At 46.1% G+C, this 72,089-nt stretch overlaps 1 pseudogene; it reads right to left on the reverse strand.

Annotated features, from left to right (window-relative positions):
• Positions 1-26,599: 26,599 nt before the first annotated feature.
• LOC109733092 (lysine-specific demethylase JMJ26-like) lies at positions 26,600-38,244 on the reverse strand (annotated as a pseudogene).
• Positions 38,245-72,089: the final 33,845 nt, after the last annotated feature.

The following is a 72,089-nucleotide window of genomic DNA, read 5'->3' on the forward strand; positions in this document are numbered from 1 at the left end:
CTGCCCGATTTTACTTGGAATTTTTGGAGAAGGGTTTGAATGAATTTCACCAAATTTGACAAATCTGGTCCAAACTTGCAGCAAGTGTAGTTTGAAAATTTTGAACTGAAGACCAGTGGATCTTCATGGATCTTGGTTGAGGGTTCAAAGGACTAGGGAGGAGAGTTGGTTTGGGGGCAGAAATCAAAACAGAAAGTAGAGTTCCTTTGTAAATCACCAATGGATAGAATAGAAGACAGAAATTTATTTGAATAAGATTTAAATGGAATATAATCATAGGGGAGGTTCAACTTGCTGGATTAGATGCCAAACATGATCCAAAGATGAGGGGAGGGTCAGGAGAGAGTATTTTCAAAAGGCATTTTCCAAGTGAGAAGTATTTTGTCTTGAGTCCAAATGAAAAGCAAGAACCTCCAAGACCAAGGACAGATCTTGGGTGAATCCAAATAAAACTTTTGCCAAAAAAAATATATTTGAAAGGTAGAGTTCTTTTGAAGAAAGAATTTGATCACCTCCCTCACGTCAATTAAAAATCTTTTGAAAAAAAACCAAATAAAAACTTGGGTGTCACAAGCAGGGCGCTCTCCGCTAAGTTGAAGCAGAGGACGTGCCCCTCCATCAAGCAGTGGGCACGGGCGAAGGTTTTCCAGGCCCGACGGAGGAGCATTACATGAGGGGCGGGGAACCTTGTGTTCGCCCACATGGCGCCATGGCAACACCCCTTCATGCGAAGCCTCAACCTCGGTGGCTGGTCGACCTCCAGCACCCTCACAAACGCTTCAGGAAGACGCAGGTGGCTGCGCGGCAGTTTGCGCAGTTGCAGAATGAACTCCAGCGCCGTATCCCCGACATGGCCGCTTGATGAAGCAGGAGGAGACGGTGGAGGAGATGGAGATGGAGATGATGATGACGCGGGTGTCCCCCGTCCACGCCCGCCTCTGCCTCGACCACCTCACCGACCGCGGCCCCGGCCGGCGCCTCTGCTTCTAGCGTGGCCTTCATCTTGGGCGTCCGACTCTTCTTTGACCGCCGCCGCCCTCTGGCGGGAGGAAGACCTGGTTGCCTCCGTAGGGGCACGGCCCCCACCACGCCCTCTCGCCATGACGAAGGGGAAAAAAGGGATTATACTAAGAGAAGATGGGTGCGAGAAGGCGGTGTCCCTCTCCCCTTATATAGAGGGACTAGGCCGAATGAGCCTGAAGGCGACCGCCCCAATCGACCAATCCAGCCGCCGGAGGCACAAGGGGACGGGGCCGACCCGCTGCCCCAATCAGCGGCGCCCACCCCCCGCCCCGGCATTAAAGCCCACGCCTTCTATGTCCACCGCCTGCCCTTCCCGACGCATGGAGGACACGTGGCGGGCGAGCCAGGACCCAGATGGCAAGAGGAACGGTCGTATCGCACCCCGTAATCGTGGGGCACGGGTGCCATAATGGCCACGACCCGAGTCCACTTAGTAAATGAGTCGCACCCCTGCGGCTTCCTCTATTCTTCCATGGGGAAGGCGCCGGCCGCCTCTTTATCATTTACTACGATGTGACGCATGAGGGCAGCAACCGCGCCATGCATGACGCCCCGTCACGCACGACCCCCACGTCGCGCATTCAACACAGGTCATGGGGAAGCGCAACTGGCAAGGGAGTTACTGCGGTAAAAACTCAGCCCCAGGTGCCCGCGCACCGTTCTGGGACTAGCCCAACAATGCGTCGCGCTCATGTGTAGCCCAGGCTCGGGGCTCCTGTCGGTGTACCAATGTAGGGGCTCTCCTTTGTACCCCTTTACATGTGCACGGGCAGTCAGAACCACGCATGCGACCACACTTAGCAGGACAGAGGAGGGAAGCAGAAATACAAGACTACTAGAGCGGCGCCAAGACAGAGGCGCAAGAAGGTCAAGCAACAAGATGGGCTTTCCCCCGGCAAGAGTCTCGCCGGGGACAGCTCACCCAATGCCAGCATCACAGCCACCCTTGAACCCGGAGAGTTCCGACACCATCGACAGCGTTGGAACCAATGCTCGGGAAGCGCCCGCATGGGGACATGCAGATCTTTGTGAAGACAAACACCCTACGAAGCCAAGATGAGAACCAGAAGACAAAACAACCGCAAGGCTCCTTGCCGAGGATGCCCACGAGGCCCTGGCAAGGCTCCTTGCCAAAGACACCCGCAAGGCCCCGGCAAGGCTCTTGCCGAGGGCGCTCACAAGGCCCTAGCAAGACCCTTGCCGGGATATATGCAAGACCGCGGCAAGACCTTGCCACCCCATCACCGCCCGAGCTCAGCGACCGACCCACCGACTAAAGCAAGTACCCACGTGGCAGTACGTGGCTCCTAATCCAACTAGTCAAGCACCTGTGTGGTGGCATGCAGATCTTCGTGAAGACCCTATCACCTCGCCAGCTCAGCAGCCTGCCAGCCTACATGGCGCTGCATGCCTCGTTGGTCTGGACGCGTGTCGGAGCAAGGCGGAGTGGGGACGGACGGGACGGGCCTCGTTACCGCCCCCGATAAAGTAAGAGGACACCTAAGTAGCGCATTGAATGCGTTTTGTCCTGTAATGATAGGCGATAAGCTTGTACACTGTATACCTTTCCCCCTCCTGTTTGCCACTGTGGCAGCCCCTTTTGACTATAAAAAGAGGCCCACGGCGTACTGAGGAGGGATTCGGATCTTTTGGACACCGCACACACCGTAGCTAGTTCAAGAGCTCAAGAACACTCAAATATACACTAAAGCAGGACTAGGGTATTACGCATCCTCGCGGCCCAAACCTGGTTAAGCGATCCTCGTGCTGGCTTCTAGACCCGCTCTTTGCACAACCCCGCGCCCGCCAAACGTAGAAGGGATCCCAGTGATCCCATAGGTGTCGTTCCCACCGACACATGCCACCCGGAACACCACAGCGTAATGGTGTGTCCGAACGTCGTAATCGTACTTTACTTGATATGGTGCGATCTATGATGTATGTCACTGATTTACCGCTACCGTTTTGGGGTTATGCTTTAGAGACGGCTGCATTCACATTAAATAGGGCACCATCTAAATCCATTGAGACGACACCTTATGAACTGTGGTTTGGCAAGAAATCCAAATTCTCGTTTCTTGAAGTTTGGGGCTGCGATGCTTATGTGAAAAAGCTTCATCCTGATAAGCTCGAACCCAAATCGGAGAAATGTGTCTTCATAGGATACCCAAAGGAGACTGTTGGGTACACCTTGTATCATAGATTCGAAGGCAAGATATTCGTTGCTAAGAATGGATCCTGTCTAGAGAAGGATTTTCTCTCAAAACAAGTGAGTGGGAGGAAAGTAGAACTTGACGACGTAATTGTACCTTCTCCCTTATTGGAAAGTAGTTCATCACAGAAATCAGTTCCAATGATTCCTACATCAGTAAGGGAGGAAGCTAATGATGATGATCATGAAACTTCTGGTCAAGTTACTACCGAACCTCGTAGGTCAACCAGAGTAAGATCCGCACCAAAGCTGCACGGTAATCCTGTTCTGGAAGACATGTTACTTGACCATGATGAACCTACGAACTATGAGGAAGCGATGATGAGCCCAGATTCTACATAATGGCTTGAGGCCATGAAATCTGAGATGGGATCCATGTATGAGAACAAAGTGTGGACTTCGGTTGACTTGCCCGATGATCGGCAAGCCATAGAGAATAAATGGATCTTCAAATAGAAGGCTGATGCTGATGGTAATGTTACTGTCTACAAAGCTCGACTTGTTGCGAATGGTTTTCGACAAGTTCAAGGAGTTGACTACGATGAGACCTTCTCACCAGTAGCGATGCTTAAGTCCGTCCGATCTCGGAGATGGAATATAAGCTTTGATAGTGTGATCAAAGCATATGGTTTTATACAGACTTTTGGAGAAGCCTGTATTTACAAGAAAGTGAGTGGGAGCTCTGTAGCATTTCTGATATTATATGTGGATGACATATTGTTGACCGGAAATGATACTGAATTTCTGAATAGCACAAAAGGATACTTGAATAAGAATTTTTCAATGAAAGACCTTGGAGAAGCTGCTTATATATTGGGCATCAAGATCTATAGAGATATATCAAGACGCTTAATTGGACTTTCACAAGGCACATACCTTGATAAAGTTTTGAAGAAGTTCAAAATGGATCAAGCAAAGAAGGGGTTCTTGCCTATGTTACAAGGTGTGAATTGAGTCAGACTCAATGCCCGACCACTACAGAAGATAGAGAGAAAATGAAGGTTATTCCCTATGCTTCAGCCATAGGTTCTATCATGTATGAAATGCTGTGTACCAGACCTGATGTGTGCCTTGCTATTAGTTTAGAAGGGAGGTACCAAAGTAATCCAGGAGTGGATCACTGGACAGCGGCCAAGAACATCCTGAAATACCTGAAAAGGACTAACGATATATTTCTCGTTTATGGAGGTGACAAAAAGCTCGTCGTAAACGGTTACGTCGATGCAAGCTTTGACACTGGTCCGGATGACTCTAAGTCACAAACTGGATACGTATTATTATTAAGTGGTGGAGCTGTCAGTTGGTGCAGTTCCAAGCAGAGCGTCGTGGCGGGATCTGATGTCTACTACGCAACCTTCTTCTTGTAGACGTTGTTGGGCCTCCAAGTGCAGAGGTTTGACCTAAGGTTTATCAATCCGTGGGAGGCGTAGGTTGAAGATGGTCTCTCTCAAGCAACCCTGCAACCAAATAATAAAGAGTCTCTTGTGTCCCCAACACACCCAATACAATGGTAAATTGTATAGGTGCACTAGTTCGGTGAAGAGATGGTGATACAAGTGCAATATGGATGATAGATATGAGTATTTGTAATCTGAAAACATAAAAACAGCAAGGTAACTAATGATAAATGTGAGCGTAAACAGTATTGCAATGCTAGGAAACAAGGCCTAGGGTTCATACTTTCACTAGTGCAAGTTCTCTCAACAATAATAACATAATTTGATCATATAACTATCCCTCAACATGCAACAAAGAGTCAATCCAAAGTCACTAATAGCGGAGAACAAACGAAGAGATTATGGTAGGGTACGAAACCACCTCAAAGTTATTCTTTCTAATCGATCTATTCAAGAGTCCGTAGTAAAATAACACGATGCTATTCTTTCCGTTCGATCTGTCATAGAGTTCGTACTAGAATAACACCTTAAGACACAAATCATCCAAAACCCTAATGTCACCTAGATACTCCAATGTCACCTCATGTATCCGTGGGTACGATTATACGATATGCATCACACAATCTCAGATTCATCTATTCAACCAACACAAAGAAGTTGAAATAGTGCCCCAAAGTTTCTACCGGAGAGTCAAGACGAAAACGTGTGCCAACCCCTATGCATAAGTTCACGAGGTCACGGAACCCGCATGTTGATCACCAAAACATACATCAAGTAGATCACGTGATATCCCATTGTCACAATAGATAAGCACATGCAAGACATACATCAAGTGTTCTCAAATCCTTAAAGACTCAATCCTATAAGATAACTTCAAAGGGAAAACTCAATCCATTACAAGAGAGTAGAGGGGGAGAAACATCATAAGATCCAACTATAATAGCAAAGCTCGCGATACATCAAGATCGTGCCGAATCAAGAACACGAGAGAGAGAGATAAAACACATAGCTACTGGTACATACCCTCAGCCCAGAGGGTGAACTACTCCCTTCTCGTCATGGAGATCGCCGGGATGATGAAGATGGCCACCGGTGAGGGATCCCCCCTCCGGCAGGGTGCCGGAACAGGGTCCCGATTGGTTTTTGGTGGCTACAGAGGCTTGCGGTGGCGGAACTCCCTATCTATTCTGTTCCTCGATGTTTTTAGGGTATATGGATATATATATATATATATATATATATATATATATATATATAGGCGAAAGAAGTCGGTCAGGGGAGCCACGAGCAGCCCACGAGGGTGGGGGCGCGCCCAGGGGGCAGGCGCGCCACCCTGCCTCGTGGCCACCTTGAAGCTTCCTTGACTTCAACTCCAAGTCTCCTGGATCACGTTCGTTCCAAAAATCACGCTCCCGAAGGTTTCATTCCGTTTGGACTCCGTTTGATATTCCTTTTCTGCGAAACACTGAAACAATGGCAAAACAGAAACTGGCACTCGCTCTGGGTTAATAGTTAGTCCCAAAAATAATATAAAAGTGCATAGTAAGGCCCATTAAACATCCAAGATGGATAATATAATAGCATGAATACTTCATAAATTATAGATACGTTGGAGACGTATCAGCATCCCCAAGCTCAATTCCTGCTCGTCCTCGAGTAGGTAAATGATAAAACAAATAATTTATGAAGTGTGAATGCAAGCAGGTGCACAAGTTTGATCAATGATAATTTCAATCACCTTTTCTAGCATCATCATATGTCATAAAAACAGCTCAACTCATAAAGCTTCTCATGATCAAGTAACAAGCTATTCACATGTTAAAGTATAGATCATAAACCTTCTTGAAACTAAAAAAACCGTGTTATTAGTCATCAAACAATTACAATTCATCTTATTTTCAGGAAGAGTCTATGTCAGAGTTTTGATTTAGAAAACTCCACATACTCAACTATCATTTAGTCTTTCACAGTTGCTAACACTCACGCTATATTTATGGGTTCAAAGTTTTTATCTGACACAGAGAAAGATAGGGGCTTATAGATTCGCCTCCCAACCTTTTACCTCAAGGGTAATGTCAAGAATAATAGCTCATGATGCCTTACATCCAATTGGATATATATATATCAGAATCTTTCCAGCACAATGTGCTTGCCAAAGGATAAAATGTAAAAAAGGAAAGGTGAAGATCACCATGACTCTTGCATAAGGTAAAAGACAAGAATAAAAGATAGGCCCTTCGCAGAGGGAAGCAGAGGTTGCCATGCGCTTTTATAGTTGGATGCACAAAATCTTAATGCGAGGGAACGTCACTTTATATTCCCACTTGTGATAGGGACCTTTATTATGCAGTCCGTCACTTTTATTGCTTCCATATCACAAGATCGTATAAAGCTTATTTTCTCCACACTAAAAGATCATACATATTTAGAGAGCAATTTTTATTGCATGCACCGATGACAACTTACTTGAAGGATCTTACTCAATCCATAGGTATGTATGGTGGACTCTCATGGCAATACTGGTTTAAGGGATGTTTGGAAGCACAAGTAGTATCTCTACTTAGTGCAAAGAATTTGGCTAGCATGAGGGGGAAAGGCAAGCTCAACGTGTTGGGCGATCCATGACAATATACTTTATTTCGGATATAAGAAAACATAACCCATTACGTTGTCTTCCTTGTCCAACATCAACCTTTATCATGTCATATTTTAATGAGTGCTCACAATCACAAAAGATGTCCAAGATAGTATATTTATATGTCAAATCTCTCTTCCTTCAATATTCTTTCATGAATTGTTCAAGTGACCAATACAACGTTTGCTAACCTTCAATAAATTTACCACCTTTAATTCTTATATGTAAAGTCATTCCTCCCCATGGGATAAGCATATGAAACATATATAATTTCAGATTTATGATATTCAATTCATTCAACCATTTACTCATAGGATATAAGTGAAGCACACGGGTAAATGACAAACTATTCGAAAAAGATATAAGTGAAGATCAATGAGTAGTTAAATAATTATGTAGCTATGTGAAGACTCTCTCTCATTTAAGAATTTCAGATCTTGGTATTTTATTCAAGCAGCAAGCAAAACAAAATAAAACGACATTTCAAGGATAGCACTCATCATGTGAAGAAGCAAAAACCTAGGCTCAACCGATAATTGGTGAAGAAGAAAGGTGGGATGCCTACCAGGGCATCCCCAAGCTTAGATGCTTGAGACTTCTTGAAATATTATCTTGGGGTGCCTTGGGCATCCCCAAGCTTGAGCTTTTGTGTCTTCTTAATTCCTCTCATATCATGGTTTCCTAAATCTCAAAAGCTTCATCCACACCAAACTCAACAAGAACTCGTGAGATAAGTTAGTATAAACCAATGCAAAAACCTTATCATTTTCTACTGTAGCAAATCACTAAAATTATTATTCAACATTGAATAATAAATGCCTCTGCATATTTAATATTACTATCCTCAAATAGAATCATTAAAGAAGCAAACATATGCAAACAATGCAGACATAACAGCAATCTGCCTAAACAGGACAGTCTGTAAAGAATGCAGCAAGATCCATACTTCCCTAGCTCCAAAAATTATGAAAGAAAATTCCCAATGTAGTAAATTTATCAAATCTTATTATGCAAAAGTTTTCAACATTTTATCACATTCTAACTTTTCTAGGGAATTTTTGCAACAGCGGTAAACTTTCTGTTTTCAAACAGCAACATGAAGACTTGCAAAATAAGCATGGTAAAGGCTATCCTTGACATTTTTATTGAAAATAGAGATGCAAAACATTATTCTAAATAACAGCAAGAAAATACTAGCAAAATAAAATGACGCTCCAAGCAAAACACATATCATGTGGTGAATAAAAATGTAGCTCCAAGTAAAGTTACCGATGAACGAAGACGAAAGAGGGGATGCCATCCGGGGCATCCCCAAGCTTAGGCTCTTGGTTGTCCTTTAATATCACCTTGGGGTGCCTTGGTCATCCCCAAGCTTAGGCTCTTTCCACTCCTTATTCCATAGTCCATCGAATCTTTACCCAAAACTTGAAAACATCACAACACAACACTCAACAGAAAACTCGTAAGCTCCGTTAGTATAAGACAATAAATCACCACTTAGGTACTGTTGTGAACTCATTCTAAATTCATATTGGTGTAATATCTACTGTATTACAACTTCTCTATGGTTCATACCCTCCGATACTACTCATAGATTCATCAAAATAAGCAAACAACACATAGAAAACAGAATCTGTCAAAAACAGAACAGTCTGTAGTAATCTGTATCAAACTAAAACTTCTGGAACTAAGAAAAATCTGCCAAAATGGGAAGACCTAGATAATTTTATTATTGATCTACTGCAATTGGAATCAGTATTTTATCACTTTCTGGTGATTTCTAACAAATTTTTTTCGTGAGCAGAAAGTTTATGTCTTTTTCAGCAAGATCAAATAACTATCATCCAAGAAGATCCTATAGGTTTTACTTGGCACTTTATTGAAACAAAAGCTATAAAACATGATTACTACAGTAGGTTAATCATGTGAGCACACAAAAACAGTAGGGGTAAATATTGGGTTGTCTCCCAACAAGAGCTTTTCTTTAATGCCTTTCTAGCTAGGCATGATGATTTCAATGATGCTCATATAGAAGAAAAAAATTGAAACATAAAGAGAGCATCACGAAACTCATGGCAAGCACATTTAAGTCTAACCCACTTCCTATGCATAGAGATTTTGTGAGCAAATAACTTATGGGGATAATAATCAACTAGCATAGGAAGGCAAAACAGGCATAACTTCAAAACTTTAAGCACATAGAGAAGAAACTTGGTATTATTGCAATTCCTACAAGCATATATTCCTCCCTCATAATATTTTTTTGTAGCATCATGAATAAATTCAACAATATAACCATCACATAAAGCATTATTTTCATGAGTCACAAGCATAGAATTTTTATTACTCTCCACATAAGCAAATTTCTTCTCATGAATAAAAGTGGGAGCAAACTCAACAAAATAACTATCATGTGATTGAAAATTAAGATCAAGATGACAAGTTTCATGGTTATAATTATTCTTTATAGCATACGTGTCATCACAATAATCATCATAGATAGGAGGCATGCTTTCATCATAATAAATTTGCACATCAAAACTTGGGGGACTAAAAATATCATATTCATCAAACATAGCATCCCCAAGCTTGTGGCTTTGCATATCATTAGCATCACGGGTATTCAAAGAATTCATACTAACAACATTGAAATCATGCTCATCATTCAAAAATTTAGTTCCAAACATTTTAATGCATTCTTCCTCTAGCAATTGAGCACAATTATCGGAATCCTTATTTTCACGGAAGACATTAAAAAGATGAAGCATATGAGGCATCCTCTATTCCATTTTTTTGTAATTTTCATTCATAAACTAAACTAGTGATAAAACAAGAAACTAAAAGATTCGATTGCAAGATCTAAAGATATACCTTCAAGCACTCACCTCCCCGGCAACGGCGCCAGAAAAGAGCTTGATGTCTACTACGCAACCTTCTTCTTGTAGACGTTGTTGGGCCTCCAAGTGCAGAGGTTTGTAGGACAGTAGAAAATTTCCCTCAAGTGGATGACCTAAGGTTTATCAATCCGTGGTAGGCATAGGTTGAAGATGGTCTCTCTCAAACAACCCTACAACCAAAATAACAAAGAGTCTCTTGTGTCCCCAACACACCCAATACAATGGTAAATTGTATAGGTGCACTAGTTCGGCGAAGAGATGGTGATACAAGTGCAATATGGATGATAGATATGAGTATTTGTAATCTGAAAATATAAAAACAGCAAGGTAACTAACGATAAAAGTGAGCGTAAACGGTATTGCAATGCTAGGAAACAAGACCTAGGGTTCATACTTTCACTAGTGCAAGTTCTCTCAACAATAATAAAATAATTCGATGATATAACTATCCCTCAACATGCAACAAAGAGTCACTCCAAAGTCACTAATAGCGGAGAACGAACGAAGAGATTATGGTAGGGTACGAAACCACCTCAAAGTTATTCTTTCTGATCGATCTATTCAAGAGTCCGTAGTAAAATAACACGAAGCTATTCTTTCCGTTCGATCTATCATAGAGTTCGTATTAGAATAACACCTTAAGACACAAATCAACCAAAACCCTAATGTCACCTAGATACTCCAATGTCACCTCAAGTATCCGTGGGTATGAATATACGACATGTATCACACAATCTCAGATTCATCTATTCAACCAACACAAAGAACTTCAAAGAGTGCCCCAAAGTTTCTACCGGAGAGTCAAGACGAAAACGTGTGCCAACCCCTATGCATAAGTTCACGAGGTCACGGAACCCGCAAGTTGATCACAAAAACATACATCAAGTAGATCACGTGATATCCCATTGTCACCATAGATAAGCACATGCAAGACATACATGCATCAAGTGTTCTCAAATCCTTAAAGACTCAATCCGATAAGATAACTTCAAAGGGAAAACTCAATCAATTACAAGAGAGTAGAGGGGGAGAAACATCATAAGATCCAACTATAATAGCAAAGCTCGCGATACATCAAGATCGTGCCGAATCAAGAACACGAGAGAGAGAGAGAGATCAAACACATAGCTACTGGTACATACCCTCAGCCCCGAGGGTGAACTACTGCCTCCTCGTCATGGAGATCGTCGGGATGATGAAGATGGCCACCGGTGAGAGATCCCTCCTCCAGCAGGGTGCCGGAACAGGGCCCTGAGTGGTTTTTGGTGGCTACAGAGGCTTGCGGCGGCGGAAATCCCGATCAATTATGTTCCTCGATGTTTTTAGGGTATATGGATATATATAGGCGAAAGAAGTCGGTCAGGAGAGCCACTAGGGGCCCACGAGGGTGGGGGGCGCGCCCAGGGGGCAGGCGTGCCTCCCTGCCTCGTGGCCACCTCGAAGCTTCCTTGACTTCAACTCCAAGTCTCCTGGATCACGTTCGTTACAAAAATCACGCTCCCGAAGGTTTCATTCCGTTTGGACTCCGTTTGATATTCCTTTTCTGCGAAACACTGAAACAAGGGAAAAAACAGAAACTGGCACTGGGCTCTGGGTTAATAGTATAGTCCCAAAAATAATATAAAAGTACATACTAAGGCCCATTAAACATCCATGGATAATATAATAGCATGAATACTTCATAAATTATAGATACGCTGGAGATGTATCAGGATCTACGTGTGAAGTGGAGTACATAGCTGGTTCGGAAGCAGCAAATGAAGGAGTCTGGATGAAGGAGTTCATATCCGATCTTGGTTTCATACCTAGTGCATCGGGTCTAACAAAAAAAATTTGTGACAATACTGGTGCAATTGCCTTGGCAAAGGAATCCAGATTTCACAAGAGAACCAAGCACATCAAGAGACGCTTCAATTCCATCCGCGACCAAGTCAAGGAGGGAGACATGGTGATTTGCAAGATACATACAGATCTGAATGTTGCAGACCCCTTGAGTAAGCCTCTCTCACGAGCAAAACATGATCAGCACCAACACCCCATGGGTGTTAGAATCATTACAATGTAATCTAGATTATTGACTCTAGTGCAAGTGGGAGACTGAAGGAAATATGCCCTAGAGGCCATAATAAAGTTGTTATTTATATTTCCTTATATCATGATAAAAGTTTATTATTCATGCTAGAATTGTATTAACCGGAAACTTAGTACATGTGCGAATACATAGATAAACAGAGTGTCACTTGTATGCCTCTACTTGACTAGCTCGTTAATCAAAGATGGTTAAGTTTCCTAGCCATAGACAAAGAGTTGCAATTTTATAAACGGGATCACATCATTAGAGAATGATGTGATTGACTTGACCCATCCCTTAGCTTAGCACTATGATCGTTTAGTTTATTGCTATTGCTTTCTCCATAACTTATACATGTTACTATGACTATGAGATTATGCAACTCCCGAATACCGGAGGAACACTTAGTGTGCTATCAAACGTCACAACGTAACTGGGTGACTATAAAGATGCTCTACAGGTGTCTCCGATGGTGTTTGTTGGGTTGGCATAGATCAAGATTAGGATTTGTCACTCCGTGTATCGGAGAGGTATCTCTAGGCCCTCTCGGTAATGCACATCACTATAAGCCGGTAACGAGATTGAACTAGGTATTGAGATACCGACGATCGAATCTCGGGCAAGTAACATGCCGATGACAAAGGGAACAACGTATGTTGTTATGCCGTTTGACCAATAAAGATCTTTGTAGAATATGTAGGAACCAATATGAGCATCAAGGTTCCGCTATTGGTTATTAACCGGAGATGAGTCTCGGTCATGTCTACATAGTGCTCCAACCCGTAGGGTCCACACGCTTAACGTTCGGTGATGATCGGTATTATGAGTTTATGTGTTTTGATGTACCGAAGGTAGTTCGGAGTCCCGGATATGATCACGTACATGACGAGGAGTCTCGAAATGGTCGAGACATAAAGATTCATATATTGGAAGGCTACCGGAGTACCGGGGGGTTACCAGAACCCCCCGGGGAGTGTATGGGCCTTATTGGGCCTTAGTGGGAGAGAGGAGGAGGCGGCCAGGTGGAGGGCGCCCCCCCCCCCCAATCCCAATCCTAATTGGGTTGGGGCCCGCCCCCTCCCTTCCTTCCCTCTCTCTCCCCCTTCCTTCCTCTCCTACTCCAACTAGGGAAGGGGGAATCCTACTCCCACAGGGAGTAGGACTCCCCCCTTGGGTGCGCCATGAGAGGGTCGGCCCTCCCCCTCCTCCAGTCCTTTATATACGGGGGAGGGGGCACCCCATAGACACACAAATTGATTGTTTAGCCGTGTGCGGTTCCCCCCTCCACAGATTTCCACATCGGTCATATCGTTGCAGTGCTTAGGCGAAGCCCTGCGCCGGTAGCTTCATCATCACCATCATCACGCCGTCGTGCTGACGAAACTCTCCCTCGACCTAAGCTGGATCTAGAGTTCGTGGGACGTCACTGAGCTAAACGTGTGCAGATCGCGGATGTGCCATACCTTCGGTGCTAGGATCGGTCGGATCATGAAGACGTATGACTACATCAACCGCGTTGTCTTAACGCTTCCGCTTACGGTCTACGAGGGTACGTGGACAACACTCTCCCCTCTCGTTGCTATGCATCATCTTGATGGATCTTGTGTGTGCGTAGGAAAAGTTTTGAAATTACTGCGTTCCCCAACAAAAGGATGAAGTGGCTAACCATTTGGAACACTTGGATAGTTGGTGCACCTCCAAATCTAAACAAATCTTGGGGAAATTGGAAGAAGAACAGAGGAGAAGAAAGAGGAGAAACTTAAGTTTGGCTCGGGTACCTCATATCATGTTTGTTTTGTGTCAACTCAAGTGGCATCATGCTCTCAGACATTTCATCAAGCACCTCTTGTGCATAGGAAGGGAAAACAAACTAGCACACACCTCCCACCTTCTATGAGGAAAAAACAGAGGAGAGGGAGGGCAGGGGCGAGGATATATATAGGCAAACTTTTAGTCTCGGTTGGGGTCTAAAACCAGGACTGAAGACAGACCTTTAGTCCCTGTTGGAGACACCAACCAGGACTAAAGGGTATCGCGCTGCCGCAACCCCTTTAGTCCTGGTTAGTGTCTGCAACCGGGACTACAGGTCCCGGTCGAACCGGGACTGATGCATGTCGAGGGCCGTCCGGTGTCCTGGCCGCTCGAACCAAGACCGAGACTATTCCTCCGATCCGGCTAGAACGAAAGCCCTGTTTTCTACTAGTGACGAGGCATTCCTCTATGCACCAATCAAACCAAAACCTTACTAGAAGTTGTTGGGGATGTAGTATTTCAAAAAAATTCCTACGATCACGCAAGATCTATCTAGGAGAAGCATAGCAACGAGCTAGGAGAGTGTGTCCACGTACCCTCATAGACCAAAAGCGGAACCGTCAAGTAACGCGGTTGATGTAGTCAAACATCTTCGCGATCCAACCAATCAAGTATCGAACGCATGGCACCTCCGCAATCTACACACGTTCATCTCGGTGACGTCCCTCAAACTCTAGATCCAGCTGGGGCCGAGGGAGAGTTTCGTCAGCACGACGGTGTGGTGACGGTGATGATGAAGTTACCGATGCAGGGCTTCGCCTAAGCACTACGACTATATGACCGAGGTGGTAATCTGTGGAGGGGGCACCGCACATGGCTAAGAAATCAACTTGTGTCTATGGGGTGCCCCTGGCCACGTATATAAAGGAGGGGGGAAGAGGAGGACGGCCTAGTAGGGGCGCGCCTATAGGGGGAGTCCAACTAGGATTCCCAATCCTAGTTGGAGTCCCCTACCTTTTCCAAGAGGGGAGAGAGGGAAGGAGTAGGAGAGGGAGAAGGAAAGAGAGGGAGCACCGCCCCCTCCGTAGTCCAATTCGGACTTGCCATGGGGGGGCGCGCGGCCACCCCTTGAGGCCCTTCTCTACTTTCCCCTATGGCCCATTAAGGCCCACAACTTCCAAAGGCGAATTCCCGTAACTCTCCGGTACTCTGAAAAATATCCAAATCACTCAAAACCTTTCCGATGACCGAATATAGCCTTCCAATATATCGATCTTTATGTCTCAAGCATTTCAAGACTCCTCGTCATGTTCGCGATCTCATCCGGGACTCTGAACAACCTTCGGTACATCAAATCACATAACTCATAATACAAATCGTCATCGAACGTTAAGCGTGCGGACCCTATGGGTTCTAGAACTATGTAGACATAACCGAGACACAACTCTGGTCAATAACCAATAGCGGAACCTGGATGCTCATATTGGCTCCTACATATTCTATGAAGATCTTTATCGGTCAAACCGCATAACAACATACGTTGTTCCCTTTGCCATCGGTATGTTACTTGCTCGAGATTCGATCGTCGGTATCACCATACCTAGTTGAATCTCGTTACCGGCAAGTCTTTTTACTCGTTCCGTAATGCATCATCCCGCAACTAAATCATTAGTCACATTCCTTGCAAGGCTTATAGTGATGTGCATTACCGAGAGGGCCCAGAGATACCTCTGCGGCAATCGGAGTGACAAATCCTAATCTCGATCTACGCCAACTCAACAAACACCATCGGAGACACCTGTAGAGCATCTTTATAATCACCCAGTTACGTTGGGACGTTTGATAGCACACTAAGTGTTCCTCCGGTATTCGAGAGTTGCATAATCTCATAGTCATAGGAACATGTATAAGTCATGAAGAAAGCAATAGCAATAAACTAAACGATCATAGTGCTAAGCTAACGGATGGGTCTTGTCCATCACATCATTCTCTAATGATGTGATCCCGTTCATCAAATGACAAGACATGTCTATGGCTAGGAAACTTAACCATCTTTGATTAACGAGCTAGTCTACTAGAGGCATACTAGGGACACTCTGTTTGCCTATGTATTCACACATGTACTAAGTTTCCGGTTAATACAATTCTAGCATGAATAATAAACATTTATCATGGTATAAGGAAATATAAATAACAACTTTCTTATTGCCTCTAGGTCATATTTCCTTCAGTCTCCCACTTGCACTAGACTCAATAATGTAGTTCACATCGCCATGTGATTTAACACCAATAGTTCACATCACCATGTGATTAGTTCACATCGCCATGTGAGTAATACCCAAAGGGTTTTACTAGAGTCAATAATCTAGTTCACATCGCTATGTGATTAACACCCAAAGAGTACTAAGGTGTGATCATGTTTTGCTTGTGAGAGAAGCTTAGTCAATGGGTCTGTCACATTCAGAGCCATATGTATTTTGCAAATTTCTATGTCTACAATGCTCTGCACGGAGCTACTCTAGCGAATTGCTCCCACTATTAATATGTATCCAGATTGAGACTTAGAGTCATCCGGATCAGTGTCAAAGCTTGCATCGGCGTAACTCTTTATGACAAACTCTTTATCACCTCCATAACCGAGAAATATCTCCTTATTCCACTAAGGATAATTTTGACCACTGTCCAGTGATCCATTCCTGGATCACTATTGTACCCTCTTGCCAAACTCATGGTAAGATTCACAATAGGTCTGGTACACCACATAGCATACTTCATAGAACCTATGACTAAGGCATAGGGAATGAATTTTCATTCTCTTTCTATTTTCTGCCGTGGTCAGGTTTTGAGTCTTTACTCAACTTCATACCTTGCAACACAGGCAAGAACTCCTTCTTTGACTGTTGCATTTTGAACTACTTCAAAATCTTGTCAAGGTATGTACTCGTTGAAAAAACTTATCAAGCATCTTGTTCTATCTCTATAGATCTTGATGCTCAATATGTAAGCAGCTTCATCGAGGTCTTTCTTTGAAAAACTCCTTTCAAACACTCCTTTATGCTTTTCTAGAAAAATTCTACATTATTTCCGATCAACAATATGTCATTCACATATACTTATAGAAATGTTGTAGTGCTCCCACTCACTTTCTTGTAAATACAGGCTTCTCAAAAAGTCTGTATAAAACCATATGCTTTGATCACACTATCAAAGCGTATATTCCAACTCCGAGATGCTTGCAACAGTCCATAGATGGATCGCTGGAGCTTCCACACTTTGTTAGCAACTTTAGGATTGACAAAACCTTCTTGTTACATCATATACAACTCTTCTTTAAGAAATCCATTAAGGAATGCAGTTTTGACATCCATTTGCCAGATTTCATAAAATGTGTCAATTGCTAACATGATTCGGACAGACTTAAGCATCGAGTGAGAAAATCTCATTGTAGTCAACTCCTTGAACTTGTCGAAAACCATTTGCGACAATTCGAGCTTTGTAGATAGTCACACTACTATCAACGTCCGTCTTCCTCTTGAAGATCCATTTATTCTCCATGGCTTGCCGATCATCAGGCAAGTCAATCAAAGTCCATACCTTGTTCTCATACATAGATCCCATCTCAGATTTCATGGCCTTAAATCATTTTGCGGAATCTGGGCTCATCATCGCTTCCTCATAGTTCGTAGGTTCGTCATGGTTTAGTAACATGACTTCCAGAACAGGATTACCGTACCACTCTGGTGCGGAACTTACTCTGGTTGACCTACGAGGTTCGGTAGTAACTTGATCTGAAGTTTCATGATCATCATCATTAACTTCCTCACTAATTGGTGTAGGCATCACTCGAAGTGATTTCTGTGATGAACTACTTTCCAATTCGGGAGAAGGTACAATTACCTCATCAAGTTCTACTTTCCTCTCACTCACTTCTTTCGAGAGAAACTCCTTCTCTGGAAAGGATCCATTCTTGGCAACAAATATCTTGCCTTCGGATCTGTGATAGAAGGTGTACCCAATAGTTTCTTTTGGGTATCCTATGAAGACGCACTTCTCCGATTTGGGTTCGAGCTTATCAGTTTGAAACTTTTTCAGATAAGCATCTGAACCCCAAACTTTAAGAAAGGACAACTTTGGTTTCTTGCCAAACCATAGTTCATACAGTGTCGTCTCAACGGATTTAGATGGTGCCCTATTTAACGTGAATGCAGCTATCTCTAATGCATAACCCCCAAAACGATAGTGGTAAATCGGTAAGAGACATCATAGATCACACCATATTTAATAAAGTACGGTTCCGACGTTCGGACACACCATTACCCTGTGTTGTTCCAGGTGGCGTGAGTGGCGAAACTATTCCACATTGTTTCAAATGAAGACCAAACTGGTAACTCAAGTATTCACCTTCGCGATCAGATCGTAGAAACTTTATTTTCTTGTTACGATGATTTTCCACTTCACTCTGAAGTTTTTTGAACTTTTCAAATGTTTCAGACTTATGTTTCATTAAGTAGATATACCCATATCTGCTCAAATCATCTATGAAGGTCAGAAAATAACGATAATCGCTACGAGCCTCAACACTCATCGGACTGCATACATCAGTATGTATTATTTCCAATAAGTTAGTTGCTCGCTCCATTGTTCCGGAGAACGGAGTCTTAGTCATCTTGCCCATGAGGCATGGTTCGCAAGCATCAAATGATTCATAATCAAGTGGTTCCAAAAATCCATTCGTATGGAGTTTCTTCATGCGCTTTACGCCAATTTGACCTAAACGGCAGGGCCACGAATATGTTGCACTATCATTATCAACTTTGCATCTTTTGGCGTCAATATTATGAATATGTGTATCACTACGATTGAGATTCAATAAACCATTCACCTTGGGTGTATGACCACATAATGTTTTATTCATGTAAACAGAATAACAATTATTCTTTGCCTTAAATGAATAACCGTATTGCAATAAACATGATCCAATCATATTATGCTCAACACAAACACCAAATAACATTTATTTTTGGTTCAACACTAATCCCGAAGGTAAAGGGAGTGTGTGATGGTGATTTTTATCAACCTTGGAATCACTTCCAACACACATCGTCACCTCGCCCTTAACTAGTCTCTGTTCATTTTGTAACTCATGTTTCAAGTTACTAATCATAACAACTGAACCAGTATGAAATACCCAGGGGCTACTATACACACTAGTAAAGTACACATCAATAACATGTATATCATATATACTTTCGTTCACTTTGCCATCCTTCTTATCCGCCAAGTATTTGGGGCAGTTCCGCTTCCAGTGACCATTTCATTTGCAGTAGAAACACTCAGTTTCAGGCTTGGATCTAGCTTTGGGCTTCTTCATGGGAGTGTTAACTTGCTTTCCATTCTTCTTGAAGTTCCCTTTCTTTCCCTCGCCCTTTTACTTGAAACTAGTGGTCTTGTCAACCATCAACACTTGATGCTTTTCTTGATTTCTACCTTCGCCGATTTCAGCATCGCGAAGACCTCGAAAATCATTGTTGTCATCCCTTGCATATTATAGTTCATCACAAAGTTCAAGTAACTCGGTGATAGTGACTAGAGAACTCTGTCAATCACTATCTTATATGGAAGATTAACTCCCACTTGATTCAAGCGATTGTAGTACTCAGACATTCTGAGCACATGCTCACTGGTTGAGCTATTCTCCTCCATCTTGTAGGCAAAGTACTTGTCAGAGGTCTCATACCTCTTAACACGGGCATGGGTCTGAAGTATCAATTTCAGTTCTTGGAATGTCTCATATGCTCCGTGGCGTTCAAAGCGTTTTTGAAGTCCCGGTTCTAAGCCGTAAAGTATGGCACACTAAACTATCAAGTAGTCATCATACCAAGCTTGTCAAACGCTCATAACATCTGCATCTGCTCCTGCAAAAAATCTGTCACCTAGCAGTGCATCAAGGACATAATTCTTCTGTGCAGCAATGAGGATAATCCTCAGATCATGGAGCTAGTCCACATCATTGCTACTAACATCTTTCAACATAGTTTTCTCTAGGAACATATCACAAATAAAACAGGGAAGCCATACGTGAGCAATTGATCTACAACATAGATATGCAAATACTATCAGGACTAAGTTCATGATAAATTAAAGTTCAATTAATCATATTACTTAAGAACTCGCACTTAGATAGACATCCCTCTAATCATCTAAGTGATCACATGATCCATATGAACTAAACCATGTTCGATCATCACATGAGATGGAGTAGTTTTCAATGGTGAACGTCACTATGTTGATCATATCTACTATATGATTCATGCTCGACCTTTCGGTCTCAGTGTTCCGAGGCCATATTTGCATATGCTAGGCTCGTCAAGTTTAACCCGAGTATTCTGCGTGTGCAAAATTGTCTTGCACCCGTTGTATGTGAATGTAGAGCTTATCACACCCGATCATCACGTGGTGTCTTGGCACGACGAACTGTCGCAATGGTGCATACTGAGGGAGAACACTTATACCTTGTAATTTTAGTAAGGGATCATCTCATAATGCTACCGTCGTACTAAGCAAAATAAGGTGCATAAAAGATAAACATCACATGCAATCAAAATATGTGACATGATATGGCCATCATCATCTTGTGCCTTTGATCTCCATCTCCAAATTACCATCATGATCTCCATCGTCACCGGCATGACACCATGATCTCCATCATCTTGATCTCTATCAACGTGTTATCACTTGGTCGTCTCGTCAACTATTGCTTTTGCAACTATTGCTATCGATAGCGACAAAGTAAAGCAATTATATGGCGCTTGCATCTTCTGCAATAAAGAGACAACCATAAGGCTCCTGCCAGTTGCGGATAACTTTAACAAAACATGATCATCTCATACAACAATTTATATCTCATCACGTCTTGACCATATCACATCACAACATACCCTGCAAAAACAAGTTAGACGTCCTCTACTTTGTTGTTGCAAGTTTTACGTGGCTGCTACGGGCTTCTAGTAAGAACCGTTCTTACCTACGCATAAAAACCACAACGATTTTTCGTCAAGTGTGCTGTTTTAACCTTCAACAAGGACCGGGCGTAGTCACACTCGATTCAACTAAAGTTGGAGAAACAGACACCCACTAGCCACCTGTGTGCGAAGCACGACGGTAGAACCAGTCTCATGAACGCGGTCATGTAATGTCGGTCTGGGCCGCTTCATCCAACAATACCGCGGAATCAAAGTATGACATGCTGGTAAGCAGTATGACTATTATCGCCCACAATTCTTTGTGTTCTACTCGTGCATATAACGCATAGACCTGGCTCTGATACCACTGTTGGGGACGTAGTATTTCAAAAAAAATCCTACAATCACACAAGATCTATCTAGGAGAAGCATAGCAACGAGCTGGGAGAGTGTGTCCACGTACCCTCGTAGACCGAAAGTAGATGCGTTAAGTAACGCGGTTGATGTAGTCGAACGTCTTGGCGATGCAACCGATCAAGAACCGAAAGCACGACACCTCAGCGATCTGCGCACGTTCAGCTCAGTGACGTCCCTCGAACTCTAGATCCAGCTGAGGCCGAGGGAGAGTTTCGTCAGCACGACAGCATGGTGACGGTGATGATGAAGTTACCGACGCAGGGCTTCGCCTAAGCACTACGACAAATATGACCGAGGTGGAAATCTGTGGAGGGGGGCACCGCACACGGCTAAGAAATCAACTTGTGTCTATGGGGTTCCCCCTGGCCACGTATATAAAGGAGGGGGGAAGAGGAGGCCGGTCTAGGAGGGGTGCGCCTATAGCGGCAGTCCAACTAGGATTCCCAATCCTAGTTGGAGTCCCCTTCCTTTTCCAGGAGGGGAGAGGGGGAAGGAGTAGGAGAGGGAGAAGGAAAGAGAGGGGGGCGCCGCCCCCTCCCTAGTCCAATTCGGACTTGCCATGGGGGGGGGGGGCGGCGCGGCCACCCCTTGAGGCCCTTCTCTCCTTTCCCGTATGGCCCATTCGGGTACTTCGAAAAATACCCGAATCACTCGGAACCTTTCCAATGTCCGAATATAGCCTTCCAATATATCGATCTTTATGTCTCGACCATTTCGAGACTCCTCGTCATGTCCATGATCTTATCCGGGACTCCGAACAACCTTCGGTACATCAAATCACATAACTCATAATACAAATCATCATCGAACGTTAAGCGTGCGGACCCTACGGTTTCGAGAACTATGTAGACATGACCGAGACACTTCTGCGGTCAATAACCAATAGCGGAACCAGGATGCTCATATTGGCTCCTACATATTCTACAAAGATCTTTATCGGTCAAACCGCATAACAACATACGTTGTTCCGTTTGTCATCGGTATGTTACTTGCCCGAGATTCGATCGTCGGTATCACCATACCTAGTTCAATCTCGTTACCGGCAAGTCTCTTTACTCGTTTCGTAATGCATCATACCACAACTAACTCATTAGTCACATTCCTTGCAAGACTTATAGTGATGTGCATTACCGAGAGGGCCCAGAGATACCTCTCCGACAATCGGAGTGACAAATCCTAATCCCGATCTATGCCAACTCAACAAACACCATCGGAGACACCTGTAGAGCATCTTTATAATCACCCAGTTACGTTGTGATGTTTGGTAGCACACTAAGTGTTCCTCCGGTATTCGGGAGTTGCATAATCTCATAGTCATAGGAACATGTATAAGTCATGAAGAAAGCAATAGCAATAAACTAAACAATCATAGTGCTAAGCTAACAGATGGGTCTTGTCCATCAAATCATTCTCTGATGATGTGATCTCGTTCATCAAATGACAACACATGTCTATGGCTAGGAAACTTAACCATCTTTGATTAACGAGCTAGTCTAGTAGAGGCATACTAGGGACACTCTGTTTGTCTATGTATTCACACATGTACTAAGTTTCCGGTTAATACAATTATAGCATGAATAATAAACATTTATCATCATATAAGGAAATATAAATAACAACTTTATTATTGCCTCTAGGGCATATTTTCTTCAGAAGTGCCATTGCCAACCACAAACTTAACATGGCTCTTGCACTTACTCCTAACTTTCACAATCAATTTCTAGAATATTGAACCAGCACGAGGGATAACAACAAGAGGATCACAAATAGGGATGTATTTGGCTTTAAGAATGTCTCCCAAGATTGAGTTTGGCCAGCGTTGCAAATGTTTCTGTGAGGTGATCTCATTCTGGATGCTTTGTGTTTCATGACATGCATGCAAAACAAATGCGGATCCCGATTTCACTGTGTGATATTTTGAAGTCGCCATTGACTTAGAAAAGTGCAACTTTAGTTCATATAAAAGTTTTATTGCACATCTCAGAAAATTGCAAATTGTACTTTTGTAGACAAGTGTGACCGGGTAAAAAAGTGTAAGTTGCACTTTTTCCTATATAAAGGACCTATACTGAGACATGAGAAACTATCAATTGATTGAAATATTGATAGAACCTCCTAAACATACGTCTCCTTCCATCTTTTGCATAACTCGTGAGAGTAGATTGTTTCACTCGTCTGCATGGTGGAGAAGCTTATGCTTTTCGGTGCTAGCCATTTGGCCAGCACCATCTTCAAGGCTGAGGTTGCCGGAAAATATTCGTCACTGGCTTCGACGCGATTAAGCTAGTAGTTCTGGGTGCTGGCGGTTAAGATATACTAGATGATACCCCGCGTGTTGTGACGGGAACACGCGGGAATTGATTGCAATATTTTATTTAGATGAGATTTCGTTGTCTTAAATTTGAATATGAGGCTAAAGATCAAAATCCATTTTTTTCATATTTAGCTATATATAATTCTGAAATAAATATTAAATAGTATGTCTCATGCATGTTGAGAGAAATAAAAGCAGTGGAATTGATAAAGTGGGATGTCTCCATGTTGAGGGAATTAGTATAGGTAGCATTTTAATGTATGCATTTTAAAAGAAATAAAAGTAGTAGAGTTGATGGTGTGGCATAAGAGGAGGGGAGGCATCCATGGAAGTTTAGGGTGGTCGGCGTCCATATCCATACGAAGGAGCCGACGTTAGATATGTTTGCTCCGGATAGTATCTCTCTTGCCTCGTACCTAGAGAAGTTGTATGGAGCGAGAAACGCTGCAACATGCAGCTGAGGTGTTGCAGCGGAGGAAGGAGAGCTGGCATTTTAAAGGTTCGTAAACATTAGGAGCATATTTTCATGCATATAGTGCATTGGGAGTTTTACCAAAGAGTCATGGTAGCGTTTTGTCCGCTAACCATATTATTGTTTTTCTGCAAAAATTATCTAGATCTTTTATCAAAGGTCAACGAAAGTGTAAAGCACCTCAAACATAATAAAAAATATATTGAGATTGTGAGACCACTGGTCGACCACTATCACCCCTAGAATGAGCCACTACCGCTCTGCTGTAGCTACGCCCCGACGGTAGCCGGCTTGGCCTTGTCGATAACATCTGGGAAGTCCTCATGCATGTGCCCATAAAGGACCAGCGCACTAGAGCGGCAATCATCAACGTTGAACCCTTAAATAGATCTGAAGCACCTGTCACCAATCTCGGCACATGATGAGATACGCTACCCTCACTGTCCCAAGGAGATGACATGATTCTATGCCAGAGCTCCGTCAACTACGTCTAGATGATTGCACTCTAGGAGGATCGGATCTGGGAAGACAATCTCGAATAAGAAGCGCCACCTTCCACCCAAGTGACGCACCTGTGAGGACTAAATTATCATAACCTAAACTACTAACAGGAGCACAGACACCGGGATTCCCATCCACGCCACCGGCCATCGGAGCGGCCGACAGAGGGAGGCGAATCCATGGGCTCGCCGCCCAAGCCTGGAGGGAAGATTTGGACATTAATTCCTTCATGAAATGTCTAATCAAGGTGTCTGTAACCACATAATCATTTATTCATGATTGTAAGCGTTAAGATGCTGAAAAGATATGGAAATGGGGAAAAGGAAGAGCACCAAAACTGAAAATAACTAACACGGGTCAATAACTCTGGCATTTAAAAATGACTTCTCATTCAGCGAGATAAGGCTAAGCTGTCAGGCCCTTTTACGCAGTACATTTTTTCATATACAATTAAAAAATACACAATAGATAAACCAACTGTCTTCCTTAAGAAACGCCATGAAATTATAGCTCATTTCTACAATCCCACAACCACCTAGGATTATCTTACATAAATACATTATAATTAACTAAGCTTTTCAAGAAGCGTTGTTGAAATTATCAAGGAAACATGGCTTCTAGTAATCTTTCCGTACCACAAAGCAATTGCAAAAACGTATTTACAAAACGAAGCGTACATAATTCAAATGTCTATCTTAATATTACTGTGACATAATTCTAGCACCAAGTAACTCAATAAATGCTATATTAAATAATTTAACCACTCTTTTTTTGCAGCACCTGGATGTGATATGCATCCACTTTTCCTCGTAGTTTACATCATAGTTCTAAGAAAAGTAATATTGTTGCGTGAAGGAGAAAGCATGTCACAAATTGTCTCGTAAGAACTGCAAATTTGTTAATAAAGGGCTTCGTTCTGGGCCACTGTTTTCTAGGAATAAATTTTTTTCAGGACGTGTTTCAAGGTTTCAACGGCATGATTAACAACATGTACAACCACCTTCTTTACCAGCATATTGTACCTCCCTATACTCTCACTTCCCTATCATGTGGTCTTGTGACTCGTCTTCCCTCGACAACAGACATTCATGATTGGCTGCCAGGACATCTGCCAACGTAGAGGCACCATGGGCTGGCATTTTCAGGGTTGGTAAACTTTGGAAGAACATATTTTCATGCAAATAGTGCACTGGGAGTTTTACCAAAGACTCATGGTAGCGCACTGTCTGCTAATAGATGTTTGGTAAACTTTTGGAGAGCATATTATTGTTGCACATAAATTCCTTCATGAAAAGTCCAGGATGTTTCTAGGTGTTAGTAACCGGTGCCACAAAATTATTTTGTTCATGGTGGTAAGTGTTAAGATGCTGAAAACATATGTAATTGGGGCAATGGAACAGCACCAAGACTGAAAATAACCAACATGGGTCCATATACCTCTATGACGATTACAAATGACAACTCATGCAACATGATTAGCCTAAGCTGACCGGCCCTTTTACTAAGTACCTTTTTTTCATATACAAACTTGTAAAAAAAAAAGTAAACAACAGAGAAGCCATACTGTCTTCCTTAAAGAATAACCAACGAGATTATGTTTCTTCGTCCAGCAACCTCCCAGGATTATATTACAGAAATAAAAATTAATAACTAAGCTATTTAACACAGAGGTGGTGAAATTATTGGAAAACATGGATTCTAGGAATCTTCCCTGCCATGGTCCACGAAGCAATTGCAACACAGTGTTTACAAAACGATGAGTACATAATTAGAATCTCCATCTTAATATTTCAGTTTTAGGTCCAAGTGCCACAAATAAATGCTATACTAAATAAGTTTAACCACTATTTTCTGCATCACCTGGATGTGATCTGTAAGCACTTTTCCTCCTAGTTTACATCTTCAGTTTAAGAAAATAAATTTTGTTGCCTCAAGGAGAAAGCATGTCACAAATTGTCTAGCAAGAACTGCAAATCTGATAATAAAGGGCTTTGTGCCGAGTCACTCCTTTCCGGGAGAAAATGTTTCAGATCGTCTTTCAAGGTCTGAACGGCACGATTAACAGCATATACGATCATCTTCTTGACCTGCATTTTGTACATAATATGTTTATCACAGTTCCTCAAGCAAAGGCACATGCAAGTAGAAATATGGAATCTACAAGCATGTAGTCAGAGAGCCCAATAATTTTTGTTCTAGAACATAATCTAATTAAACTATGTTTGCACCAAAACACAGGGTTAACATATTCGTGTAAAAAGGTTTACCACTAGTTTCTCTTCCTTTGATCTGTGCTCTTTGGGTAATAAGCGGAGATCTTCGTTCGGTATCATACATTGTCTAACGTTCTCGGGGGAAACAAAGTCTAGAGCAATCTTGGTACAAGACTACAAAAGTAATAGAAGAACACAATCAGTTACATAATACAGAAATAATAAACCAGTTTTTTGCCCTCAAATATAATCATGTCTATATATATAGTGTGTTCAGGAGATATATACCTGAAAATTTCGTACTTGATGTGGACAACCGGCTGGTATGAAAACAGCTTCTCCAAGCTTTTGTACTATAGTCCAAGGCTCCACTCCTGAACCTCATTACCAATTTGGAAAGATATAACACTTTAGTTTACTTTTCTGTGAAACTTCTTACATATTGCGTGATTGTGCAGGTACTACAACTCACCATAATCAACTTTAAGCTTTCTCGTGTGCTGTTGTGTTAGGTAAAATGTTTCGTCGCGCACTGGGTTATACACATACTTCTGTTATCAAAAGTACTTACCTTTTTAACTTGAGAACAATGTACATGACGAAATTCTTTGGAGTGCTCTCTCAAATATTCTTTCAATCGTGGGACATCCTCTCTTCTGAATATATCCCAGAGAGCACCCTCTTTACCCTCGCAATGTTCAGGTGATGGATTATGTTTTGCATAACCATCCCTGACTATTTCATCATTGCATAATCTCTTTTTATCTTGGGCCTTGTGTTTTAGTTTCAGATCAATGATAGCATTTTCTTGCCTCCTAGAAGAGTCTACCTTGGCAGTATGCACCAATACGTTGACCTAATATTAAAACAAACGTTAAAACTGGATAATACCCACTAGTAGGGGTGCCATTTCAGATAATGCAGATTAATCTAAAATGAATTATAGAATGGAGTTGCGGCCACTTATTACTTTTTACCAGGGTTATAGTCGTACACTTATCTATCTCACTTGCCGCATCAGTCATGTCGCAATGAAGCTTGGTAACAGAATCTCCTCGTTCAAGCTCTTCTGAAATACCATATGCTATGTATGATTTTGGGCCCAAATCAACCTGCAGACGTCGTTAGTAAGGAAAGTTGAAATATTAAAGAAGCGAAAATTCGGGTTGGTGTATGGTTGGAGAGGTAATGAAATTGTATACATTTCTCCATGGTTTCGTAAAAGCTCTTCAAATTGATTCGATGTAGGCCAGTCCTTCAGTTTGAGCATCTCTGGCCAACCATTATCATAATGTCGACCTTCGTAGTATCCATTGAAGAAGCCACTATTGTGTATTTCGACCTGAAAAAAAGCTTAAAAAAATTAACTTGTCCTCTTTATCTTTTCGAAGGATGGAAATGAATATTTAAAGGATGAACCCAACTATTGCATGTGATATATATAGATATAGAAGGCACTGAACATTTTATATGTTAATTCTGTTGCTTCTCAACTATCTAGGGAATCTTCACTGAAAGGTAAGACCCTGGTACTATATTAATTAATTCCATGTACTGTGAACTAGTGTTGGAGACATAATTATGCATTTGATTTTGATCTATTAACGCAAATAGTATTTTTAATACAGTTCTATAAAATGACATATTTATATAACCGTAGGGAGTAGTATCATCTAGATCTGAATTGTAAAAGGAGAAGATTACCGCTCACCTCACAAGTCACAACAACTAAGGAACACGATAGCCTGAACGTTCACTAGATCTGAAGCCATGTCGTCACCGTGTATCTGGGACCACATGGTCCGTGGCTCCTGTTAGCAAATAATCCCGTTGAGCTGTTTGTTATCCTCTAGTTTTTTCATAGCTAAAATAAAGGGCCATGCAGTGTGGAATCTGTTCCCGACTTGGCGTAGTTTCAGACTTTCAGTTAGTTTGTTTAGCTGAGCCGTCACAGGTGGATCGTGGGATGGCACGATTATAAACGTGTGACGGCCACACCCTAGCGGTCGGGAGGACGTGGGATGGCACGTCCGATCAGCCCGCTCGTGGACCGGGTATCTTGTAGTTTCTGTTCTGAAGCACTTGACTGAATAAGAAGAAGAAAAAAAGGCTGCAGGGGTCGAACGCAGCGCAAACACTCGTGTTCTTCGTGTGAGAAAGAGTTAGAACTGATCCTGCAACTACAATTGGCATCAGAGCCTTGTGGTGACCATGTCGGGACATGGTGGATCACGCACGCCGCAGCGCTCCGGCTCGCGCCGGAGGAACACCCCATCGCCGGCTCGTCGGGGACGAAGCCCGACACGGCGCGGTGGGAGAGAGCTGGTCATCCACGAGCGGGTGGTCAGAGATGGCGGCGCGGGCGCGATCCCGATGCTGACTCGGACGAACTACGTCGAGTGGTCAATCCTCATGAAGGTACATCTTCAGGCTGCACAGCTGTGGGAAGCCGTCGAGATGGGCGACGCCGATCACCCTGATGATCGTACCGCACTGGGCGTCATCCTCCGCGGCGTCCCGCCGGAGATGCTGCGGACGCTGGCGGCGAAGGACTCCGCCAAGGAGGCGTGGGACACCGTCAAGACGCTTCACATGGGCGTCGAGCGCATGCACGAGTCACGGGCTCAGGTGCTGCGCCGTGATTTCGAAAATCTCTCCTTCAAGGAGGGAGAGATAGTGGAGGACTTCGCGCTTCGCCTCACCGGCCTGATCAGCGATCTTCAGGAACTTGGCGACGACGTCGACGAGATCAAGGCGGTGAGGAAGTTTCTGCGGGTGGTGCCGCCTCGCTACGCCCAGGTAGCCATCTCCATTGAGACTCTTGTTGATCTCAAAACACTGACAATTGAGGAGGTGGCCGGCCGTTTTCTTGCCATCGAGGAGCGCCTCGACCCCCCCACCGGCGGCTCCGGCGGCAAGCTGCTCCTCACAGAGGAGGAGTGGCACGAGCGGGAAAGGCGACGGCAATCAGGCGGAGGCTCGTCCGGCGGTGGATCCAAAGGCGGCAAGGGGAAACCCAAGCCGAAGCCTCCCACCGGCGCCGGCGGAGGACAACCTCACGACGGTGCTCCTAAACGCAAGGGGAACTGCCGCAAGTGCGGTAAGTGGGGCCACTGGGCACGCGAGTGCTACGGCAAGCCCAAGCAGGAGCACCGCGAGGAGGCAAACGTGGCGCAAGTCGAAGAGGTGGAGGAGCCGGGGCTGCTCATGGCGGTGCTCGATGCACCGGAGGAGATCACAATCGCAGCTCCGCAAGCCGTCTTCCTCAGTCATATGGCTGCTGGCCCCTGTGTCCGCGTACCAAGAGCCATCGCCGACGTAGGACGTCGGCGATGGCTCTTGGTACGCGGACACAGGGGCCAGCACCGTCGGCGATGGCTCTTGGTACGCGGACACAGGGGCCAGCAGCCATATGACTGGCCGCAAGGAGTTATTTGCCACGTTGGACGAGACGGTGCGCGGCACTGTCCGCTTCGGAGATGGATCAGTCGTCGAGATATGCGGCAAAGGAACTGTGTTGTTTGAGTGCCTCACCGGCGATCAGCGTGTACTCTCGGAGGTATATTACATTCCCCGTCTTCGGAGTAACATTGTTTCGCTCGGACAGCTAGATGAGAAGGGCTGCGAGATCGTCATCAAGCGCAGTGTCCTCGCGATCTTCGACCAAGAGGGACGGCTGCTGGCGCGTGTCAAGCGCTCAGCAAACCGTCTGTACAAGCTGAACCTACAGCGTGCTGAGCCGGTGTGCCTGCTGTCCAAAGGAGGCGACCTGGCCTGGCTGTGGCATGCACGTTTTGGGCACCTCCACTTCCGTGCATTGTGTGCCATGGCAAGGAAGAAGATGGTGCGTGGGATTCCTGATGTGGATCACGTTGGGGAGTATTGTGATGGCTGCATGCTCGGGAAACAACACCGACTACCCTTCCCGCAGGCTGCAACAAATCGTGCAAAGGCGTCCCTGGAGCTCGTACACTCGGATTTGTGCGGTCCGATCTCTCCGCCAACACCGGGAGGTAGAAATTATTTCTTGTTAATTGTGGATGATTACTCTCGGTACATTTGGATTGAGGTACTCAGGACAAAGAGCGAGGCTTTTGCTTTCTTCAAAAAGGTGAAAGCGGCAGCAGAGACCAGGAGCGGCTGCAAGCTGCTCGCATTCCGCTCGGATCGCGGCGGGGAGTTCAACTCCACGGCGTTCGTCGAGTACTGCAACGAGCTCGGCATCAAGCACTTCACGACCGCCCCGTACACGCCGCAACAAAACGGGGTTGTCGAGCGCCGTAATCAAACGGTGGTGGAGATGGCGAGGTGCATGCTGAAGAGCATGGGCGTGCCCGCGGTCTTCTGGGGAGAGGCCGTCAAGGCGGCCGTCTATGTCCTCAACCGATCGCCGACGCGGAGCCTCGACGGGGTGACTCCGTACGAGCTGTGGCATGGCAAGAAGCCGAGCGTGGCTCACCTGCGCACCTTCGGGTGTCACGCGCACGTGAAGAAGCTCGGACCCGGGATCAACAAGCTGGCCGACAGATCGACGCCCGGCGTCATGATGGGATATGAGGAAGGTGCCAAGGCCTATCGTATCTATGATCCCGTCGCCGAGAAACTGCTGTTGTCACGTGATGTTGTGTTTCAGGAGACACGCCCATGGAACTGGAAACCTGAAGCAGCAAAGGAAAGCACACCATCAGGTGTGTTCACGGTGGTATATGCCCCTGAGCCGGGAGTCACGGTGACTGACAGTGGCTCCGGTTCGCCTCGTCCGGCAGCAGCGGAGACGGCACTATGCACGCCCGAACTGTCGACGCCACCAATACAGTTCGTGTCGCCGCCGTCGCGTGATGACGCGCTGGACACGGACAGCGGGCACCCGCGATATCGGCGTGTGTCCGACGTCTACGACACCACCAAGGAGATCACAGCGACTTGTTCGACGACGACGACGAGCAGCAGCATGTGGGCCTCTGTCTTCTGGCCGCCGAGGAGCCGGCGAGTGTTGAGGCAGCACTCTCTGATCACGCCTGGCTCAAGGCGATGGAGGAGGAAATGGGCTCGATCGTCGACAATCAAACCTGGGAACTCACATCTCTTCCCGCTGGGCACCGCGCCATCGGGTTAAAGTGGGTTTTCAAGGTGAAAAGAGATCCTGCCGGCAACATCCTGAAGCATAAAGCGCGACTGGTGGCAAAGGGGTACTCTCAGCGACAGGGGGTGGACTTTGAAGAAGTTTTCGCTCCAGTGGCTTGCATGGAGACTGTGCGGCTGCTCCTGGCTCTCGCCGCGCACGGTGGATGGCAGGTACACCACATGGATGTTAAATCCGCTTTTCTGAATGGTGATCTTGCAGAGGAGGTCTATGTACAGCAGCCGCCAGGGTTTGTCGATGATCGAGAGAGCTGCAAAGTGTACAAGTTGCAGAAGGCGCTGTACGGGCTGCGACAAGCACCACGGGCCTGGAATGCTAAATTGGATGCATCATTGCAAGCCTTGGGTTTCAAAAGAAGCCGGCTGGAACATGCTGTGTATAGGCGTGGTGACCACAAGAACTTCCTGTTGGTGGGAGTATATGTGGATGATCTGGTGATTACCGGGACTAGTCAGGATGATATTGACAAGTTCAAGCAGGAGATGCAACGGCTGTTCAAAATGAGTGATCTCGGCCTACTGTCCTACTACTTGGGTATTGAAGTTGAGCAGAAAAGTGGTGAGATCAAGATCTGTCAAAGCAGCTATGCTCAGAAGATTTTGGAGGTTGCAGGCATGGAGCAATGCAAACCGTGTGCAACTCCAATGGAATACCGCCTCAAGCTCAGCAAGAGGGATGGAGCTGAAGCCGTGGATGCCACTTTGTACAGGAGTGTGATCGGCAGTCTTCGTTACTTGGTCAATACAAGGCCTGATATAGCATGTGCCGTCGGCATTGTGAGCAGGTACATGGAGGCACCAAGCAAGCAGCATTGGACGGCAGTGAAACAAATTCTTAGGTACGTACAAGCTACTAAGGGGTATGGATGCTGCTACAGGGCTGGTGCAAAGGGTTTGGTGCTGACAGGTTACAGTGATAGTGACCATGCCGGGGACATAGATGACAGAAAGAGCACTTCTGGAGTTGTGTTCATGCTTGGAAAGAACATTGTGACATGGAGCTCGCAGAAACAAAAGATAGTGACCACATCATCCTGCGAGGCGGAGTATGTGGCAGCAGCGAGCGGCGCTTGTCAAGGGGTCTGGCTCAGCAGATTGCTCGGGGAAATGACAGGGCAAGCTCCGGCCATGTTCGACCTTATGGTTGATAACCGGTCAGCTATCGCACTGAGCAAAAATCCGGTGCATCACAACCGGAGCAAGCATATTGATGTTAAGTATCACTTCATCAGGGAGTGCGTCGAGGAAGGAAGAGCTGACGTGAAGCACATTGGAACAACTGATCAACTTGCTGATCTTCTAACCAAGGCATTGGGGCGCACCAGATTCGTTGAGATGAGGAAGATGCTCGGTGTCGTTGAAGTGAAGACTGTGCCACGGGCTTAAGGGGGTGATTTGTTAGCAAATAATCCCGTTGAGCTGTTTGTTATCCTCTAGTTTTTTCATAGCTAAAATAAAGGGCCATGCAGTGTGGAATCTGTTCCCGACTTGGCGTAGTTTCAGACTTTCAGTTAGTTTGTTTAGCTGAGACGTCACAGGTGGATCGTGGGATGGCATGATTGTAAACGTGTGACGGCCACACCCTAGCGATCGGGAGGACATGGGATGGCACGTCCGATCAGCCCGCTCGTGGACCGGGTATCTTGTAGTTTCTGTTATGAAGCACTTGACTGAATAAGAAGAAAAAAAAAAGGCTGCAGAGGTCGAACGCAGCGCAAACACTCGTGTTCTTCGTGTGAGAAAGAGTTAGAACTGATCCTGCAACTACAGCTCCCAGCTCAAACCTGACATCTTATCCAGGATGCCTCAAACAACCACTGGCTCTCCCCTCACCCAGTGATTCTGGAAGTGCTGGAGGTCATCTGGCATTGCAGAGTCTGACACCGGGCAATACAGGCAATTATCAGTTCAGTTGTCCCTGGACACAGCTCTCCTTTTATCCCCACAAATTGCAAAGGCAGCTGCATGCATCATCGGCACCTACCACATCAGAAGTGGGCAAGAAGAGTTTGAGCGCCGTGGCTGCTGCCTCGAGACGCGTAAGCCAGTCCTCCGGGAAGAGCCGCCTCAGTTCAAGACCCGGGCGCCCGCAGCCCCCGAGCTCGGCAGGAGGGCAAAGGATGCTGCCACCATTCGCAGCTATGTTAGCTACCCACTTGGCTATTTGAACTTTCTTTGCCTCTCTTGCAATTTCTTGACATTCGTCTCCCGATGAGGAGCACGGCTGTGGATTTCCTCCATGCAAGTAGTCGGGTCTATTGTCCGGGTAATCATCCTCCATCTCCTCACAACAGCCTCGGAGGTTGTTCTCGCGGAGCTTCTTACCTAGACTGGTCTCCATCTTCCTCTCAGCTAGCTGCTCCTTATTCAAATCTGACAAGCACGGAGGCAGGAAGTGGAACAAGTAGCATGCATTCCTGCCCTTGCAGATTTGGCACTCCGAGATCCCTTCGCACCTGCATACAATACTAGAATTAAAAATCTTACGCCGACCATGATTCATGAATGCAACAGCTAGCTAGCGAAAAATACAATTATTGTAGCATTATACAAACAAGAGCCAAATAAGTTACTATGTTCGTCCACATAGACTAAATTTTCTCCTCCATCGACTCTGTTGTGGCTCCTAATTATATTCATAGAGATCTATCGTGAAGGAGTTTCACAATAAATAATACTATATGTTCGTCCACATAGACTAAATTTTCTCCTCCATCGATTCTGTTGTGGCTCCTATTTATATTCATAGAGATCTATCGTGAAGGAGTTTCACAATAAATAATACTAGCATAGAATATGATACTTATTCAGCTATTCAAATACAGACCCACGGAATAGGAATCGGAAAACCGCTTTGATACAGAGCAAATTTGCAAATTTTCTTTCCTACTAATTTCTGTATAGTATATTTTATTCTTTTCAACTTACCCTTCAGTCTCCTAGTACATAGGTAAGAGTATGGCCACACTAAAACATGCACTAATTAAATTAAATGTTCTCTTTAATTCTATGCGGACTATGGTCTTAAAGATTGAGAAAGTACTACATGCAGTATTGGTTCCAGTAATTTACAAACAATAATCTGTAGATTTATATAATGAATCTAGTTTACATTATTTTCGAGATAAGAACTAAGTAAACAAGCATTCTGTTTTCCTGAATTTACAAATGAAATCCATAAATAACTCCATTTGGAGTAAACAATAAATTAGAACATTATTAAGGAGAACATGTTACTTAACCAGAATTAGTAGGCTGATACGAACGTTCTACGTGTGCAAGCGACAATACAACATAGGGTTGTTGGTTTTCTGAAATGCAAGAGTAAGAACAAAATAAACCAGCAATTTTTTTTCTTCGATTTCCATATGAATTCCTTAACTATCCGAGTCAATACAAGTTCTATATCCAAAGTTTGTCGTAGCGAAGCAAAATTTCAACACAAGATGCCGCACGGGTTATAAAGTGCCATCATTCAAGATATTAGTCTCTATGGACTGCATCCGTTGACAAAAGATTGGATATTATTCATTGCATGTGTATCTATCAATAAGATTGGGTTTAGTAACATAAAGGAACAGGTTGTCATGAGGCCAACGGGGAGATCACTCACAAAAGAATGAATCAACAACTGGTTGCCATTAGCATTTAACTGCTACTAAAAGCATGATGGAATGGTTGATTATGACGAACGAAAAGGCTTATGTATTTTATAGTGTCACAGGTAGGGAACACTTCATATGGGTAAGAAGTACAAACAGATCAATGTGAAAAAAAAGAATTCCATGTCCCTTGAATACGAGGTATGTTTTTTGGTCGTGCTTAAAATGGAGTCCCTCAGAAAAATGCACACTATGACATGAGTGATTGGACGAGCAAATATTGTAGGAATTTTATTTATCACCAGTCGATGTAATGTCTGAATGCGGAAAAGATGGGTACATGCGGAAGCATGCTTATTCAAGATATATCACATATTTGTGAATTTCTATTTAGTTATTGATCGAAAAGTTCTCTAGACGATTAAAAAAGGGCTATATATTGGGAGAGATGTGCCTAGTTTGATATATATAACTATACTTATTACCGTCAAGGAGACCACATAAAAAACATGAGATTATGGATCACATGTGTAATTATAACTTTAATTTTTTTTCAAGTTCAAATATTAACATATATAAGGACATATCTGAGTCCTATGGAGAATATGTAAAATCCAGCCGTTTATTTTCGTGAACTACCATGCTAGCTTAGTTGACGCACCAAGACAGATGTACATACGTGAGGACAAGCTTTATAGCTAGCTAGAGGGGGTGATGCATGGATCTTTTTGAGAAACATCGGCACTTTATTAATCAAGCAACAAAATTACAAAGAGTCTCTCGGATACAAACCGGAGAAGAACGAAAACAACAAAGACCACTAGAGTTCATAAAAGACTTAGCTAGACTATGAGCTAAAACATTAAAATGCCGACGAATATGCTTGAAAATAGCAGAAGAAAAGCCCGAGATAGCATGGTTGATGTCTGCCACAAGAAAACCACCACAGAACGATCACGGATAGAAGAATTAACTCGCTGCACCAAAGAGAGGCAGTCCGAGGCGAAGATCACCGAGTTGCAGCCTTCATCTCGTGCAAGATACACTGAACGCCGGAGAGCCAGAGCTTCAGCCAACTCAGGTTCAGGATTCCCCTTAATAGTTTCAGAACACGCCACAACAAAAAGACCCTCATGATTCAAAGCAACAACACCAATACCTGCTTTGCCGAGATCAGAAAAAATGGCAGCATCAGACATGAAATATAAAGTACCTGACGGTGGTGGAGACCATTGGTTGCATGATGCAGAGGACTCACACCTATGTTCAGGGACCATCATCAAGAGATGTTGCACAATAAGGTCAATATAAGCAAATATCTTGCCAACAGTACGACGAGGATGAGGCGTCTCAATATTATACCTGCATGAATTGCACGCCTCCCAAATATGCCAAATAGTTACGGTCATCACTGTGGCCTTTGGACTGTTGGCATGGGAGAGAAGTCGAAAAGCCACTGCCTTGGATTGGAGAAGGTCGACAGACAAAGCTTAACACCAAAACAATTCTTGACTTGCTCCCAGACTTCCCAAGCAAACTGACAGAACAACAAGCAATGCTCAATACCCTCTGTCCTGCCTCAGAAACAACACAGTTCTGAAGTTGGAACATGTCGGCGCTGTAGTTGCACACCTGATGGAAGGCAATCATGTGCAAACCTCCACAACACTACTTTCATTTTGTTCGGTGCCTTGATTGACCAAATGGACTTCCAGCTCCTCTCTGCCGCTGCACCATCGGACACCATGCTGCGCCTATTGACACTCTGGGCTTGCAGGAACCGAGCAGATCTAGCCAAGTTGTAGGCCGACCGAACCGAGTATTCACCAAACTTGGTGTAAGAGCATCTTTAGCCGTTGGCCCCCCAGGAGGCGCCTAAAATCGCCGCGTGGGGGTGACCCGACGAAAAAAATGGGCCTGGGACAAGTTGGCCCCCAGCCGCCGCCCCAGAGCCGGCCCCAGGCGCAGGGAAAAAAAATTGTGTAGCAAATTTACGCAAAGTTCGGCTAAAACACGCCAAATTTCGGTAAACTTGGGCTTATATTCGCGGATTTAAGTCGAGTAGTCGCCATTACATATAAAAACTAATAAAAAAAACTTGCTGAAGGCCGAGAAGTCACCGTCGTTGCCGCCATCGTCGGCCTTCTCCTCCTTGACTCGGGCGCCCCTGCTGGACCCCTCCCCGGCTGGTGGCGGCGGCGGCGCGTCGTCGTCGTCGTTGCTGTCGTCGATGATGACGACTCCTTCGTCGCGGCCTCGGCGGCGCTGCTCGAAGCGCCGCAGGGCGGCGCGCTGGAGCTCCGTCGCCATCTTGATGGAGTCCTGGCGTGCCCATTCAAGGGCCGTGTCGTCATTGAGCTCGACCTCGCCGTGCTCCGTCTTCACCGGCGCAACCCCGGCTCCGTCTTCACCGGCGCGAGCCCCGACTCCGTCTTTGGCTTGACGAAGCGCGGAGGAGGAGCCGACGAGGAGGCGCGCCGGCCGCACTCGTTGATGACAATGCCGGCGCTGCGAGTGCGCCGACCGAGCGGCGTCTCCGCCGCGGGCTCGGCCTTGACGCCGAGCAGCGTCGAAGTGCCGGAGGAGTGGGAGGAGAAAGAGGAGGAGGACGCGCCGAACCTCCTTGGCGCCCATTGCCCGTCGAGGTGTCGCTGACGCGGCTGACCCGCGGCGCTTTCACGCCAAAAACGATTCGCCCGGCGCCCCCGAGCGCCCCCTAGCGCGCAGGGCTCGGGTTGGGTCCGCCGGCGCCAATTTCGGCCCGAGCCGGCGAAAAAAGGGTCCCTGGGGCGCGACTGGGCCGATTTTTTGATGCCGGCGGCCGAAAAATCGCCTGGGGGGCCTTGTTGGGGGCGCGGCTGGAGATGCTCTAAGGCCATCTTGCATAATCCTCACCACCATGCTAAACAGGAAGCTGCAAAATCTCCGCAGGAACATCATCATGGAAGAAAGCACGAACAGTATCCTCATTCCATGTACCAAGCTCTTCGTCTAGAAGGCAGCGGACAGTAGAATTCGCCGGAATCGGAGAAATAGTTTGAAGAAGTTCTGGTGGCATGGAGGGGATCCAATGATCGCCCATAATACGAACCTATGCGTCATCTCCAATACCCCATTGGATGCCGCGTTTGAGAAGCTCCCGACCGAACAGGATACTTCGCCCAGTATATGAAGCAGAACGTGGTACTTCGACATGCCAGAAATCACCATGAGGGAAATACCTACCTTTAAGAACGCGAGCGCAAAGTGACTCCGGTGAAGAAAGAATACGCCACCCTTGCCGTCCGAGCATGCCTTGGTTAAACAAGGCCATGTTGCGGAATCCCATACCACCTAGAGCCTTTGGTGTTGTAAGCCACTCCCAGGACCGCCAATGCATTTTCCTGAATCGCTCACAAGTGGCGATAGGGAACTAAAAACAACTCATCACATGAGTTGGAGTCGCCTAAATGACTGATTTGAACAAAGCTTCTATCGATGTGGAATGACACTTATGGGATCACAAGAATCCCTACTATGGTTGCCGGGGCGTGGGGTTGCGAGAAGAGCATGATTATTAATCAGCACAACGATTGTTACCTAGGTTCGGGCCGCGAGGATGCGTAAAACCCTAGTCCTGCTTTGGTGGATGTATTGAGTGTTCTTGAGCCCTCGAACTAGCTACGGTAGCTGAGTAGTTCCAGAGAGCCGAAAAATCCTTCTCCAGTACGAAATGGGCCTCCATTTATAGTCGAAAGGGGCTGCCACACTGGCGCACAGGAGGTGGAAAGGCGTACAGTCCTGCGAGCTTATCGCTCGTATTACAGGACAAGGCACATTTAATGTGCCGCTGAGGTGTCCCCTAGCTTTATCGGGGACGGGAGTGAGGCCCGTCCTGTCCGTCGCCGCTGCTCCTCGCTTTGACACGGGCCCTGGCCAACGATGCGTCCGGCGCCATGCAGGCAGGCAGGCAGCTGAGGTGGCGCGGCGGTAGGGTCTTCACAAAGATATGCATGCCGCCACGCAGGCGCTTGCCAATCTGGCCTGGAAGCTGCATGTTGCCACGCAGGTGCCAGCCCCGCTGATTGAGCTGGCAGCTGCATGCGAATGGCGGTGGAGACTTGGCTGGTGCGCGCCTGGCGGTGGCCCTGTTGGCGTCCTCGGTGAGGGCCTTGCCGGGCGGCCCGTCAAGGGTCTTGCCGTGGCGCGCTGTCGTCCCCGGCAAGGATCTTGCCGGGGGTCTTGTGGCTCTCCTCGGTAAGGATCTTGCCGAGGACCGTTGTCTTTTAATCCTCATCTGATCTTGAATATTCCTTGGTCTTGACAAAGATCTGCATGCCACCATGGAGGTGCCGCTCGAGCCCTAGTTCCAACGTGGTTGGTTGAGTTGGAACCCGTGGGCTCGAGGGTGGCTCACTCCGCTGGTGTTGGCGACCCGCCCCAGCAAGGGTCTTGTCGGGGCTGCTGAGGCTGCCCCGGCAAGGGTCTTGCCGGGGGAGCCTGCTTCGTCCTTCTGCTTCTTGGTGTTCTTGGCCTTGGCGTTGCCTTGGTTGTCTTGGGCTTCGGTTTTACCTTGGTTCACCTCCCCTGTTCTGCTTGGTGCCGCCGTGGGCACGGCTCCGACTGTCCGTGCACAGGTAAAGGGGTACAAAGGTGCGCCCCTTCTTTTGTACACCGACAGGAGCCCCCGGGTCTGGGCCACACATAAGCGCGACACGTTGTTGGGCTAGGCCCAAAACGGTGCGCGGGCAGGAGGGGCGGTTTTTACCGTGGTAATTTTCCATTCGCTGCGCTTCCCCACAACCCGCGTTGAATGCGCGACGTGGAGGGGTGCGCATGACATGGGCGGCATGCATGGGGCGGTTTCCGCAGGCATGCGTCACATCGCGATACAGGGGCGGCTCGCGCCTTCCCCATGAAGAGGGAGAGGCGTAAGGGCGCGGCCCATTTACTGAATGGGGTCGGGTCGCTGTCTTCAAGGCGTCCACACCCCACGATCACGGGGTGGGGAGAGGTCGCTGCGCCCGTCCCCTCGGTTCTGCACGTTCGCCACGCGTCCTCCATGCGCTTGGGGTGGCAAGCGGTGGAGACGGGAAACCGGGCCGTCGCTGGTTGGGGCAGCGGGTCGGTCCCGATTCCCTGTGCCTCTGGTGGCTGGATTGGCTGAGCGGGGCGGCCGAGCCGCGACTCCGCCCATTTATAAGGAGAGGGAAGGGGGGATGACATCCCGCATTCTTCTATCTTCTATCTCCTCTTGCTTCTGCTTCTTCCTCTCATCCACCATGGAGAAGGGGAACCCCGGTCCCTCGACGGTGGCGGCGAGGGTCGCCGCTCGACAGCGCGTCCCTTCTCCTTCTGAACCCGTGGTGGTGGAGCCGGCCGCGAGGGGAAGGGGTGGGGCCGAGGCCGTGGCTGAGGTCGTGGTTCTCGGGGAAGAGGAGGACGGGGCGGCGCGCCGGCCTCGCCCCCGCCAATGACGCCTTTCCCGACGGAGGGCCACGTTGGAGACCAGCCCCGCGAGTTCTTCATCAGGCTACGCCGGCCTCCGCGTCGTCATCTTCGTCTTCCCGCTCCGTTTGCTCGGGAGATGGAGCGTGACCCGCCCTGGACCCTCAGGTTGCACATGAGGGGCTGCGGGAATGGGGGCACGCGGGTCGACGTCGACTTCCCGGCTCCTCGGGTCATGTACCTCCGCCATGGATGGAAGACGTTCGCTCGCATCCACAGCCTGACGGCGGGGCTCGTCCTCTACTTCAAATTAATGGAGGACGGGTTGCTCTCCGTCAAGGTCTTCGGAGATTTTGGAACTCGCCTGAAGTGCTGCGTGGAGAGCTCCTCCGACGGAGACTCCGACGATGGAAGCTCTTCCTCGAGCGAAAGTGACGACGAGGACAGCGGGGCAGATGACGGGGACGAGTCCAACTAGGAGTCGGACGCCCCGCGCCTGGGCGGGTGCGGCAGCAGCAGCATCTGCACCTGGCCGCTCCTCCGGTGGAGTTTCGTCGGGGGAGGGCCCAGCTCCTTGTACTTCTCAGGGCCGTCTCCTTGGGCAGCTGGCGGCGGGAGGCTGCGGAAGAGGAAGAGGGCGGGCAGCAAGGCCGTCAACTCAGAGTACGCGGACACCGACGCCTTCGTCGCATGTCCGGCGACCTGCCGCCTCGTCTTCCAGCTCCTTTCCCGGCACCGTCATCATCGGCCCACCCTTGGGTAGCCACCGAGGTGTTCTCTTGGTGCTTTCTGCTGCTCGTAGCTCGCCTAGGCGCCCCTTTTGCCCTCCCGCCTTCTTGACCTGCCTCCTGAGGAGAGGGACAAGAAAGGGATTACGGGCATCTCATCTCTTTTTTGTAAGCCTTCGTTAAATTTAGAACTTGTAATCCCCTTGCTCATGTTTTTCATTCCGTATGAACTGTACCTGTGTGGGATGTTTTTAATGAAAAGGGATGTTTGCCGGGTTATTCGTTCGTGGGTGGACCCCACGACAAGGAGCGAGTCCTTGTTACTTTTTAAGATAAACATTTTTCGCCCGGCAACAGGCCTTGCCGTCCCCCTCACTTCGCTCGACCATTCTCGCGCCCTTGGCAGAGGCAGGGATGAAGTGGGCTTAGGCTCCTCGTTCTATCTCCTTGCCGCCGCGGCTACAACGAAATCCGGACCCAGGTGATAATCCTTAGGTATAGGAAAAAAGGGAGCACGGTAACCTGGAGATAAAACGAGGTTTCACATGTCCCAGTTCCGTACCGAAATGCATGACAGGGGATGAAAGACTTATCTAGATCTCCAGCCCCCGGCAACCTTGTCTTGCCGCGGTTGGATCCTTGTACTTGCAGCCCCCGGCAACTCTGGTTTGCCGGGGTCAAGGCGCCGGTCCGTTCCTTTTCTTCCAAGTAGCTCAGCAGAAGTGCCCATGTGCCCTGCGAACCAAAGGAGGGCAGAAAAGAACAGAGAGACGCGCACTCGACCTCTAGGCTAGGGGTTAGTCGCCGCTAAGCACTATCAACCCTAACCAAGGAAGAGACTCGACCTAGCATGCATGCTATAACTTAGGGCGCCAACGCTTCATTTATTTGTGCTCAGGGTCTGCGCCTGGCTTTGTACAAAGGGTTACATGCCTTGCCGGCAAGGCTTGTACAAAAGGTGGCTTGTCGGGGGGCCCGGCAAGCCGCGCCTTATGGGTAAAAATTGCGAAGATGCTCGATGTTCCAGGAGTTGCTCACTGGAACAGCATCTTCGGTCTCCAGGCGGACTGCGCTAGGCCTGGTGACTTGTATTACCCGATAAGGGCCTTCCCACTTCGGCGTCAACTTGTTGGAATTCTTGGCCGACTGAACGCGCCGAAGAACAAGGTCGCCTTCCTCAAAGCTCCGGGCATGAACCTTGCGGCTATGGTAGCGGCGCAAGGCTTGCTGGTTGTGTGCTGCTCTCACAGCGCCCCGAAGACGATCTTCCTCAAGGAGCGTCGCGTCATCTTGCCGCAACTGCTCTTGCTCAAGCTCATCACAAGCGAGCACTCGAGGTGACCCGTATATGAGTTCCGTGGGGAGAACTTCCTCCGCCCCATATACTAGGGCAAAGGGTGTCTGACCGGTGGCTCGATTTGGCGTCGTCCTGATCGACCAAAGAACCGCCGGAAACTCATCAATCCAGCGCCTTCCGCTCTTGTGCAGCATGTCAAAGGTCTTCATTCTCAGGCCTCGCAACACTTTAGCATTCGCCCTGTCTGCTTGGCCGTTGCTCTGGGGGTGTGCCATGGAAGCAAAACAGACCTTGTTGCCGAGGTCTTGAATGTACTGCATGAAGGTGTGGCTTGTGAACTGCGTGCCGTTATCGGTGATGACTCTATTTGGCACACCAAAACGGCAGACTAGTCCCTTGAAGAACTTGATGGCTGACTGTGCTGTCACCTTCCTCACTGGTTCCACCTCTGGCAACTTTGTGAACTTGTCGATCGCAACGTACAAGTACTCAAAGCCCCCGACAGCACGGGGGAAAGGGCCCAGTATGTCGAGCCCCCAGACCGAGAATGGCCAGGAGAGAGGGATCGTTTGAAGGGCTTGAGCTGGTTGATGAAGCTTCTTTGAATGGAACTGGCACGCTTCACACTTGGTTACTAGTGTCATCGCATCCTGGAGGGCGGTGGGCCAGAAGAAACCTTGCCGGCAAGGGCCCTCGACCCTATGTGGGAGCCACATATGCCTCCATGTATCTCTACCAACAGCTCCAGTCCTTCCTCCCGGGGGATGCACTTCAATTTCACACCGTTCGGCCTTCTCCTGTACAGGACATCATCGATGAACTTGTACAAGGCAGACCGACGGGCTACTTTTTTCGCTTCTTCCTGCTCCTCAGGAAGTTCCCCTGTTTGGAGGAATCAGACGGTATGCTGTGCCCATGCCGGAGCCTGGGGCTCGACGGCAAGGACCAAAGGCATTTCCTCTGCCATGGGAGCAGTTGTCTCCACGGTCAGGGCTCGATGCCCTGCCGGAGCCAGTTGCTCTTTGGCAGGCTCAGCGTCCACGGCAGCATCCTTGCCGGTAGCCCCAGGGGGCTCGGCGAGAAAGTACTTGCGGGGACCTGATTTCCTCCGCTTGTTCCGCCCCGTTGATGGTTCGACGGATGGCTGAGTTAACCGGAGCAAAAAGGTACCTAGTTCCACAGGTAGCTTGAATGCAGCACGCTTCGACAGGTAATCGGCGATGTCGTTCTCCGCTCGGGGAACGTGCTCCGCTTGGATACCGTCAAAGCGCTCCTCCAGCTTCCTCACTTCATCTACGTAGGCCTCCATCAATGGGCTCTAGTAATCCTTGTTGACTTGTCTGACGACAAGCTGCGAGTCACCCCTGACGATGAGCTTCTTCACCCCGAGGTCTGCCGTGATCCTGAGACCGGCAAGCAGCCCCTCGTACTCAGCAGTGTTGTTTGTGGACATCTCCCTGGGAAAGTGCATCTGTATCACGTACTTGAGGTGCTCTCCGGTGGGTGCAACAAGCAGCACACCGGCAACGGCGCCTTGCAGCGAGAAAGCCCCGTCAAAGTATATGATCCAGTCGCGGCCCGCTTCCTCGCCGGGGAGAGCGGTCTCTTGGATTTCTTCGACAGGTGTTGAGGTCCATTCCGCAATGAACTCTGCCAAGATTCTGCTCTGGATTGTTGAGGTACTTTCAAACTTCAACCCAAAGCTCGATAACTCCAAGGCCCATTCCACAATCCTTCCGGTCGCATCTAGGTTGTGCAGTATCCGTTGTAGCGGGAGGCGGGCGACGACAATGATCTCGTGGGCGTGGAAGTAATGACGTAGCTTCCTCGAGGCCATAAGGAGGCCGAAGAGCAATTTCTGCACACCGGAGTACCTCGACCTAGCCCCCTGCAAGAGGGAGCTGACAAAGTAAACCGGGTGCTGCATCATCTTCTTCCTCTGCACCACTTCGCTTGACTGTGCGGGTGTTGTCCTAATGGCATCAGACTCTGCCGGGGGCCTTGCCTTGCCGGCACCAGGTCCCGCCGGGGGAATCTTTGGTCGCCGTCCGCTGGTTCTGCCGTCGCCGCTGCCTCCTCGTCGACCTCCATCTATGCCACTAGTGTGGCGCTGACCACTTGATTCGTTGCCGCTAGATACTTCAGCAACGGTTCTTGTGGTTTAGGCGCAACCAGTACTGGCATGGAGGTAAGGCATTTCTTCAGATCCTGCAACGCCGCCTCGGCTTCTGGGGTCCACTCCATCAGGCCTGCCTTCTTCAAGATTTTGAAGAAAGGGAGGGCGCGCTCGGCGGATTTGGAGATGAATCGGCTCATGGCGGCGACGCAGCCGGTGAGCCGACGCACATCCTTGATCCGCTTAGGCGCCTCAATCTGTTCGATAGCCTTGATTTTTGTCTGGGTTTGCCTCGATCCCGCGTTGCGACACAAAGAATCCGAGAAGCTTGCCGGACGGAATGCCAAAGACACACTTCTCAGGGTTTAGCTTAAGGTTGATCTTGCGTAGGTTGGCAAATGTCTCTTCCAGATCTTGCACAAGAGTTGCCCCGTCCATGATTTTGACCACTATGTCATCCATGTATGCCTCCATATTTCTATGGAGCTAGGGTTCAAAACCAATTTGGACTGCTCTTGCAAACGTCGAGCCAGCACTCTTCAACCCGCAAGGCATCCAAAAGCAATATGTACCACATGAGGTGATGAATGCTGTCTTCTTTTCATCTTCTCTTGTCATGAAGATTTGGTGGTAGCCCGAGTAGGCGTCGAGGAATGACAGTAGATCACACCCGGCCGTGGAGTCGACAATCTGGTCGATGCGCGACAGCGGGAAGGGGTCCTTAGGACAAGCCTTATTGATATCTGTGTAGTCAATACACAGCCTCCACTTCCCATTTGCCTTGCGCACCACTACCGGACTGGCCAACCATGTCGGATGGAGCACTCCTCTTACCAAACCCGCTGCTTCCAACTTCCTGATCTCCTCTGTGATGAACTCCTGCCTCTCCAGAGCCCGCTTTCTGACCTTCTGCTTGACGGGCCGCGCATGAGGACAGACAGCTAGGTGGTGCTCAATCACCTCCCTGGAAACACCGGGGATGTCGGATGCTTGCCACGCAAACACGTCGACATTCTCCCACAGGAAGGTGACGAGCGCGCCTTCCTATTTGCTGTTGAGGGTGGAGCCTATGGTGAAAGCCCCTCCCGTGCCAACCTTCCTGATGGTCACCTTCTTGGTCTACGGTGGCTCAGCTCTGGATTTCTTGTTCTTGCCTGTAGAGCTCTCTAGCACGTCCTCGACGGTAGCACAACACTGCAAGGAGGTGCGCTTGCTGGAGTGGGTGCGAGAGGTCTTGCCGGGCTTCTTCTTCCCTCCCGAGGCTTCAGCGGCAGGAGAAAGTGCCTTGGTGGCAGCTGCTGCAACTGCTTCCCGGTAGAGTTGGTCGGCGCAAATCAGCGCGTCCTTCTTGTCGGAGAGGACGGAGATGATGGTCAACGGTCCGGGCATCTTTAGCATGTTGTAGGCATAGTGCGACGCCGCCATGAACTTGGCTAGTGTCGGGCGGCCGAGGATCCCGCTGTAGGGCAAGGGGATCTCGGCCACGTCGAAGACGATCCTCTCCGTCCTGTGGTTCAACTCCCCTCCAAACGTCACGGGCAGCGTGACCTTCCCCTTTGGCTGGATCCTCGCCGGATTAACCCCTTGAAACGTGCCCGTTTCCTCGAGGTCTCCATCAGGGATTTGCAGCCTTTTGATCACGACGGGCGAGATCAAATTCAGGCCAGCCCCGCCGTCGACCAACATCTTGTTCACCTTAGTCTGCGTATCGTTGGCGAGACCAACAACGGCAAACACCCGACCGCGGTTGTGCGGTCAGGGTGGTCCTCGGCGTCGAAGATGAAGGGCGTGCTGGACCACTTCAGTTGCTTCTGAGCGTCGAACGACGGCTCTGCTGCTATAATCTCACGCGCCCACTGCTTGAGCTGGCAGTGAGAAGTATGCAGCAAGGCGCCACCGTCGACGCACATGGCCTCTATAGCCTTCTGGAACTCTTGCTCGCCGGACTCGTCGTCCTCGTCATGATCATCGTCTTCTCGCTTCTTGTCACGGCCCCGGGCGGGCCTCTCTTGCTGGCTGTCTGCTACCTCTTGAGCACTGCGTTGGTTTTCCCTTGAAGAGGAAAGGATGATGCAGCAAAGTAGCGTAAGTATTTCCCTGAATTTTTGAGAACCAAGGTATCAATCCAGTAGGAGGCCACGCAGAGTCCTTCGCACCTACACAAACAAATAAATCCTCGCAACCAACGCGATAAGGGGTTGTCAATCCCTACACGGTCACTTACGAGAGTGAGATCTGATAGATATGATAAGATAATATTTTTGGTATTTTTGTGATAAAGATGCAAAGTAAAGAAAACAAAATAAAAGCGGCGCCAGAAATAGCTTGTTGTCGGGAGATTAATATGATGGAATATAGACCCGGGGGCCATAGGTTTCACTAGTGGCTTCTCTCATGAGCATAAGCATTACGGTGGGTGAACAAATTACTGTTGAGCAATTGATAGAATTGAGCATAGTTATGAGAATATCTAGGTATGATCATGTATATAGGCATCACGTCCGAGACAAGTAGACCGACTCCTGCCTGCATCTACTACTATTACTCCACACATCGACCGCTATCCAGCATGCATCTAGAGTATTAAGTTCATAAGAACAGAGTAACGCTTTAAGTAAGATGACATGATGTAGAGGGATAAACTCATGCAATATGATATAAACCCCATCTTGTTATCCTCGATGGCAACAATACAATACGTGCCTTGCTGCCCCTACTGTCACTGGGAAAGGACACCGCACGATTGAACCCAAAGCTAAGCACTTCTCCCATTGCTAGAAAGATCAATCTAGTAGGCCAAACCAAACTGATAATTTGAAGAGATTTGCAAAGATAACCAATCATACATAAAAGAATTGAGAGGAGATTCAAATATTGTTCATAGATAAACTTGATCATAAACCCACAATTCATCGGTCTCAACAAACACACCGCAAAAGAAGATTACATCGAATAGATCTCCACGAGAGAGGGGGAGAACATTGTATTGAGATCCAAAAAGAGAGAAGAAGCCATCTAGCTAATAACTATGGACCCGAAGGTCTGAGGTAAACTACTCACACATCATCGGAGAGGCTATGGTGTTGATGTAGAAGCCCTCCATGATCGATGCCCCCTCCGGCGGAGCTCCGGAATAGGCCCCAAGATGGGATCTCACGGGTACAGAAGGTTGCGGCGGTGGAATTAGGTTTTTGGTTCCGTATCTGGTAGTTTGGGGGTACGTAGGTATATATAGGAGGAAGAAGTACGTCGGTGGAACAACATGGGGCCCACGAGGGTGGAGGGCGCGCTCAGGGGGTAGGCGCGCCCCCTACCACGTGCCCTCCTGGTAGATGTCTTCACGTAGGGTCCAAGTCCTCTGGATCACGTTCGTTCCGAAAATCACGTTCCCGAAGGTTTCATTCCGTTTGGACTCCGTTTGATATTCTTTTTATGCGAAACTTTGAAATAGGCAAAAAACAGCAATTCTGGGCTGGGCCTCCGGTTAATAGGTTAGTCCCAAAAATAATATAAAAGTGTATAATAAAGCCCAATAATGTCCAAAACGGAATATAATATAGCATGGAACAATCAAAAATTATAGATACGTTGGAGATGTATCAAGCATCCCCAAGCTTAATTCCGGCTCGTCCTCGAGTAGTTAAATGATAAAAATAGAATTTTTGATGTGGAATGCTACTTGGCATAATTTCAATATAATTCTCTTAATTGTGGTATGAATATTCAGATCCAAAAGATTCAAGACAAAAGTTTAATATTGACATAAATATAATAATACTTCAAGCATACTAACTAAGCAATCATGTCTTCTCAAAATAACATGGCCAAAGAAAGTTATCCCTACAAAATCATATAGTCTGGCTATGCTTTATCTTCACCACACAAAATATTTCTATCATCCACAACCCCGATTACAAGCCAAGCAATTGTTTCATACTTTTAGTGTTCTCAAACTTTTTCAATCTTCACGCAATACATGAGCGTGAGCCATGGACATAGCACTATATGTGGAACAGAATGGTGGTTGTGGAGAAGACAAAAAAGGGAGAAGATAGTGTCACATCAACTAGGCGTATCAACGAGCTATGGAGATGCCCATTAATAGATATCAATGTGAGTGAGTAGGGATTGCCATGCAACGGATGCACTAGAGCTATAAGTATATGAAAGCTCAACAAAAGGAACTAAGTGGGTGTGCATCCAACTCGCTTGCTCACGAAGACCTAGGGCATTTTGAGGAAGCCCATCATTGGAATATACAAGCCAAGTTCTATAATGAAGAAAAATATTTCCCACTAGTATATGAAAGTGATATCATAAGAGACTCTCTATTATTAAGATCATGGTGCTACTTTGAAGCACAAGTGTGGTAAAAGGATAGTAACATTGTCCCTTCTCTCTTTTTCTCTCTTTTTTTATTTGTTTGGGCCTTTTCTTTTTTTATGGCCTCTTTTTTTGTCCGGAGTCTCATCCCGACTTGTGGGGGAATCATAGTCTCCATCATCCTTTCCTCACATGGGACAATGCTCTAAAAATGATGATCATCACACTTTTATTTACTTACAACTCAACAATTACAACTCAATACTTAGAACAAAATATGACTCTATGTGAATGCCTCCGGCGGTGTACCGGGATATGCAATGAATCAAGAGTGACATGTATGAAAGAATTATGAGCGGTGGCTTTGCCACAAATACGATGTCAACTACATGATCATGCAAAGCAATATGACAATGATAGAGCGTGTCATAATAAACGGAACGGTGGTAAGTTGCATGGCAATATATCTAGGAATGGATATGGAAATGCCATGATAGGTAGGTATGGTGGCTGTTTTGAGGAAGGTATATGGTGGGTGTATGATACTGGCGAAACGTGCGCGGTATTAGAGAGCCTAGCAATGGTGGAAGGAGGAAAAGTGCGTATAATCCATGGACTCAACATTAGTCATAAATAACTCATATACTTATTGCAAAAATCTACAAGTTATCAAAGCAAAGTATTACGCGCATGCTCCTAGGGGGATAGATTGGTAGGAAAAGACCATCGCTCATCCCCGACCGCCACTCATAAGGAAGACAATCAATAAATAAATCATGCTCCGACTTCATCACATAATGGTTCACCATATGTGCATGCTACGGGAATCACAAACTTTAACACAAGTATTTCTCAAATTCACAACTACTCAACTAGCATGACTCTAATATCATCATCTCCATATCTCAAAACAATTATCAAGCATCTAACTTCTCATAGTATTCAACACACTCATAAGAAAAAATTTACTAATCTTGAATGCCTATCACAATTAAAGCAAATTACCATGCTGTTTTGTAGGACTCTCAAAATAATCTAAGTGAAGCATGAGATAACAATAGTTTCTATAAAACAAAATCACCACCGTGCTCTAAAAGATATAAGTGAAGCACTAGAGAAAAAACTATATAACTGAAAAGATATAAGTGAAGCACATAGAGTATTCTAACAATTTCCGAATCATATGTGTCTCTCTCAAAAGGTGTGTACAGAAAGGATGATTGTGGTAAACTAAAAAGCAAAGACTCAAATAATACAAGACGCTCCAAGCAAAACACAAATCATGTGGTGAATAAAAATATAGCTCCAAGTAAAGTTACCGATGGAAGTAGACGAAAGAGGGGATGCCTTCAGGGGCATCCCCAAGCTTTGGCTTTTAGGTGTCCTTAGATTATCTTGGGGTGCCATGGGCATCCCCAAGCTTACGCTCTTGCCACTCCTTGTTCCATAATCCATCAAATCTTTCACCCAAAACTTGAAAACTTCACAACACAAAACTTAACAGAAAATCACGTGAGCTCCTTCAGCGAAAGAAAACAAAACACCACTTCAAGGTACTGTAATGAACTCATTATTTATTTAGATTGGTGTTAAACCTACTGTATTCCAACTTCTCTATGGTTTATAAACTCTTTTACTAGCCATAGATTCATCAAAATAAGCAAACAACACACGAAAAACAGAATCTGTCAAAAACAGAACAGTATGTAGTAATATGTAACTAACACAAACTTCTGGAACTCCAAAAATTCAGCCAAAATAGGACGACCTAGAAAATTTATTTATTGATAAGCAGCAATTGGAATCAATATTTTATCACATTCTGGTGATTTTTAAAAATTATTTTCGTGAACAGAAAGTTTCTGGAATTTAGAGCAAGATCAAATAACTATCATCCAAGAAGATCCTATAGGTTTAACTTGGCACAAACACTAATTAAAACATAAAAAGACATCTAACCAGAGGCTAGATCAAAGATTTATTCCCAAACAGAAGCAAAAAGCAAAAAAACTAAAAATAAAATTGTGTTGCCTCCCAACAAGCGCTATCGTTTAACGCCCCTAGCTAGGCATAATAGCAAGGATAGATCTAGGTATTGCCATCTTTGGTAGGCAATCCATAGGTGGCTCTCATAATAGATTCATAAGGTAATTTTATTTTCTTTCTAGGGAAGTGTGCCATGCCTTTCCTTAACGGAAATTGGAATATAATATTCCCTTCCTTCATATCAATAGTTGCACCAATCGTTCTAAGGAAAGGTCTACCGAGAATAATAGGACGTGAAGGATTGCAATCTATATCAAGAACAATAAAATCTACGGGCACATAATTCCTATTTGCAACAATAAGAACATAACTAATTCTTCCCATAGGTTTCTTAATAGTGGAATCCGCAAGGTGCAACTTTAGAGTGCAATCATCAAATTCACGGAAACCTAGCAAATCACACAAAGTTTTTGGAATCGTGGAAACACTAGCACCCAAGTCACATAAAGCATAGCATTCATGATCTTTAATTTTAATTTTAATAGTAGGTTCCCATTCATCATAAAGTTTTCTAGGGATAGAAACTTCCAACTCAATTTTTTCTTCATAAGATTGCATCAAAGCATCAACGATATGTTTAGTAAAAGCTTTATGTTGACTATAAGCATGTGGATAATTTGGCACGGATTGCAAAAAAGAAATACAATCTATCAAAGATCAATTATCATAATTAAATTCCTTGAAATCCAAAATAGTGGGTTCATTAATATCTAGAATTTTGACCTCTTCATTCCCACTTTTATCAATTTTAGCATCAAGATCTAAAAACTCCGAATTTTTGGAACGCCTTCTAGGTAAAGGTGGATCATATTCAGTCCCATCATTATCAAGATTCATATTGTAAAACCAAGATTTAATAGGGGACACATCAATAACTTTTAGATCTTCATCTTTATTTTCATAGAAACTAGAAGAACACGCTTTCACAAAGCAATCTTTCTTAGCACGTATCCTAGCGGTTCTTTCTTTGCACTCATCAATGGAAATTCTCGTGGCATTGAGAGACTCATTGATATCATGCTTAGGTGGAATAGATCTAAGTTTCAAAGAATCAACATCAAGAGAAATTCTATCAACGTTCCTAGCCAATTCATCAACTTTAAGCATTTTTTCTTCAAGCAAAGCATTGAAATTCTTTTGCGAATTCATAAATTCCTTAACACTAGTCTCAAATTCAGAGGGCATCTTATTAAAATTTCTATAAGAATTGTTGTAGGACTAACCATAATTATTAGAGGAATTACTAGGGTACGACCTAGGATTAAAATTTCCTCTATACGCGTTGTTACCAAAATTATTCCAGCAACAAAATTCACATGCATAGATTCATTATTATTCTCAATCAAAGTAGACAAAGGCATATCTTTAGGATCATAAGAAACACTTTTATTAGCAAATAATTTCATAAGTTCATCCATCTTTCCACTCAAAACATTAATTTCTTCTGTCGCATGCACTTTTTTATTAGTAGATCTTTCAGTGTGCCATTGAGAATAATTAACCATAATATTATCTAGGAGTTTAGTAGCTTCTCCTAAAGTGATTTCCATAAAAGTGCCTCCCATGGCCGAATCTAAAAGATTTCTAGAAGCAAAATTCAATCCGGCATAAAGTTTTTGTATAATCATCCACAAATTCAAACCATGCGTAGGGCAATTACGTATCATTAATTTCATCCTCTCCCAAGCTTGTGCAACATGTTCATGATCAAGTGGCTTAAAATTCATAATATCGTTTCTAAGAGAGATGATCTTAGCGGAAGGAAAATATTTAGAGATAAAAGCATCTTTGCACTTATTCCAATAATCAATACTATTTTTAGGCAAAGACGAAAACCAAGCTTTAGCACGATCTCTAAGCGAAAAAGGAAATAGCTTCAATTTAACAATATCATTGTCCACATATTTCTTCTTTTGCATATCACACAAATCAACGAAGCTATTTAGGTGGGTAGCGGCATCTTCACTAGGAAGGCCGGCGAATTGATCTTTCATGACAAGATGCAACAAAGCAGCATTGATTTCACAAGATTCAGTATCGGTAAGAGGAGCAATCGGAGTGCTAAGAAAATCATTGTTGTTGGTATTGGTAAAGTCACACAATTTAGTATTATCTTGAGCCATCGTGACAAGCAAGCAATCCAACACGCGAGCAAACAAGAAGCAAACAAAAAAGAGGCGAATAGGAAAGAGAGCGCGAATAAAACGGCAAGGGTGAAGTGGGGGAGAGGAAAACGAGAGGCAAATGGCAAATAATTTAATGCGGGAGATAAGGGTTTGTGATGGGTACTTGGTATGTTGACTTTTGCGTAGACTCCCCGGCAACGGCGCCAGAAATCCTTCTTGCTACCTCTTGAGCACTGCGTTGGTTTTCCCTTGAACAGGAAAGGGTGATGCAGCAAAGTAGCGTAAGTATTTTCCTCAGTTTTTGAGAACCAAGGTATCAATCCAGTAAGAGGCCACGCATGAGTCCCTCGCACCTACACAAACAAATAAATCCTCACAACCAACGCGATAAGGGGTTGTCAATCCCTACACGGTCACTTACGAGAGTGAGATCTGATAGATATGATAAGATAATATTTTTGGTATTTTTATGATAAAGATGCAAAGTAAAGAAAAGAAAATAAAAGCGGCGCCAGAAATAGCTTGTTGTCGGGAGATTAATATGATGGAAAATAGACCCAGGGGCCATAGGTTTCACAAGTGGCTTCTCTCATGAGCATAAGTTTTACGGTGGGTGAACAAATTACTGTTGAGCAATTGATAGAATTGAGCATAGTTATGAGAATATCTAGGTATGATCATGTATATAGGCATAACGTCCGAGAGAAGTAGACCGACTCTTGCCTGCATCTACTACTATTACTCCACACATCGACCGCTATCCAGCATGCATCTAGAGTATTAAGTTCATAAGAACAGAGTAACACTTTAAGTAAGATGACATGATGTAGAGGGATAAACTCATGCAATATGATATAAACCCCATCTTGTTATCCTCGATGGCAACAATACAATATGTGGCTTGCTGCCCCTACTGTCACTGGGAAAGGACACCGCAAGATTGAACCCAAAGCTAAGCACTTCTCCCATTGCAAGAAAGATCAATCTAGTAGGCCAAACCAAACTGATAATTCAAAGAGACTTGCAAAGATAACCAATCATACATAAAAGAATTGAGAGGAGATTCAAATATTGTTCATAGATAAGCTTGATAATAAACCCATAATTCATCGGTCTCAACAAACACACCGCAAAAGAAGATTACATCGAATAGATCTCCACGAGAGAGGGGGAGAACATTGTATTGAGATCCAAAAAGAGAGAAGAAGCCATCTAGCTAATAAATATGGACCCGAAGGTCTGAGGTCCGGAACAGGCCCCAAGATGGGATCTCACGGGTACAGAAGATTGTGGCAGTGGAATTAGGTTTTTGGCTCCGTATCTGGTAGTTTGGGGGTACGTAGGTATATATAGGAGGAAGAAGTACGTCGGAGGAACAACGTGGGGCCCACGAGGGTGGAGGGCGGGCCCAGGGGGTAGGCGCGCCCCCCTACCTCGTGCCCTCCTGGTAGATGTCTTGACGTAGGGTCCAAGTCCTCTGGATCACGTTCGTTCCGAAAATCACGTTCCCGAAGGTTTCATTCCGTTTGGACTCCGTTTGATATTCTTTTTCTGCGAAACTCTGAAATAGGCAAAAAACAGCAATTCTGGGCTGGGCCTCCGGTTAATAGGTTAGTCCCAAAAATAATATAAAAGTGTATAATAAAGCCCAATAATGTCCAAACAGAATATAATATAGCATGGAACAATCAAAAATTATAGATACGTTGTAGACGTATCACTGTCCTTGTCGCGGCGGCCTCCTTTGCCACCACAGTTCTTGCCGGATCCCTCGGCACCGTCTTGGCCCTTCTCCTTGTCCCGCCTCTCATAGTCGGCCTTTTTCTTTTCAGCAAGCAGCTCGACATGCCGGCAGTTCTGGAGGTCGTGGCCCTTGGTGCGGTGGATCTTGCAGTACTGCTTGCCGGAGCCCCCTGGCTTGTCGGCAGCTGCTAAGGCCCGGCAGGCGACGCACCGGCAATCTCCTTGCCGAGGTCCTCTTCTTTGACCTTCTTGGCAGCGCCGGTGTCCTCAGACCCTTCAACGGCAAGCACGGCCTTGCCCTTGCATTTCCTGTTGCGACGCCGAACCTTCTTCGTCGGGGCGGCGGTGTCTTCATCAGTAGAGTCGGTTTCCGCGCCGGCGTCCTCGCCGGGGTACTTCCTTCCCTCTTCAGACCCGGCGCACCTATCGGCCAGAACATAGAGTTCGGCCACATCCTTAACCTTGGTCATCGCCAGCTCTTCGCGCATCTTGCGGGTGCGCACGTTCTGATGGAACGCGCTGACCACAGCAGCGGGATGAACGTCGAGGATGTTGTACTGCACTTGGCTGAATCTCTGGATGTACTTGCGCAGGGTTTCCCCCTTTCCTTCTGGGGAATGATATGCAGATCACTGGCCTGACCATGAGCTTGGTGGCCTCCAGTGAAGGCGCCAACGAACTCATGGCACAGATCCGACCAAGAAGAAATGGAATCTGCCGGCAAGTGCATCAACCAAGACATAACATTGGGCTTCAGTGCCAACGGAAAGTAATTGGCAAGCACCTTGTCGTCGCGAGCTCCGGCAGCCTGCATCGAGATGGTGTAGATGCTGAGGAACTCGGACGGATGGGTCTTGCCAGTGTACTTCTCGCCGACGTCGGGCTTGAATGTGCGGTGGGACGACCACTGGAACTGCCGCAGCTCGCGGGTAAAGGCTGGGCAGCTGTAACGCCCACGATGCGGCTATATCTCCCACGTGTCGAGGCACGACTTAGAGGCATAACCGCATTGTGGTTTTGTCGCAAGAAGGGTCATCTTCACACAATCCCATGTAATGAACAAGAATGGGATAACGAGAGTTGGCTTACAATCGCCACTTCACACAATACATAAAAATAATTCATGCATCATCCAAAATACACACATAGACCGACTACGGTCACAATCCAAATGAAAAGAAGATAACCCCAAATGCTAGATCCCCGATCGTCCCAACTGGGCTCCACTACTGATCATCAGGAAAAGACACATAGTATCGACCACGTTCCTCATCGAACTACCACTTGAGGTCGATCCCATCATCTGCACTGGCATCGTCGGCACCAGCAACTGTTTTGGTAGAATCTGTGAGTCACGAGGACTCAGCAATCTCACACCCGTGAGATCAAGACTATTTAAGCTTATAGGAAAGGATGGTGTAATGAGGTGGAGCTGCAGCAGGCACTAAGCATATATGGTGGCTAACATACGCAAAAGAGAGCAAGAAGAGAAGCAACGGAACGGTCGCGAAGCTAGAAATGATCAAGAAGTGATCCTGAAACTACTTACGTTCATGCATAACACAAACCGTGTTCACTTCCCGGACTCCGCCGAGAAGAGACCATCACGGCTACACACACGCTTGATGTATTTCAATTGGGTCAAGTGACAAGTTCTCTACAACCGAACATTAACAAATTCCCATCTGCCTCATAACCGCGGGCACGGCTTTCGAAAGATATTACACTGCAGGGGTGTCCCAACTTAGCCCATCATAAGCTCTCATGGTCAACGAAGGATAAACCTTCTCCCAGGAAGACCCGATCAGTCTCGGAATCCCGGTTTACAAGACATTTCGACAATGGTAAAACAAGACCAGCAAAGCCACCCGAATGTGCCGACAAATCCCGGTAGGAGCTGCACATATCTCGTTCTCAGGGCACACCGGATTGTCCAAGCTTCCGATAGGCGAGCCCAGAGTTGCCCCTGGTGGCCACCGGCGGCTGACAAGTTGGACCAATACTCAGAGGAGCACTGGCCCGGGGGTTTAAATAAAGATGAGCCTCGGGCTCGCGAAAACCCGGGGGAAAAGGCTTAGGTGGCAAATGGTAAAACCAAAGTTGGGCCTTGCTGGAGGAGTTTTATTCAAGGCGAACTATCAAGGGGGTCCCATAAATCACCCAACCGCGTAAGGAACGCAAACTCAAGGAACATAATACCGGTATGACGGAAACTAGGGCGGCAAGAGTGGAACAAAACAACAGGCATAAGGCCGAGCCTTCCACCCTTTACCAAATATATAGATGCATTAATTAAATAAGAGATATTGTGATATCCCAACATAATCCATGTTCCAACATGGAACAAACTTCAACTTCACCTGCAACTAGCAATGCTATAAGAAGGGCTGAGCAAAAGCGGTAACTTAGCCAAACAACGGTTTGCTAGGAAAAGATGGTTAGAGGTTGTCATGGCAATATGGGAGGCATGATATAGCAAGTGGTAGGTAGCGCAGCATGGCAATAGAGCGAACAACTAGCAAAGCGAAGATAGAAGTGATTTCGAGGGTATGGTCATCTTGCCTGCAAGGTTCTCAGAGTTGTCGAAAGCTTGATCCTCGTAAACGTACTCAACAGGTTCCTCGTTCACGAACTCGTCTCCCGGCTCTACCCACAACAAGAACACAAGCAACGGAACCACAATCAATCACGGGAAATGCACAAGCAACATGATGCAATACATGAATGATATGCAAGATATGATATGCGATGCATATGCGTGCTCTGCGAGGAAAATGATGAACAAGGCAGTAACTTGGCAAACCAAGCATGCCACTGGAAATATGAGATGATTTCAGAAAAAATCGATATAAAGATCACCGGAAACGGATGCACGGTTTGCAAATGGCAAGCAAAACAAGAATGACACGAATCTGTGATTAACAGCATGATAGCACTTAGAATGGAACAAGAAACTATGCTACAGCACTCCAACGTAGCAACAAAGCATATGGCAGTAATCTACAGGAGATGCTTGACAAAAGATGAACAATGAGCCACGGCTAGTTCACAACATAACAGGTTCAAACAAGCATGGTAAAAGTGCAAAAGATATCAGGTTCACAGACTTGGTGAAATTACTGGACATGGCTGAAACAGCATCAGGTAGCAATGTTCAGAGCACTAAATGAACATGCTACAGGAACTTAACATGGCAAAACAAGGCATAGCAGTATTCTACCAAATTCATATGACAAAAGTCCCTTACTGACCATAAGCCAAAAAGGACCAGACGATATGATGGCAACCATGTAAACATAGCAAGTTTCGTTAACAGGTTCCAGTCTTAACAGAAAACAGAGCATGGCAGAAACAATAATATGAAGGCATCTTTGTGAGCTTGATGCACTCACCACAAAGCAATGCATGACAAAACAAGCATACCTACAGCAAGATGGCATGTTTATGAAGCTATCCATGGCAAGAGCAAGTACATAGCATGTATGGATCAACTACAACAAGCTTGGCAAAAATTGAATAACACGTAAACAATCTGCCAGAAATATTTTATAGCAAAAGTAGAGCAAGAATGAGTCATGCTATGGCACTCCATAACTGCAAAAAAGGGCATGAATGGATCAATGACAGCCATATCTACAAAACATCCTTACTGAACATCTCCAAAATATGCATGGATCTCTCTGTAGACACATGGATACAAGGCAACAAAATAACAGCAGACAAAGACTTAGAGATATTACTAAAATGAACATGGTGCAATGGAACAAAATGAAGAGCATCATGAGACGAACATTTCGATATATTAAACGCACGAAACGGAGCTATATTCAGGGAGTTATGATGCGATGAACAGGAGCATATACTGTAAAATGCAAAGGACTTAGAGAAAAAAAGGGGGAGGGGAAAGTCAACCGTCGGGGTCGATTGGATCTGCCCGGGGCTCGGACTCGTCGGGGTGGCCGGAGGTTCGCCGGAGTGGAGGAGAACGCGGCGGCCGGAGGAGAGGAGGAAGAGGCGCCGGGTCGGGGAAGGAGGCGAGGACGGGGAGGCGGCGGCGACCGGCGTCGAGGACGGTGGCCTCGGGGCACGGCGGCGGCGTTGGTGACGGCGAGGCGGCGGCGCCGGCGCAGGAGGCGAGGTGCGGCGGCGGCGCACGGGAGCGGGGGAGGTGCACGGGAGCGGAGGGCCCGCGGGCTCGGGGGCCAGCCACGGGCCCGGCGGGCCGGTGGCGCGCGCTTCGGTGGGGCGCCACGTGGTAGCGCGTGGGTGGCTGGAGGCGGCGGCGGCTTCGTCCGGCGGCACCGGAGGCGATTTTTAGGGTTTTGGACAGCGAATGTATTCGGAGGGGGAGGTGTATATATAGGTAGAGGGAGCTAGGAGACTCCAAACGAGGTGCGGTATTCGCCCACACGATCGTGATCGAACGACCTAGAGCATGGAAGAGACTTAGAGGGGTTTTGGGCTGTTTAGAGAGGGGTTTTGCTGCAACACACAAACGGACTTTGTGGTTGCCCGGTTATCCTTTGGAGTACCAAACGACCTCCAAATGGAACGAAACTTGACCGGTGGTCTACCGGTGGTATACCAAGGTCACTTGACAAGTTCGGTACATTCCGAGAACGTTCAACACCCACTCACGAAGAGAAACAAGAAGGGTGCACCGGAGGAGGTGGGAGTGCCGGATTGCAAAACGGACAACGGGGAAAATGCTCGGATGCATGAGACGAACACGTATGCAAATGCAATGCACATGATGACATGATATGAGATGCATGACATGAACAAAATGCAAAACGAAAGACAAAACCCGACCACGAAGAGAATATCATAACACATAGCCGAAAATGGCAAGAGTTGGAGTTACAAATATGGAAAGTTACATCCGGGGTGTTACAGCAGCCCACCTCGTAAGGTAGGCCGCCGGAGCCCCCCGGCGCTGGGTGGTCCATAGCGAGTCCCGCCCGCTTGTCCGACTGGTGGCGTGTATCACGCCGACGCTCGATAGTGGTTCGAGCATCTTCGTGAGCCCGTTCTTGAAGAACTTGGCGCTGGTCGCGATGGGTCAGCGGGTCGGACGACGCTATAGAGATGTTATCACAAGCGTCGTCACGACGAGCCGACGCCCGCGGCGGCTGGCGAGGAGGAGGAGAGTTCACCATGACTGCAGCACCCCCGGTCCTCCCAGCGCTGGCATGTGGTGGCTCGGTGGAGCGTCGGCCCGAGGGTCCCGCCGGTCGTGGATCATCTTTGTTGGCGACGGCGACGAGGCTCCGGATGGTGGCCCTCCACTCGTCGAGCTTCTCCGTAGCAGGAGGGAAGTCGAGGAGCAGCTGCGCACGCGCCAAAGCTTCTGCTGGCGTGGGTGGCGGCGATAGCTGCGTGGACCGTGGCCCGCTTCGACTTCTAACCATGTTAGAAGGAGCTCTACCACGACCCAGCGGCTGCGCGCCATTTTCGCCAGCACTTCGGCGGGCAAGCTGAACTCCTTTGTCCCGCAGACGACGCACAGGGCTCTTCCCACGGCGGTTTCCAGGGTCACCGGCGTGGTGACGCTGCTCGTCGTGCACACCATGGGAAGAGCGCGCAGTGGTCGCCGGCGTGGGCGTCTTGGAGGTTGCTGCGCCGCCCATGGGTGGCACAACGACACTCCTGGAGGGCCCCGCGCCGCCTGCGGGGGCCCAGCCCCGTCTTTGGATTTGGTGGCGTGCGGCCCGTCGCCTGGCGCATGAACGGCGCCGCTCGCCAGGCTCTGACTGCCAGGGCGATGCTGGTGCTCGCGGACCGCGGCGCGGGTTCTATCCGCGACCGGGCCGCTGCCCGCCCGTACTGGCACGGGCCGCTCGGCCCCCGTCGAGCCGATCGCCGTGGCCTTCTTCTTCTTGGGAGCCATGGCGATAAAGAAGCGCTAGGCTAACTACTAGACCAGATTCTCACAATTGCGCCCCCTACCTGGCGCGCCAAAGATGTCGGTGTGGAACGACACCTATGGGATCACAAGAATCCCTACTACGGTTGCCGGGGCGCGGGGTTGCGAGAAGAGCAGGATTAGTAATCAGCATAATTATTGTTAACCCAGGTTCGGGCCGCGAGGATGCGTAAAACTCTAGTCCTGCTTTGGTGGATGTATTGAGTGTTCTTGAGCCCTCGAACTAGCTACGGTGGCTGAGTAGTTCCAGAGAGCCGAAAAATCCTTCTCCAGTTCGCCATGGGCCTCCTTTTATAGTCGAAAGGGGCTGCCATAGTGGCGCACAGAAGATGGAAAGGCGTACAGTGCTGCGAGCTTATCGCTCGTATTACAGGACAAGGCACATTTAATGCGCCGCTGAGGTGTCGCCTAGCTTTATCGAGGACGGGAGCGAGGTCCGTCCCGTCCGTCGCCGCTCCTCCTCCCTTTGACACGCGCCCTGGCCAGCGATACATGCGGCACCATGCAGGAAGGCAGGCAGCTGAGGTGGCGCGGTGGTAGGGTCTTCACGAAGATCTGCATGCCGCCACGCAGGCGCTTGCCAATCTGGCCTGGAAGCTGCCTGTTGCAACGCAGGAGCCAGCCCAGCTGATTGAGCTGGCAGCTGCATGCAAACGGTGGTGGAGACTTGGTCGGTGCGGGCCTGGCGGTGGCCCTGTTGGCGTCCTCGGTGAGGGCCTGGCCGGGCGGCCCGGCAAGGGTCTTGCCGTGGCGCGCTGTCGTCCCCGGCAAGAGGTCTTGTGGCTCTCCTCGGCAAGGATCTTGCCGAGGACCGTTGTCTTTTAATCCTCATCTGATCTTGAATATTCCTTGGTCTTGACAAAGATCTGCATGCCACCATGGAGGTGCCGCCCGAGCCCTAGTTCCAACGTGGTTGGTTGAGTTGGAACCCGTGGGCTCGATGGTGGCTCACTCCGCTGGTGTGGGCGAGCCGCCCTGGCAAGGGTCTTGTCGGGGCTGCTGAGGCTGCCCCGACAAGGGTCTTGCCGGGGGAGCCTGCTTCGTCCTTCTGCTTCTTGGTGTTCTTGGCCTTGGCGTTGCCTTGGCTGTCTTGGGCTTCGGTTTTACCTTGGTTCACCTCCCCTGTTCTGCTTGGTGGGGCCATGGGCGCGGCTCCGACTGTCCGTGCACAGGTAAAGGGGTACAAAGGTGCGCCCCTTCTTTTGTACACCGACAGCTTCCTTTCCTGCTCGAGAGACCGGTCGATCTGACCAAGCATGTATACGTTGCCAAGCCTTGTCAGGTCAGATTTTGAAGATGGTTGTGGGGGTGTTGCCCACCTCTATTGGCATACCAAGGTACATCTGCTGAAAGGCCTAGAAATTGATTCCCAACTATGCTTTGACGCGATTTTTCACCTCCCAGCACAATGGTTTCCAAAGAAAAGGGACGATTTGTCCTTATTGACCAGTTGACCTGAACCCTTGCAAACCAAATTCAAAGTAGACTCCATGGCAGCCACACTACGAGTATCACTTCTTGCAAAGAAGATCCTTTCATCAGCGAAGAGAAGATGTGAGATAGGTGGGCCCAGACGACCTTTACGAATACATTGTAGCTCGCCACATCTTTCTCTTTGTAGTAACAGACATGACAATCCTTCGGTGCAAAGCAGGAACAAGTAGGGGCTGATAGGGTCACCTTGGCGGATACTGCGTGAAGGGACCGTAGGATCTGTGAGCTCACCATTGACCTTGACACCATCACGAACATTGGTGACGCATGTCATCACACTATCAATCCAAGCCGGTGCAAAACCAAGTTTGGCCAGACAACCATCAAGATAACTCCATTCCACACGATCATACGCCTTCATTATGTCAATTTTCAAAGAAAAGAAAGGTTGCTTCGACCGTTGCCGTCGAATTGTGTGCAAGCACTCAAATGCAATCAAAGTGTTGTTTGTGATGAGTCTGCCAGGAACAAAAGCACTTTGGTAATCAGAGGTCATCAGTGGCAGGAACACTTTTAGACAGTTGGCCAAGACCTTGGACGCAATCTTGTAAAGAACATTACAAAGGCTAATGGGTCGGAAATTCTTCAATTGTTTTGGCCTTGCAACTTTGGGAATGAGCACAATCACTGAATCACAGAAACCTTCTGGGATTGGCTTTCCTTCCAAAAACAACGCACAGCCTGACAAATGTCTTCCTCCAAAAACACACAATGAGTTTGGTAAATAAAGTGCCGGGAAACCATCTAGAACAGGGGCTTTGGTAGGAGCCTTTTGTAAAAGGGTTATTTTGATTTCCTCGTTGGTGTATGGTTTTCATAAATCAGAATTCATCTCCGAAGACACTTTTCGAGGAATAGAATCAAGAACTACATCAATCATGTCACAGGGTTCAGAAGTGAACAACTTATCATAGAATTCCAGAACCATACCTTTAATTTCACCTTGAGAGTCACAACTCGAGCCATCATCCCGCAGCAAGGAGGAAATTTTGTTTGCTCGTCGTCGTGATGCTGCTCGTGCATGAAAAAACTTGGTGTTTCTATCCCCCTCCCGGAGCCAGTCCACCCTCGAGCGTTGACGTTCCAAAATTTCCTCTCGCTCAAAAAGATCAAAGAGCAATCCTTCGATCTTCCTTTCCTCAGCTAGTGAATCTGCAGATATAGGAGAAGAACGGATAGTTCTCAACCTGCGCTCCATCTTGTTAATCTGCTTAAGGATACAGCCAAACGATTCCTTGCTCCAGGTTCGAAGGCAGCTGGCCACCCGGTTTAGGTTTATCCATGTGGATTGCAAAGACAAGGAGTCATTTCTCCCAGCAGCCCAAGCCTTTTCCAAAGTATCCTTGTAGTGCGCCGCCCTCAACCACATAGCCTCGTACTTGAAGCCCTGCTGAACTGGCATAGAATGCCTCATAGAATCCACATGGGATAGATTAATTAGTACGACATAATGGTCAAAAGTTGTACTATATTCTCGACACAACAATCATCAAACAGCCGAGGGAATGCACCATTAGCTACGGCTCTGTCAAGCCGAACCTTAACGTGACCATCTTGTTCTTGCCGGTTGCACCATGTAAACTTAGGGCCAGAGAAGCCAAGGTCCACAAGCTCACACTCTGACAAGCAATCACGGAACGCATCAATCTAGACATCCGAGCGATCCCTCGGTCCGCAGTGCTCATCAAGAGATAAAACTTCATTGAAATCACCACAACAAATCCACGGACCCCTCCATTGAGCACGCATAAAAAGTAGGAGATTCCAAAAGTGAATTATGTCCTCCTTTTTTGGTTCTCCATACACAAAGGTTGCATGCCAGGTAATTCCATCTTCCGGCGTGACATGATGATACGTCTCCGTCGTATCTACTTTTCCAAACACTTTTGCCCTTGTTTTGGACTCTAACTTGCAAGATTTGAATGGAACTAACCCGGACTGACGCTCTTCTCAGTAGACTTTCCATGGTCTTATTTATGTGCAGAAACAAAAGTTCCCGGAATGACCTGAAACTCCACGGAACATCTATTTGGAAAATAAGAAAAATCCACGTCAGGGGGCCCACACCCTGTCCACGAGCGTGGAGGGCGCGCCCCTACCTCGTGGCCCCCCTGACGCTCCACCGACCTCAACTCCCACTCCATATATTCAATTTCGAGGAGAAAAAAATCAGAGAGAAGGATTCATCGCGTTTTACGATACGGAGCCGCCGCCCTAAAACCTCCCGGGAGGGCTGATCTGGAGTCCGTTCGGGGCTCCGGAGAGGGGGATTCGTCGCCGTCGTCATCATCAACCATCCTCCATCACCAATTTCATGATGCTCACCGCCGTGCGTGAGTAATTCCATCGTAGGCTTGCTGGACGGTGATGGGTTGGATGAGATCTAATCGAGTTAGTTTTGTTAGGGTTTGATCCCTAGTATCCACTATGTTCTGAGATTGATGTTGCTATGACTTTGCTATGCTTAATGCTTGTCACTAGGGCCCGAGTCCCATGATTTCAGGTCTGAACCTATTATGTTTTCATGAATATATGTGAGTTCTTGATCCTATCTTGCAATTCTATAGTCACCTACTACGTGTTATGATCCGGCAACCCCGAAGTGACAATAATCGGGACCACTCCCGGTGATGACCATAGTTTGAGGAGTTCATGTATTCAGTATGTGCAAATGCTTTGTTTCGGTACTCTATTAAAAGGAGGCCTTAATATCCCTTAGTTTCCATTAGGACCCCGCTGCCACGGGAGGGTAGGACAAAAGATGTCATGCAAGTTCTTTTCCATAAGCACGTATGACTATATTCGGAATACATGCCTACATTACATTGGTGAATTGGAGCTAGTTCTGTGTCACCCTATGTTATGACTGTTACATGATGAACCGCATCCGACATAATTCTCCATCACTGATCCAATGCCTACGAGCTTTTCACATATTGTTCTTCGCTTATTTACTTTTCCGTTGCTATTGCTACAATCACTACAAAACCCAAAAATATTACTTTTGCTACTGCTACCTTTGTGACTGTTACCACTACTATCATATTACTTTGCTACTAAATACATTGCTGCAGATATTAGGTTATCCAGGTGTGGTTGAATTGACAACTCAACTGCTAATACTTGAGAATATTCTTTGGCTCCCCTTGTGTCGAATCAATAAATTTTGGTTGAATACTCTACCCTCGAAAACTGTTGTGATCCCCTATACTTGTGGGTTATCATGACTATTTTCTGGCGCCGTTGCCGGGGAGCATAGCTCTATTCTTTGAGTCACTTGGGATTTATATCTGCTCGTCACTATGAAGAACTTGAAAGATGCTAAGACAACAATTTATCCCTCAACTACGAGGGGAGGTAAGGAACTGCCATCTAGCTCTGCACTTGATTCACCTTCTGTTTTGAGTAAGCTTGCGATACCTAAACCTGCTTCTGCTACTCGTTCTGATATGTCGCATGTTATTGATGATGCCACTTCTGCTATGCATGATACTTATGATGATGAAACTACTACTATGCTTGATACTACTGTGCCACTTGGTGAATTTCTTGATGAACAACTTGCTAGGGTTAGAGAGAAAGAAATTATTGAAACTGATGATATTGATGAAAGTGATGATGAAGACTCTCCCCCTAATAAATATGAATCGCCTGTTGTTCCTGAGGGTTATGTTTTTGAAAAAGAAGCTGCTTTAGCTATTTTAGCTTGCAAAGATAGATACGAGCTCAAGAGGTTATTAGCTAAATGGAAGCAGCAATCTCTTAATGCTAGAATGAAACCTGACCCTGCTTTTGCTACTTCACCTATCTGTGTTACTGATAAGGATTATGACTTCTCTGTTGATCCTGATATAATTACTTTGGTTGAATCTGATCCTTTTCATGGCTATGAATCTGAAACTGTTGTGGCACATCTTACTAAATTAAATGATATAGCCACCATGTTCACTAATGATGAGAAATCTCGCTACCTACATATCCTGAAAATATTTCCGTTCTCATTAAAGGGTGATGCTAAGATATGGTTTAATTCTCTTGATCCTGGTTGTGTGCGTAGTCCCCAGGATATGATTTATTACTTCTCTGCTAAATATTTCCCTGCTCATAAGAAACAAGCTGCTTTAAGGGATATATACAATTTTGTGCAAATGGAAGAAGAGAGTCTCCCACAAGCTTGGGGGAGGCTTCTCCAATTACTTAATGCTTTGCCTGATCATCCTCTTAAGAAAAATGAAATACTTGATATCTTTTATAATGGACTAACTGATGCTGCCAGAGATTACCTGGATAGTTGTGCTGGTTTTGTTTTCAGGGAAAGAACACCAGATGAAGCTGAAATTCTATTGAATAATATGTTGACAAATGAAAATAATTGGACACTTCCTGAGCCAGCTCCTGATCCAATTCCTGAACCTATTCCTAAACCAACTCCAAAGAAGAGAGGTGTTCTATTTCTCAGTCCTGAAGATATGCAAGAGGCAAAGAAATCTATGAAAGAAAAGGGTATTAATCTGAAGATGTTAAGAATTTACCTCCTATTGAAGAAATACGTGGTCTTAATTTACCGCTTGTTGAAGAAACACATGATCTTAACCCATCACCTATTGAAGAAACTCATGGTCTTGATAACCCGACACAGGTAGTAAAGGTAAATTCTCTCTATAGATATGATAAAGCTAAAATCCCTCCTACTAAGTTTGCTAGCCAGTGTTTAGATGAGTTCAATAACTTTATGGTTAAGCAAGAAGATTTCAATGCTTATTTTGGTAGACAGTTAAAACAAAATGCTTATATGATTGAACATTTGGGTGATATGTCTCATGAGTTCAATTTCTCTAAATTTAGTAGACAACACCGTGAAGAGGAATTGCCTAGTAAGTATGAAATAATTGGTCTTGCTTCTATTGCCGTACCTCCTAGTGATTCTTTAGAACAATATTTGCTAGACCATGAAAATGATATGTTTATGAATGAAAGAAGGGAAATAGATGAAGTATTCTTTAAACAGGAACCTATCATGAAACACAATTTTCCTGTTGAAATCCTAGGGGATCCTCCTCCACCCAAGGGTGATCCTGTGTTTGAGCTTAAACCGTTACCTGATACTCTTAAATATGCTTATCTTGATGAGAAAAAGATATATCCTGTTATTATTAGTGCTAACCTTTCAGAGCATGCAGAAGAGAGATTATTGAAAACTCTGAGGAAGCACCGTGCTGCTATTGGATATACTCTTGATGATCTTAAGGGCATCAGTCCCACTCTATGTCAACATAAAATAAATTTGGAGGAAGATGCCAAACTAGTTCGTGATCATCAACGACGGTTGAATCCTAAGATGAAGGAAGTGGTAAGAAAAGAAATACTAAAGCTCCTTGAGGCAGGTATAATTTACCCCGTTGCCGATAGTCAGTGGGTAAGTCCTGTCCATTGTGTCCCTGAGAAGGGAGGTATTATCGTCGTTCCTAACGATAAAGATGAGTTGATCCTGCAAAGAATTATTACAGGTTATAGGATGGTAATTGATTTCCGCAAATTAAATAAGGCTACTAAAAAAGATCATTACCCCTTACCTTTTATCGATCAAATGCTAGAAAGATTATCCAAACATACACATTTTTCCTTTCTAGATGGTTATTCTGGTTTCTCTCAAATACCTGTGTCAGCCAATGATCAATCAAAGACTACTTTTACTTGTTCTTTTGGTACTTCCGCTTATAGACGTATGACTTTTGGTTTATGTAATGCACCTGCTACCTTTCAAAGATGCATGATGGCTATATTCTCTGACTTTTGTGAAAAGATTTGTGAGGCTTTCATGGACGACTTCTCCGTCTATGGATCCTCTTTTGATGATTGCTTAAGCAACCTTGACCGAGTTTTGTAGAGATGTGAAGAATCTAATCTTGTCTTGAATTGGGAAAAGTGCCACTTTATGGTTAATGAAGGTATTGTCTTGGGGCATAAAGTTTCTGAAAGAGGTATTGAGGTTGATAAAGCCAAGGTTGATGCTACTGAAAAGATGCCATGTCCCAAGGACATCAAAGGTATAAGAAGTTTCCTTGGTCACGCCGGATTTTATAGGAGGTTCATTAAGGACTTCTCAAAAATTTCTCGGCCTCTGACTAATTTATGACAAAAAGATATACCATTGTTTTTTATGATGATTGTGTAGAAGCATTTGAAATACTTAAGAAAGCATTGATCTCTGCACCTATTGTTCAGCCACCTGATTGGAATTTACCCTTTGAAATTATGTGTGATGCTACTGATTATGCTGTAGGTGCTGTTCTAGGGCAAAGAGTTTATAAGAAATTAAATGTTATTCAATATGCTAGCAAAACTCTAGACAATGCTCAAAGAAATTATACTACTACTGAAAAAGAATTCTTAGCAGTTGTATTTGCTTGTGATAAGTTCAGACCTTATATTGTTGATTCTAAAGTAACTATTGACACGGATCATGCTGCTATTAAATATGTTATGGAAAAGAAAGATGCCAAACCTAGACTTATTAGATGGGTTCTCTTGCTACAAGAATTTGATTTGCATATTATTGATAGAAAGGGAGCTGAGAACCCCGTTGCAGATAACTTGTCTAGGTTAGAAAATGTTCTTGATGACCCACTACCTATCGATGATAGCTTTCCTGATGAACAACTAAATGTCATAAATGCTTCTCGTGCTACTCCATGGTATGCTGATTATGCTAATTACATTGTTGCTAAATTTATACCACCTAGTTTCCCATACCAGCAAAAGAAAAAGTTTTTCTATGATTTGAGACATTAGTTTTGGGATGACCAACATCTTTATAAAGAAGGAGTAGATGGTGTTATTAGACGTTGTGTACCTGAGCATGAACAGGAACAGATCCTACGCAAGTGTCACTCCGAGGCTTATGGAGGACACCACGCTGGAGATAGAACTGCACATAAGGTATTGCAATCCGGTTTTTATTGGCCTACTCTCTTCAAGGATGCCCGTAAGTTTGTCTTGTCTTGTGATGAATGTCAAAGAATTGGTAATATTAGTAGACGTCAAGAAATGCCTATGAATTATTCACTTGTTATTGAACCATTTGATGTTTGGGGCTTCTTTTATATGGGACCTTTTCCTGCTTCTAATGGATACGCAAATATTTTAGTTGCTGCTGATTACGTTACTAAGTGGGTAGAAGCTATTCCAACTAGTAGTGCTGATCATAACACTTCTATTAAGATGCTTAAAGAAGTTATTTTTCCGAGGTTTGGAGTCCCTAGATATTTGATGACTGATGGTGGTTCACATTTTATTCATGGTGCTTTTCACAAAATGCTTGCTAAATATGATGTGAATCATAGAATTGCATCTCCTTATCACCCACAGTCTAGTGTTTAAGTAGAATTGAGTAATAGAGAGCTCAAATTAATTTTGCAAAAGACTGTCAATAGATCTAGGAAGAATTGGTCCAAGAAACATGATAATGCATTATGGGCCTATAGAACTGCATATAAAAATCCTATGGGTATGTCTCCGTGTAAAATGGTTTATGGAAAAGCATGTCACTTACCTCTCGAACTAGAACATAAGGCTTATTGGGCTATCAAAGAGCTCAATTATGATTTCAAACTTGCCGGTGAAAAGAGGTTATTTGACATTAGCTCACTTCATGAATGGAGAACCCAAGCCTAAGAAAATGCCAAGTTGTTTATGTGGCACCCCGATCCGCATGGAGCAGGGGGCCTTCATACGTCAGCCCAGGATAACACCTGACGCACGACAGGTCCATAATACAGCATTCCAGGTACAAAAAATATTCATCAAATACATGTATATGAGATTACATCATTGATGAATACAATTATCTGGCATAGCCCTAAGGCTATTAAATGACAGCGGAAGTCTGATAAAAATGGCGGCAGAAGTCTTGGTTTGGCAGCATAACAACTCTGGCTGGGCTCCACAACTCACAGGACTGGCAAGATTACGGCCTAGCACGACGGATCAAGCGAGCAATACGGGTACGACCTACAAAACTGGCATGACACGCCAGGTCAGTACATTGAATGTACTTGCAAGACAACCAAATACATAGCATCCAAACAAGCTGCAGACAAAGCAAGAACCGAGCGCATGCAACACCCTATCTCATATCAATTACCAAACATGGCATGATAAAAAATCAACTAAGCATGAACAAAATCGTAACATCTACTAACATGGCAATGACATGGCATATCAGAACATGATTATAACATTGTAATAGCAAAACATAGAATTTTATCTCAATCATGGCATAACTTAACATGTCAATCAAAGCATAGCATGGCATCAAGAAACTATGCTGAAAATAAACTACCAATAATATCCAATGCAGACATAGCATGTTAACATTATGCAATCATCTTCTGTTCTATCATGGTTCTTTAAATGCAAATAATGATATATTATTCCAGCAATGCAACCAAACTTGTGCACCGAGTCCCTCGGACTCTCTTATCAACTGTGATCATCTCTGGATCACAAACACACCACCAAAGTCATCTTTCTCAAGAACAACTCGTGATCCTTACGGCGATCACAACCACGACCAATATTTGGCCCGTGATCCTTACGGCGATCACAACCACTTATCTCATCATCAAAATACCGTCGTGACTCCTCACGACTATCTCATAGTTCAAGTTACCATATTCTTGTTATCACATATTTATTTACCAACTTAATTATTTCGGTTTGTCCTCCATTTCGACCAAGACCTGATAGTGGGACCTACTACGAACTGTTGCTATCGATAGAATTTATACACTTTGCAGAGGTAGCACACTGTACCCACACCACGGAACCCATGGCCTCGTCATCCCATTCGGGTGGACCAACAGCATTCCGACGAAACCAACCTACTGCCATGATCCTCTCCCGGCCACTCCGACCCAATCCCCAACGGGCTGGTCCTGGGTGGCCCCGTGTCTACCAAAGACACCCCGACCACCGTCATGGTCAACTCCCACTCGGGGACACTCTCACTCGGGGACTGGTACCAAAAATCTAAAAAATGAGCACACAAGGTTATGTCCGCTTACCTGATCAGGGTAAGCACGCCCATAACCTTCCCTAGTGGGAGGCACCGGCGAGAGGTCACGACAATAGCTCGCATTAAGGCCTCCCAAATCGCAAATGTGGCTGCACTGAAAAAGTTCGGTTTGGCGGCACTATGACTCGATCCCATCGATGACGGAGGAGGTTTGTTATTATTAAGTCATTTTATTTC

This window comes from Aegilops tauschii, chromosome 5 (genome assembly GCF_002575655.3).
Source record: "Aegilops tauschii subsp. strangulata cultivar AL8/78 chromosome 5, Aet v6.0, whole genome shotgun sequence".
Lineage (NCBI taxonomy): Eukaryota > Viridiplantae > Streptophyta > Magnoliopsida > Poales > Poaceae > Aegilops > Aegilops tauschii.